The sequence below is a fragment of the Rhinolophus ferrumequinum genome, chromosome 11 (genome assembly GCF_004115265.2).
Source record: "Rhinolophus ferrumequinum isolate MPI-CBG mRhiFer1 chromosome 11, mRhiFer1_v1.p, whole genome shotgun sequence".
Lineage (NCBI taxonomy): Eukaryota > Metazoa > Chordata > Mammalia > Chiroptera > Rhinolophidae > Rhinolophus > Rhinolophus ferrumequinum.
The window spans coordinates 62,320,890-62,392,978 of record NC_046294.1 but is presented as its reverse complement, the minus strand read 5'-3'; positions in this window follow the sequence as shown (position 1 = coordinate 62,392,978).

Here is a 72,089-nt window from a genome sequence, read left to right as displayed (position 1 = left end):
GACCTACATCTGTCTATGGAATAGCTATAGAAATGAGACATAGAACCATGAAGTAGTGTGTGCTCCTCCAGGCTGGAGGCAGGCTTTAAGGAGAGGAAGGAGGTAATGAAAGAAAGGATAATGAAAAATAGGGTAAAAACGACAGACAAGAGAAAAGTACTCGTGGATTTTCTTCTGAGATGATTCAATAGAAACAGTAAAAAGGTGTTTTGTGCCGTCTCTTAGAGTCTATCTATGTCTATAATTGCAAAATAGCATAATTATCATTTTTTCAGGTAGAGGTCTAGTCACATTGTATATACTCTAAATATATAGACCTAAATAATTATGCATATTATGTCACTCCTTACCACATTTTGGCAATGAGGACTGTCACAGATAATTTTTAAGAAAAAGAAAATACAAACAGCAGTAATTCATTGCCAATATGGAGTAGACCAAGATTGAATCATACCAACAGTATCTCTGAATTATTATATGCAGGCACTCCAATTTATCTCTACCATTTTTTTTTCATATAACACAGGGATCTTTTTTTTTTTTTAAATAGTATCCTATCTACCACTTTCCACAGTCTCCTCAACTTAGAAATGATAGGTAAATATTATCATGTCTAGATGTGTGTGTTTGTGTGTTTGTGTGAGAGAGTGAGCAAGGAGAGAAGAGGAGAGGGGCAGGAATGTAGGGAAAGAGACGACACACATACCTATGTTAATGGAAACTCTTTGGAATTGTTGATAAAGTGAAAGTCACATCCAGGATTTGGGGCCAAAGTTAAGGGAAATTGTAGTCATAGAAAATCAGTTGTTTTGGACAGGCTGACTCTGTAGTAGGAACTGATAGTTGTTCAGAAGTTGTCAGAGCATTTGCAAAGGCTTTCAGCAGCACACTTTTATTTCCTAGCTGTCTATAGAATAGGAAAGGCCCAGAGTTGAAGTGCCATCAGACAAATGACCCACTTACATTTTCTTCAGACCAGAGTGAACTTCCCTATACACTTGCCAGAGGAAACAATAAAGCATTAGCCAAAAAAACCTCTGCCTACTCTATTTGTCACCATTCTACTTCTAAAAACTGGAGGGGACCAACTTTCTGTTCAAACCTATGTATTATTGCTGATTTTGTCTCTTTTCTAAAAAACCTGAAGTCAATAACCAATCCAAGTAAAATTAAAGTCATATTCTATATTTTCTATTTATTTTTAATAATCATATTGTCTTTCTGAGAGAGAATAGAGCAATTTTTATTTTCTTTTAACTTCCATATTTCAATTTCACCATTTAGGTTAATAATTCAAAAGTGTTTCTGTGCTGACTATAGTTTTACTAGGTGTGTAATAAGAAGGAAATATAAACATAAGAGCAACTTGGGTCGTTTAGTCTATTTCCAGGAATAGAAAGGCGTAACTGTCTTACTGTTGGGAGTATCAGTCATGGAGTTCAGGTTGGAATTTTACTGACTCCCCCTAGCAATGTATTTTTTGACTAAAATGTTAGACATGATTCCTAATATCTAATTTCAGTGTTTTAAAGTTACATAAGATACATTGTTTGCACTTTTAAAATGCCTCACCCCCTCTAATTAATCCTAGTCTCTTTGTTTTATCATATTAAAAAAAAAAAACTAGACAACTGGTACTAAATACCAAAATAAGAGCTATAGTCCATGTTCAAAAAAATGATTTTATCAGAATTATACCTCTTTCAGCTTCTTAACCAATCAATATATCATTATTTAATTTTACTTAATTATTTTGCATATTGTCTGACAATAAACTCAATATTAGGGAATTTTTGTATGAGTTGTTTTATCTTCTATCTCTAGAGCAAAGAATAGTACTATGAATATAATAAAGTACCCACTAAATTAATATTGTTTTCATAGAATTGATAATATAACTGAGTCCTAACATATTATGCTAAGTGATAAGGCATACGCAATGCCATAGCTAATTTCTCGTCATATTCATGACGAGAAAGCACATAATAAAGCTTATTTATAATCAATATATACTGAGCTCCCTGACATTTTACTATTAGTTTTATGCAAGTTTAATTCCTGAAATAGACACTACTTGCGCTTTTGCAAAAGAAATGAATCTTGAGTTCAGCCTTAATTGCAGGGAAGGACTCTGTAAAACACACAGTGGTGTGGCATGCTCAGCTTGTGTCAGAATTCCTACCAAAGGCCCAAAGATAACATTAGTCTCTTAAGTATTCCCATAATGACATTGAAAGGTTTATCCCATAGGACTCACAGAGATGTAGCCAACTGTTCCTTCAACGCTCTTTGCACTCCATCCTGCTTTCAAAACAGACTAGAAGCTTGAGGTAATGAGCTGTTTGCTCCAGGGAAAGTGCTTTGTACAATTTCCTTTCCTACCCATAAGAAGGAAAAAACACCCCCTCAAAGTAAGTGAACGGACTCTAGGAGAACTTATCAGGGGTCCTAATTATTAGAAAGGTGGAAAGTTGGGCAATGCATTCCCCCTCTGGGTGCTTATTTAACTACTACAGTTTGTATAGCACTCGTGCTGTCACCAGAGCAGAAATTTATAATTTCTTAAATGAGCTTAACACATGTCTGCTGGAATTTGAGGGGCATTTATGATCATACAAGCTGGTACCTGCTTCCTTTTTGAAAGATTTTGAATCAATACTTTGGTCTGACAAAGACACATGAGTTTTCACTGACTCATTGGGTACTATAAAAAGTGGCTAGGCTTATACCATCTTAATACAGCCTACACAAAAGAGTAGCTTATAGGGACACCAGGAATAAAACATGTGTGAGTCACCAGGAGCAGATGGTAAGTGGAGGTTGTAACAGGTCATCAGAGAGTGCATCACATGACTGTGACCAAGACCAGTCACTATTGGCTAAGAAAGAACTTCAACTGTACTAATGATGTAAGACGTCTTGCCTCTCTCCATCTAATATACCCTTCTCATACTGCAATCCTGAAGCAGTCAGAAAATGAAGAACAGGAAAATGTGGAAAACAAGTGAAATAATACACCCATTCCATTTTCACCAATGCAGGTTTGCACTGGGTTAGATATAATCTCAAGGGAAAGTAGAAGCTTTGAACTGGATATAAAATTGAAGTTTTGTTTTGAATTGAAGTGAAATTTTGTAACACATATAAACGAGTTTTAATAAGAAAAATGATACTCTTGCAATAACTGAAAATTATCAGAGAAAAAAAGGGAACTGCCTGGGATAGGTCCAAGGGTATGGAAGGGTTCTCCTTAGAGTGTATATCATTAATTATGGCGAAAAAATGAAGTGGTTCCCTTTTTCTACCTCACTGAATTCCACCTTTTCAAAAAATGGTTCCATGTATATGAATAAGTCAGTTTATTCATCATAAAAATAGATTTTTCCATATATGCCACATATTGCACTTCTTCCTATGTTATACAATATACAAAAATCAACTCAAAATAGATTAAATGCTTAAACATAAGATCTGAAACTATAAAACTCCTGCAGGTTACCTTTATTTTTACTTTATTGAAAAATTATGAATTTAGTTTATCAAAAGAAGTTCAACACAGACAAAAATAGCTAACAGTAGGCAGCAGCTATCATTTCTTTAACATAATTTTGCTCTGTACAACATGGAGAGGAAATTTGGTTTTGGTTTTCCTTTTTTGTAAAATGTAACTTTAAAATTATATTTACTACAAACCTAATTAGCTACAGGGATAGAGTCCCAAATATCCAAACATATCAGGTCAGGAATATAAAAGGAAAATGAGATACATAGAACATTAATTACAGTTTGGATAGCTTGAAGAATCTTTTTAACCCTCAATTTTTATTAAATTTCCATGCTTCTGTGCTCTTACATATTTTTTTGGGAAATAGTTATTTTTTATGCAAGTCAATGCAGTTCATTTTAATGCTCACTGTAGTCAAAACCAGGTGATAAAAGACCATTGAGGCATTTATAATTATTATATTAAGCCATTACCAGCAAGGTCAGTTGCTAAAGTTTCTAATTATAAAATATTTCTGACATAAAATAATTATTTTTCTCTTTTTCACCTTCTCATATCCATGTCTATAGATCTGATTGAAATACTCTAAATCAGGAAAAGTACGTAATTGCTTTGATGTGTTCTTTGAATTTCTCAATTAAGTACAAAGGTTAAACTCTTCAAAACCTTCTATATGACCTATATAATTTAAAACATTTTAGAATTTAGAGATATAAGAGAAAGAATTCTTAGAAACAGAAAATGGTTCTATCTCCTCTGGTGAGCCACCGAAACTGTTTGTCATCAGAGAAAAGTTGTATACCTAACAGATGGAATGTATTTATAGAATTTACTCTTCTGAGTATCTTTCAGAATGAGAGCAGGTCTTTTCTCCAGGATCAAAGAACTCATCTTTTCTAAGTTCCACAACATAATTATATCTGCTGAATTGCAATTGGACTGGAAACACTGGAATTGTGTTCTTCTGATTATTGTAATGCCATTCCGTATTTCCTCTAAGCATAACTCAGTATATAACTTCAAAATATATATCCAATGGATATTCACTAAGAAATTAAATATGGAGTTAAAAGAAGAGTTTACTGTCAAATAATGTTAAGGCAAACTAATGGTTCACCATTATGGTATTTCTCAGAGTCTTTAATATCATAATATGCTATGGTCCTAGAGGTGGAGAATAATGTACTGCTTTGCCATCTTAAGCTCCATTAACTTGGAATAAATACTGACATTTATTTAAAAATACTCCTATGGATTTAAGAGCCGAAAGCAAACTGCAATTACCATATATTACTCTCTTATCATGCCATTTCTATAACACCACCACTGAAACCCCTAGAAAATTATAGATATTTTTATAAGTATATACACAAACTTCTCAGTACATTGCTCAATTGGCAAAGATGTACGGCATCCACAGACACCTCAAATAATGAGAAAGCAGAAATCCTGAGTGTAAGCTACTCTCAAAGTTCAAGTTGAACTTGAGACATGGAGGACTTGCAAATCCCATGTACCTGGAGTTTCAACTTTAATTCCAATACAGGACATTGAAAGCAGAGTAAGCCTCAAATGAGGGGGTGGGGAGGCAGGTGGATATAAGATTCCCACATAGAAGCTGTTGAAGGGAGCAGTAGGATACTGGATAGTAAGTATCAAACCGGATGCTGGATACCACGGAAAGGAGTAAGCTCTCATAGGAGGTAACAATATCAGACTAGTCCTTACACCCTATACAAAAATAAACTCAAAAGCAGTTAAAGACTTAAATGTAAGGCCTGAAACCATAAAACTCATAGAAGAAAACATAGGAAGTAAAGTATTTGACATCAATCTAAGTAATATCTTTTTGAATATGTCCCCGCGATCGAAAGAAGCAAAAGCAAAAATAAACATATGGAACTACATCAAACTGAAAAGCTTTTGCACAGCAAAGGAAACCTTCTACAAAACAAAAAGGCAACCCACTGAATGGGGGAGTATATTTGCAAATGATATATCCAATGAGGCGTTGATATCCAAAATATATAACAAACTCATACAACTCAATAAAAATATAAACGATCCAATCAAAAAATGGGCAAAGGACAGGAAATGACATTTCTCCAAAAAAGACAAACAGGTGGCCAACAGACATATGAAAAGATGCTCAACATCACTAATCATCAAGGAAATGCAAATCAGAGCCACAATGAGATATCACCTCACCTCTGTCAAAAAGGCCTTTGTCAAAACGTCAATAAATAATGTGTTGGCAAAGATATGGAGAAAAGGGAAATCTACGTAGTACACTGTTGGTGGCATTGCAAACTGGAGCAGCCTCTATGGAAAACAGTATGGAGCTTCCTCAAAAAACTAAAAATGGATATATTGGCCAGCAATTCCACTGTAGGTATTTATCCAAAGAAAATGAAAACACTAATTCAAAAAGATATGTGCTTCTCTAGCTTTATTGTAATGTTATTTACAATAGTCAAGATATGATAACCACCTAGATGTCCAACGATAGATGCATGGGTAAAGATGTGGTATGTACACACACACACACACACACACACACACACACACACACCAGACTATTATGCAGCAATTAAAAAGAATGAAATCTTGCCATTTGTGACAACATAGATGGATATATAGGGTATTATGCTAAGTGAAATAAGTCAAGCAGAGGAAGACAAATACTATGTGGTTTCATTTATATGTGGAATCTAAAAACAAAAACAAACAAACAACAACAAAAAAATAAACTGACAGAAATAGAGACCAAAGGAATGGTTACCAGAAAGAAGGGGTTAGACAGATGGGTGGAAAGGGAAAGGGGAATATAGTCAATAATATTGTAAAAAGTTTGCATAGTGACAGATGATTCCTAGAATTAGTGGGGTAATCACACTGTAAGCTATAAAAATATTGAATCACTGTATTGTACACTTGAAACTAATATAACCAATATAAGATTGTATACCAACTATACTTAAATAAAATTAAATAGAAAACACTAAACCTAATTTAAATGAAGCTAGTATTTGGGTTTTTATCTGAAATTAGCAATACTTGTAAATGTGGAATAAAATAATAAGATAAATTATTTTAGGGTAGTATGCTCAATACCCTGACAAAAGCAAACAAAAGTAACTCAGGAAAAAGATAACATCAAAAATGACAAAACAGAATTACATCTAAGTAATATGAGCTCACAATCAAAAGCCACAAAACAAATTAAGAAAAAAGGCACCTAGAGTAAAAAAAAAGCCGAAAAAACAGGCACAAAATATGAGTTACAGATATTTCAGGTATTAAAATTATCAGGTATAGAATGAAAAATAGGTACATTTAATGTGTCTAGGTAAAAAAAGGGTATTGAAAATATGAACATAATATATAAAAAAAAACGCTAAAATGATTGAGTAGGTGTTGAAAATAATTTCCAAGACATTTTATCGAAATGAAAACAATAGAACTTAAAATTTTAATAGAAATTAAAATAAAAATAGAAATTAAAATTTAAAATGATATGGACAGCTTAAAAACAAATAGATTTCACTGAACAGTGAAATATTTATTTAAAAATGTAGTTTAAAAATTGCATAGACTATATCACAGAAAGATGAAGTACTTTAAACTCTGTGTTTTAATGTGAAGGAGCAAGTAAAAAGATATGGAGTAGAGAGGACAAAGGCCCAATATGTATCTACTTGGAGAGTCCAGAAATAAGGAAAAGAAAGATGATGAGATAATATTACCTCTTAAAAAGAGAAAGGAGGCAACCACTAAAAAAAAAAATATAAAGAAAATAATACAAGAAAAAGAAGTATAACCAAAATACTAAGAGAAAAGAGAGAAACTAGAGTCACAAAATGCTTAATTAAAACTACAAAAGGCAAAGTTATGACTATTTGTGGTGAAGGATAGTAACTACACTTGTGATGATCTTTTTGTAATGTATACAAATATTGAATTATTATGTTGTACACCTAAAACTAATATAATGTTATATGTCAACTATATCTCAATTAAAAAATACACAAAGACAGAAAAAGAGTGGAAGACTAAATTAGGAACAGTGAACAAGGGCAGCAAATAGAAAACTAACAAATATGGTTGATATTAATTCAACTATATCAATAATCACTTTAAACATCAGTGGCCTAAAGACATTGGTTAAAAGACAGACATCATCAATGTTTGTATCAGATAAACTTTAGGGATATAGAGTGTTCAAAATTTTAATTATCTGAAAGTGAATGAAAATCCATATGCACCAGTCTATGCCTACTGAGTAAAAAAATTCCAGTTTGTGTGATCCTCCTCAGAAAGTGCTTTTGAAGTGGCCCCAGAGGATCTTTTCCTAATTTATCTTTTCCGTAGTAAAAGGGCCAAGTAATTTAGAGCATTTGGAAAGTGACTTTTGACTTAATGACAGGGACCAGGGTTGGGATAGATTTGTACAAATACTTAGAGGAGAATAGGATTGTCTATTTTTCTGACATCTTGGAATTTTTTCTTTTTTATTTTAAGAGAATTTTCTTTTTTTTCTGGCAGTGTGTGGTTTCTTCAGAGATCAAGTAAAATGTATTTCCTACTAGATTATCTCCAGAGAGACTAAAGGCCCCTGAGATTCACATATTTATTTGAATACTCAATATCATTTTCAGAAATAAAAGCTATGCATATAACTTTAATTTAAATTTGTACAGCTATTAATTAGGTTCTCATCTTTTTCAAAGATATAAGTGGAAATCTTTGAAGTTTCCTATGAGAAAGAAAAAAAACACAATGAGCAGTAATTTGATTTCTGTCCTCTTTTCGTGAATTCATAGGGTAAGTGCTATTGTATTTTACTGGATTGTGTATTGTTCCATAGGGAGTCATTATCATGTATTCGAAACAGGACACTAAGCACTTCAATACCAATTTCTTGCCTTATGAAAGAAGAGTACAGAGTGAGTGAGAATCCAATTGAAATTTAGTTATTTCACTATTCTTTTCAGTGATTATGCTAAGAGAAAACAATGTTCATTGAGATAGAAAAAGCCAGGTAAAATGAGAAAGTTTCTCACCCTGGTGGCATTATCTACTTGAATCTATGACATGTGGATGTGTCTAATCACAAACAGGTTAAACCATTGGTTTTGAGTCTTTGGCCTTCTTGGTACTAGACATCTCAATATTTGCCGTGGATTCCACCTATATCACTATTAATATTTTGCCCAAGTTGCCAAGAGGTTTTGGTTATTTAGTCTTTAAAACCATCAGCTGCTGTGAATAAGAAAATAGGTCAGTATAACAAGATAGGATGATGGAGTAAATTATAGGTGTCTTTGAAGCAGGGGGAGAAGTGGCAATGACAATTGGAAATTGATTGGATTTTATATAATGAATTATTCAGAAAACTACTTAACTTTATAGTCTGCTGATAATACAGATGAATGAACTAAAATAACCCTGTATGTTGAGATAGAAACATGGACACCGGAGATGATGGATTAGGGGTGGGACATACAGGTACATAGGAAAAGTAAATTGGACGCAAGATGTATAGAGCTATGTAATCAGTAATTTGTGCTGTATTTTGGGCCGTACTGGCTTAGACATACCTTGTCTTCTTTTAATCTGTAAAGGATACAGAAAAGATCATAAGAAATGCGTTGTACACTAGTAAACTTATTTTTTAAATGGACATCCTTCTGCATTCTCAGGCTGGGCTGTAACTCAGGAATCACTACAAGTGAAAAGCTAAGTTAAAGTTATCAGAGTAAGTCACCCCTGCTCTAAAACTTTCAGGGTGACATTGACTCCTGGAGATTATTTATAATAAAATACCTACAATAAAATGAATAATAACATACCCAAAATATTTCATATCAGAACCTGCTATATAGTGACTGTCAACAAAAGAACATCCAAACCTATAGAAAGTTTTATAAGAATTTTTGAGCCAAATTTTGAGGACATGCCCAGAAGCAAAATCTCAATGGTTTCAAGAAATTCTCCAGACAACGGCAGTTCTGCAATGTCCTTTTATACATTTAGAATCCCTGGGAAAAAACATAAGGAAGGTGCATGAAATCCATTGGTGGTAGATAAGGGAGGAAGAAGAAAGCTCTAGGATTGAATAAAAAGCAGAATGGAGAAACACATAGTTCTTTCACATTGTTGAGTGCCTGCTAGCTAATAACTAAGAGTTACAGCACTTAGAGATCGTATGTGAGGAACAAGATAACAATGAGGAGTTCTGTGGTCAGTGCTCTGGTGCCCATGGTTGTGCCTTTGAAGGATCTAGAAAAGAAAATTACTCTGGCATTTCAAAGGTATGTTATCTTAGATGCATAAGAACAATGGACAGAGCTCACTTAAGACAACGGTTGACCTTTGCTAAGCAAGCTATAAGTCTGGGATGCAACTACCCAGCCTGCCCAGTTAGGAATTTATGATCAGACCATCCTGTGTGGTGACTTTTAGTCACTGAGCTTGTCAGGCCTGCTGTGTAGTCCCCTGATCTTGTTAGGTTTATTATATAGCCCCCTTTTTTTTGTTGTTCACATGACCATGAAAATCTGAGGGATTAGAAAGATTTGCTGCTCTCATGATTTTTGTGTATTTGCTTCCAGTGTACTTTGCAGACTTATTATTCATCTCCCTGGTGAATAATAAGAGCCATACAAATATAACATACTATTTTTCTTGGTCCTTGTTATATTCAAACAGAAAACTTATTATTATAAAGGATAACACTAATTCTGCAACTAGACTACAGATAAAGCTGAAATGTATCCCAACACAGTCACCTTCATTCTGTTATTCATCCAGCAAATGTTGAGTACTTACCATGTGTTGGGCACTACTAAATACACCAGATGTTATTCAGTGAGCAAAACAAAGACTGTATGTCCATACTCCCACGGACATACATTCTAATGGGGGAATGCATTAAGAAAGAAGTATACACTATGTTATAGATAGCATTACTATGAATCATAATTACACATATAATAATAAGAAAAATAGTAGAGTAATAGCAGTAAACGCTCATATAACAATGTATGCAAATGTTAAACAAACAAACAAAAATTTAACTTCTATAGCCAAAAGTCTTTTTTTTAAAAAAAAGTTTTATTAGGCCATTGCTAACAAAAAGAAAGAAGATTGGTCTTGGAGCACGGAGTCTAAACCACCTGCAGCATGGCTAGGTAGGTGTAACATGTCTGTCACCCAGAGTTTGGCAAGTATTTTTATACATCAAGTAGTGAGGAGAAAGATGTACGCCCTTCTGAAAGGATTTACATTAGGTATAGACAAATGGGATGGAAGGAGGTGAAACAGGGCTAGTTCTGGGACAGGCACAGCAGAGTCTACTGAAAGAAGTGTCCACTTCCGTGGATTTGCTGTGGACAATACATTAGAAAGTTCACATGTAAATAAGAGGTAGAGGTTTCTGGGGTTCTTTGGTGCCTGGCTATTCTCTCTTTTGGACGATTGCAGAAATAGCCACCTGGAAATGAACCCTAAATTCCAACAGATATACAGGAATGTGAGCAGTCTTTTGTCAGAGCTGATCCACAGCTATTAACAGGCTAACTGTTCTGTCTCTTTTTCTCACTCTCCAGCTGCTGTAATATTACTTTAGAACATCTCAGAATTGTTTTCTTGTTACCAGATGTTATTAATGTTCTGTAAAAACATTATTTTTCATCTATTTATCAGAAAATTTCTATTAGTGTTTTCACTTTATATATGAGAGAAATGAGGGACAGAGAGTAACTGGGCTAATTTGGAGCTAGAAATCCAAGGAGATTGGCTCTAGATTTTGTGATAAGAATAAGACAGATTAAGGGGCAGGGATAAGAGAGGTGAAGTATGTGCTATTTTATATAATGTGATCTGGGAAGATTTCCCTAGTGATAGGATATTTGGTGAGAAATGTGGTGGGACTAGCAGAGCGAGCCATGCAGAAGTAGCTGGGACACGAGAGTAAGGAGAAAAATGGCAGTAGTTGAAGTCAAAGAGGTAGTGTGTAAGGGTTGAGAGTCAGATAATGTGGGCCTACAGGCTACAGCAAAGCACCTTGAATGGTATGGGAGCCATCTGAGTTTTGAAGAGAAATGTGTCATTGTCCAATTTAAGCTTTAAAAAGACTGCCTCAAGTGATTATGTGTACAGTAGACAAATACAGAAGTAGTGAGACCAATAGGAAGACTGTAACAATAATTCAGGTAAGCGATGACGTGGTTTGGACATCGATAGCAGTGGATAGCAGTGAAGGTGGTAAATTGAGAAGTGGTCAGGTTCTGGATACATTTTAAAGCCCATACAATTAGGATGTGTTAAAAGAATGGATTTGGTAAGTGAGAGAAAGAGAGCAGTCCAGAAATTCTAAAACTTTTGGTTTAAAGTTTTGAGATGTAGAATAATAGGTGAGAAAGTTCAGGAGTCTGTTTTGGAGATATGAGATTGATGGCATTATTGGATATGTAAGTAAAGATGTTAATTGGGCGGTTGAATTTTTCATGGTTGGAGTTCAGAAGAGAGAATGAGGCTAGAGTTATAAATTTGGAAGCTATCAGCACAGAGATTCTATTTTAATCCGTATTGTTGTTATAGCTGATTTTATGTTTACATGGGTCTTCCACCCCACTGTAAAAGAGATAGCAGTGGTGGTGACTGCCACACAAAATAGATCTTTGCTGAAGATTCAGACCTTGAAAGAGCATGTTTGTATTTCTATTCCAGTAGGACTACACAGATTGACTCAAAGATAAAGGCAAAAAATCTATTGTTCTCAAAAAAGATTTGGTGAGATAAATTCCAAGAAAAGGCTCAGCTTTCTAAGAATTTAACAAATGAATGGTTAGAGCCACTGTTATGTAGAACGCAACGTTAATATAAATTCAGTAATGGTCACAGCCTATGTAACCTATACCATTGTCTGAGGTTAACTTATCAGAGCCTTTGATTTCTACAACTCAAATTTCTTATTTATGGTAATTCACCTTGTTTTTGCCTAACTTTTTTTGTATATAGTTTTTCTAACTTACTGTAGACAATATAGAAAGATATAAAGATACCATCTAATTTTTTCAAGATGTCTTAAATTGGTATGTGCAATGCATTGGTATTTTTGTCCTCTTTAAATATTCTCTTTGATCTTCCATTAATTTTTCAAATAAAATAGTGTCCCAGGACTGAAATAATTTTACATGTTTTCTGGGTTTGTTCTTTATTTGGATAATAGCCTATGACAGTGGAACCTTTTGTTCCTGACAGTCACTGGGCTAATGCAAGCAGGGAAAAGGGCCCTCTGGGATCTCCACTTCCCTCTGCCTGCATTTTGAAATGGGCTTTTGTAAAGAAGCTTTGACTTCACATTTTTGTTTTTAACACTTGAAAAGAAAATGAAAGAGCTGTAAGTCTCAGGGCATGTGGAGTTAAGTGTGATGGTTCTCTAGGAAATATTTACATATAGCCACCGAAGGAAATTTGTGTTGCATAAAATCCCTTCATTCTAACATATCTTCACATTGTAAAATGTCTTTCTGTAGTATTGTCTTTTTTTTCTAGCTTTAAGTGTTTTTATTTATTTATTTTATTTTTCAATTACAGTTGACATACAATATTATATTAGTTTCAGGTGTACAACATAGTGATTAGACATTTAAATAATACACAAAGTGATCACCCTGAGAAGTCTAGTGCCCTGTCCATCTGTCACCATGCATAGCTATTACAATATTATTGACTATATTTCTTATTCTATACTTTACATCCCTGTGACTGTTTTTATAATTGGCAATTTGTACATATTAACCCCTCACCCTTTTTCTCCCATCCTCCCATCACCCTTCTCATCTGGCAACCATCACAATGTTCTCTGTATCTATGAGTTTCTTTCTGTTTAGCTTGTTTGTTTGTTTTTTAGATTCCACATATAAGTGAAGTCATATGGTATTTATCTTTCTCTGTGTGAGTGATTTCACCTAACATAATACCTTCTAGGATCATCTATATTGTCACAAATGGCAAGATTTCATTCTTTTTATGGCTGAGTAATATATGAATCACTTCTTTATGCATCTATCGATGGACATTTAGGTTGCTACCATATCTTGCTATTGTAAATAATGCTACAATGAACATAGGGGTGCATATGTCTTTTCAGATTCGTGTTTTGGATTGCTTCAGATAAATACCCAACAGCAGAGTTACTCAGTCGTATGGTAGTCCCATTTTTAATTTTTTGAGGAACATCCACACTGTTTTCCATAGTGGCTGTACCAATTTACAATTCTACCTATACAGTGCATGATAGTTCCTTTTTCTCCATATCCTTGCCAATACTTGTTTGTTGATTTATTGATGATGGCCATTCTGAGGTGATATGTAAGTTGTAGTTTTAATGTGCAATACCCTGATGATTAGTGATGTTGAGAATCTTTTCATAAGTTTGTTGTCCCTCCGTATGTCCTCCTTAAAGAAATGTCTATTCAGGTCCTCTGTCCATTTTTTAATTGGATTTTTTTTAATGTTTTATGAGTCCTTATATATTTTGAATATTAACTCCTTATCAGATGTATCATTGATGAATATCTTCTCCCATTCACTGGGTTGTCTTTTTGTTTTTTTGCTGGTTTCCTTCACTGTGTAAAAAATCTTGAATTTTATGTAGTCCCATTTGTTTATTTTTCCTTTTGTTTCCCTTGCCTAAGGAGATATATCAGTGAAAAAATTACTATAGATAAAGTCTGAGAGTTTACTTCCTATATTTTCTTCTAGGAGTTATATGGTTTCGGGTGTTACATTTAAGTCTTTATTTTGAGTTTATTCTTGTATATGGTGTAAGAAGGTGGTCCAGTTTCATTTTTTTGTATGAATCTGTCCATTTTATTTTTCAGCACCATTTATTGAATAGACCTTCTTTATCCCAATGTATATTCTTGCTTTCTTTGTCATAGATTAAATGACCACATAGGCATGGATTTATTTCTGGGCTCTCTATTCTGCTCCATTGATCTGTGTGTCTGTTTTTGGGCTGGTACCTTGCTGTTTTGATTACTATGACCTTGTAGTTAGTTTGATATCAGGTAGCATGATACCTCCAACTTTGTTCTTCTTCTCAAGATTTCTTTGGCTATTTGGGGTATTTTGTGATTCCATATAAATTTTAGGACTGTTTATTCTAGTTCTGTGAAAAATGCCGTTGGTATTTTGATGGTGCCATATGGACATTTTAACAATGTTCATTCTTCCTACCCAGAGAACAATGTATGCTTCTATTTATTTCTGTCTTCTTCAGTGTCTTTCTTCAGTGCCTTATAATTTTCTGAGTGTGGATCTTTTACCTCCTTGGTTAAATTTATTCCTATGCATTTTTTGATGTAATTATAAATGGGATTGTTTCCTTAATTTCTCTTTCTGACATTTCATTATTGGTGTATAAAAATGGAACAGATTTCTAAATATTAATTTTGCATCCTGCTACTTTACTGAATTCATTTATCAATTCTAATACTTTTTTGGTGGAATCTTTAGGGTTCTCTCTATATAGTATCATATCATCTACAAATAATGACAGTTTTACTTCTTCATTTTCAATTTAGCTGCCTTTTATTTCTTCTCTGATACTTCCAATACTGTGTTGAATAAAAGTTGTAAAAGTGAATATCTTTGTCTTGTCGCTGATCTTAAGAAAAAAATTTTTAGCTTTTCATCATTGAGTATGATGTTAGCTGTGAATTTGTCAGATATGGCCTTTATTAAGTGGAGTTGTGTTCCCTCTAGTCCCACTTTGCTGACTGTTTTTTATCATAAATGGATGCTGGATTTTGTCAAATGTCTGTTTTTTTTTCCTTTTGCTTCTATTAATGTGATCATATCATTTTTATCCTTCATTTTGTTTATGTGGTGTATCACGTTAATTGATTTATGGATATAGAACCAACCTTGCATCTCAGGAATAAATCCCACTTGGTTATGATGTATGATCTATTTAACATATTGCTAACATTTTCTAATATTTTGTTGAGGAATTTTGTATCTATGCTTATCAGGGATATTGGCCTGCATTTTTTTTTTCTTTTTCTTTTTTTGGTAATGTATTTGTCTGGTTTTGGAATCAGGGTAATTGTGGTCTGGTGAAATGAACTTGGGAGCTTTTCCTCCTCTTGGATTTCTTGGAATAATTTAAGAAGGATAGGTGTTAATTTTTTTTGGAATGGTTGGTAAAATTCACCTGTGAAGCCATCCAGTCCAGGACTTTTGTTTGTTGGGCGTATTTTGATTGCTGATTTAATTTTGTTAGTAGTTATTGGTCTGTTCATATTTTCTATTTCTTCCTGATTCAATCTTGGAACAGTGTATGTTTCTAGGAATTTGTCTACTCCTTCTAGTTTGTCCAATCTGGGTGCATATAATTGTTCACAATATTTTCTTTTTATCCTTTGTATTTCTGTGGTGTCAGTTGTCATTTCCTTTTAATTTCTGACATTTATTTGGGTCCTCTCTTTTTGTTTTCTTGATGAGTCTAGTTAAAGTTTTATCAATTTTGCTTATCTTTTCAAAGAACCAGCTCTTGGTTTCATTGATCTTTTCTATTGTTTTAGATTGTTTTATTTATTTCCTACTCTGATCTTTATTATTTCCTTCCCTATACTCACTTTGGGCTTTGTTTATTCTTTTTCTATTTCCTTTAGGTGTAAAGTTAAATGGTTTGAGCTTTTTCTTGTTTCTTGAATTAGTTCTGTATTGCTATGAATTTCCCTCTCTGACTGATTTTGCTGTGTCCCATAGACTTGAGGTCATTGTGTTTTTATTTTTATTTGTCTTCTCACGGTATCTTTTGACTTCTTCCTTGATCTTATTGTTAACCCATTCATTGTTTAGTAGCATTAATTAACCTCCATGTGTTTTTCAGTTTTTTTCTTGTAATTGATTTCTAGGACCATACCATTGTGGTCAGAGACAATGCTTGATATGATTTCAGTCTTCTTAAATTTGTTGAGACTTGTTTTGTGGCCTAACATGTGATCCTGGAAAATATTCCATGTACACTTGAAAATAACACATATTCTGTTTCTTTGGGGTATTCTAAAAATTTTCTAAAAATATCAATTAAATTCATTTGATGTAATTTCTCATTAAGCCACTGATCCCTTGTTGATTTTCTGTCTGGATGATCTATCCATTGTTGTCAATGAGGTGTTGAAGTCTCCTACTATTACTGTAGTATTGTCAATTTCTCCCTTCATGTCTGTCAGTAGTTGCTTTATATATTTAGATGCTCTTCCCTTGGGTGTGTAATTATTTACAAAGTATATAGCCTCTTGTTGGATTGACTCCTTTATCATTATAAAATGTTTTTCTTTCTCTCCTGTTATAGCCTTTGTTTTAAAGTCTATTTTGTGTGATATAAATATTCCTACTCCAATTTTCCTTTCCTTTCCATTTGCATGAAATATTTTTCTATCCCTTTATTGTTAGTCTGTGTGTATCTTTCAATTTGAAGTGGTGGGTTTCTTGTGGGCAGCATATGTATTGGTCTTGTTTTCTTATCCATTCAACAACCCCATGTCTTTTGATGGAACATTTTATAAATTTACATCAAAAGTAATTTTTGATAAGTATGTAGTTATTGCCATTTTATTATTCATTTCTTTTTTTACTTTTTTTTTCTTATTAAAGAAATCCCTTTAACATTTCTTGTAAAACTGTTTTGGTGTTGATGAACTCCTTTAGCTTTTCCTTGTCTTGGAAGTTCTTTATCTGTTCTTCAGTTATAAATTATAGCTTTACTGGATAGAGTAATCTTGGTTGTAGATCCTTGCTTTTCATCATGTTGAATATTCTGTGCCAATCCCTTCTGGCCTGCAGTTTCTGTTGAGAAATCAGCTGACAGTCTTATAAGAGTTCCCTTTAGATAAATTACTGCTTATCTCTTGCTGCTTTTAAGATTCCTTCTTTGTCTTTAATCTTTGACATTTTAATTATGATGTGTCTTTGTCTGGGCCTCTCCAGGTTCATTTCGTTTGGGACTCTCTGTGCTTCCTGGCCTTGTATGACTATTTCCTTCACCATGTTAGGGAAGTTTTCTGTCATTATTTCTTCAAATTGGTTCTCAATCCCTTGCTCTCTATGTTCTCTTTCTGATACCCCTATAATGCAAATGTTGTTAGGCATGATGTTGTCCCAAAACTCCCATAAACTATCCTCATTTTTTTTTTCTTTTTTCTTTTTGGTCTTCTGTTTCTAATATCTTGTCTTCTGAATCACTGATTCTATCTTCTGCTTCATCTAATATACTGTGGATGTCCTCTAATGTATACTTCATTTTAGTTACTGTATTCATTTCTGACTGGTTCTTTATGTTTTCTATCTCCATTATTCTTTCCTATTGTTGTTGTTGTTGTTGGTAAAGTTCTCTCTGAGTTCATCCACTCCTCTCCTTACTTCATTGGCACTTTTATAATCTGCTTTGAACGCTGTATTTTTTAGGCTATTTCTCTCCATTTCATTTAGTTCTTTTTCTGGAGATTTGTCATGTTCTTTCATTCGTGTTCTCATTTTGACTGACTCCCTATGTTTGTCTCTATGTATTAGGTAGATGTACTGTATCTCCCAGTCTTACCAGAATAGCCTTAGGTAGTAGATATCCTGGGTGGCCCAGTGGCATAGTCTTCTTAGTGACCTGAGCCAGGTGTTCCAAATGTGGGTGTTCCTTGTTGGGTGTGTGTACCCTGTTGTAGTTGAGCCTTGATTTCTGTTGTGACATTAGTTGGTGGGATTGACCCTCAGGTTAACTGACTATGAAGAATAATCATCATCATAGCAAATGAGCTGTTGTGCTGAGGCTGTCCCCACAGGGTTGGGATTCACTTTAGCTGGACTCTCGTGCCTAGACAGTCCACCCTTTGGTGTTTTATTTGTAGATCTGGTTGGGTGGTGCTCTGGTGTAGTCTAAAGTCATCTACCAGGTCTTTTTGTTCTGGGTCCTCTTGGAGGGACCCTGGTGCAGGCCAAGATCAGCCACTGCCTGTGCCCATCCTGGGGACACCTGCTAGGAGCTACAAAGTGATCTTCAGGTAGTTGCTGTCTGTACTGGGCTTGGAGGTATGTGGGAGAGGCTCAGCTGCAAACTGAGGCCAGTTACCAGTAGTGTTGGGGTTGGGGCCACTTAGCAATAGACATGGGGCATATCGAAATCAGACCCTGCTTGTTTATGGTTTGCAAGCCTTTTGAGATATTTTACTATAATCTGTACTATGAGCCAAGACAGGCCATTTTGGTGGAAAAGGCTCTGGAAGAGGTTTAGGCTGGGTATGCAAGTTTGGTGGGGTGGGGTGTCAGGGAATCACCTGAGTGGGTAGAACATTGTTAGCCAGGCTAATGGAGTGTTCAAATTGGTGCTTGCCTGCTCCTGCAGGCTGAGTGGGTGGAGGGCTCAACAAAGGAACAGTGACATCTACAACTCTTCTGTCCGTGGCATGAGCTGTCCTGACCCCTGCCCCTCCAGACCTCAGTTTGAAGTTAGTCAATTCAGCCCTCCATGTATGTCCCTAGAGCTTTTTCAAGCTGCTACCCCTGCCTTGGAGCTTAGAGCAAATGAGATTGTGAGTGGTCCCTTTAAGACCTGTAGTGCCTAGGTCTCCAGAAGCCCTCTATCTCACTCAACTACAATCCCGTCTAGTTTTCACAGACAGATGCTATGAGGACTCCTCTTTCCAGCACTGGTGCCTTTAGCTGGACAGCTGGGTGTGTGGCTAGGGTTTCTTGCTCCTCAGATGAAACTTCCATAGCCAATATATTCCTCCCATTTGTTAATTGTTACACTGGGGATGCATCTTTTACTCTCCTACCAGTCTTGATGTGTCTTCTTCTTTATAATCTTATTTATGAGAATTCTGTTCAACTAGTCTTCAGGCTGTTCTCAATGATGGTTATTCCATAATTTAGTTGTAATTTTCATGTGGTCATAGAAGGAGCACAGCATTTCCCTACTCCATCATCTTGACCAGAAGTCTGTAGCATTGTCTTTTTGAGAGCCCAGGCAATGTTACCTATAAAGGTATTAGCTAGTAGTCATATATTGGTGTAATGAAAAGAAAATAAGAAGTAAAAACAAAGAAAAAGAGAGAACGAGAGAGAGAGAGAGCATTCAAAAGTAAGAAAAAGGAAGAAACTAATATAGAGACATTACTAGAACTGAAGAAAACTGATTTTCTAGTACCTGTTCTGCCTCTAATTGTGTAACTATGGGAAGGTCAGGAAACCCTATTAATTTAGCATAATAATCTGCCTAATGAGGTGTTATGAGATAATATATGAAATTGTTTAAGGGCAATGTAAAAATGCTGAATAAGTTTACTCAGGGCATAGCAACATAACAAAAGTAAATTACATTCTTAATAATAAAAGATCATTTTTAACCAGCATATTATGCACCTTTTAAAATTGTTAATCAACTTAAATGTTGAGAAATTGCCTTGCTCAGTTGATTAGTTTGTTAACCAATTAGTTAAGAAAAGTAATTTGTGTTTTAATTTAATGAATATTAATTTGTGTCTTGTTAAATGAAGGGTTCCCACAGAACTTTTGCTACAGAACTTTTGCTGTAGATCACACTCTCTCAGAGGCATAACCCAACCTCCTGGGTGATACATCCACCTGGACAGTGTTATTTCCTTTGTAGGTGACTAATTTGCATTTCTATAATGAATGACTGCACATTAGTAATCTATAAAGCTTTAACAATAGAAATTGGTTCTCTTTACTGACAGTATCTTAAAATCATTGCAGAACCACTTCAAACTGTGCAGAATTCCCACTATTAATATTCTGTTCTATAAATTTCTTCATTTTAACTGTATAATAAGCTAATCAAAAGCAAATTAATAGTAAAAAGAAGAGTCTAAATATTACTGACCAAAAATTACACTTACAACAATTAGATTATGCAAAGACAAAATATGAATGCTACAACAAAATAAAAACTCTCCTTTAGTTAAAAGTATATTTATTTAAAGTCCATTATTTTATTTTAATATAGTTTATCACTTAAGAAATAAAAGTTCTGTGTTTCATGGAGAAAATGCATTTTTTAAACTTGGTTTTAAATTACATCAGACTAATTGTGTTCAGAGTTAGCCAAATAAAGCTGATTGTGACCCCCCAGGAAAGATATTTCAGTTTTCCCACATTATTAATAAAAGCAGACCATGCATACGGAAACTATTTGAGACAGAGAGAGAGAGAGAGAGAAAGAGAGAGAGAGAGAGACTTAAGGGCACGTAGGCAAATTTTAAAAATTGGGACATGCAGAAAATATTCTATTTTTTAGGATCAGTTTAGAATTTTGTAAGTCCTCTGGTGAACAGAAGGAACATGACAAAATTCTTAATCCGCGTATCCACAGAAACTTCATTCTTTGTTTTTTTATATTCATTCCAACTGGTGCTTCATTTTTTTCTCAATTACAATGCCACATTCTGCCCAAGTCCCTTTTATCTTCTTTTAGATGAAAAATCCCTTACTTTCCCTCTTAACATTGTAACCACAAAGGTCAAGAAGTCATGAAAGTTTTGGGTGGCAATAGGAGGTTCTCTCCTGGAAACTAATACTTACGTTGGGAGGTGACCCATTCGCTCACTTCCGTAGAGTGAATTCTCATTTGAAATTGAGGATTTCTCTTGGCAACAACAGAACACAGTATAGTGATAGATAACGATTAATAAGGCTTATATAGGATCACTGGTCACCTGTCCAAAATTTATAAAATCAATTTCATGGGTAAAATATTCTGGGATTTAAGCCTAGTATTCTCAAATGAATTCTAGTAATATTATGCATTTTCCTGATGGGGTCTGCTGTATTGGCATTACACTTTCCCTTTTATGGTCAAGAGCATGTTAAGTTATAAGTATCTTACCAAGGGTAGAAAATTTGTATGTGGAAGCTAATGTTTTTCATAAACGTTAATTTGATTATCAGACTATTCATTGGTCACCTGATAGGGAGCAAATATCTAATGGAGTGGGAAAAAAATGACAACTGATATTAATGAATAAAGGAATTGTTAGACTCTAAGAGATTCTGGTATGGGATAGGTTTTAAGAGCATGGAGTGTGATATGTGACAAAGTTATAGCAGAAGTCATTGGACAAGTGGAGAAGAAAGGATAAAGGAGAAGAAATAAATGAAACCTAGTGGAAAATACTTTTACCTGCTTAAAAAGCATGTCTAAAGCTAGTTTTACTATTTTGTATCTAGTTTATGAAGCCTGATATTAAATATGAAGCCTTGTATTAAAACAGCCAATTTATTCTTTCTATGATTCTACTAGGCCAAAGAAATATCTCTTATCATTGCCAAAACATTTTTTGTCTTCAGCTGCTTTCCTTGATTTCTAAACTAAATATCCCAAATTAATCCCCACACTGAATATTTTTGTGTTGACTCTTGAGATTACCAAAGTGCTGTATATATTAAAAAACCACACATTTCTAAATTAAATGTTCAAAATTTGCTTTTACTTCTTTGCACTAGATGATGAATCTAATAAAATTATAGGAGCAATTAAGTCCTATTAGACTATTTAATAGTGTCTCAATGAAAGTGCTTCAGGCTTCACCAATTTAGTCATTTTAAACTAGATTGTACAAATCACCAGGGATTACACCATGAAGCGTTGCCTCCTGACTGTGAGCTAAATGACCAACTAAAGCAGGACTTTCCTCTCCATAATTTTGTTATAAGTGACAGCTGTGTTTCTACTGCAAAAATAAGAAATTGAAGCCACAGAGTTCTCCCCTAACCTATAACCTATTTCCAGGAGATCTGAATCTGAGCTACAAAGGCTTTTTTGTTTTGTTTTGTTTTGTTTTGTTTGGGGGGTTTTAAATGATCACTGAAATCAGTGTATTTTGAAATACCAATGTTTGGATACATCATAAAATATACGTATCTATAGACTGCAGAATGGAGGGAATCAAATCCTTCGGATTTCCAATAACGTGATAGTGGTTGTCACCTATCCCCGGGCAACTCTCAACTCAAGTGACCAAAGGAAGGTATAGTAGAATCTGCAAGAGAGTGTGTGTGGGGGGTAGGGGGGATCGGAGAGGCAGTGTGAGAGACTTTCCTCTGCCCCATCTGCGAGTCCCACTGCAGTTTAATAATCACTGCTGCATATTATATAAATATCAATCAGGACTTGCTGTGGTGACTTTACCTTAATACTATTTGTTTTCAATTCTTTCATCCAAATTTAATACATGATTGCTTTTGAAAGATGCTGTTATTAAAAATAGAAGCAGAATTAATCTAACCTGACATTAAATCTTGAAACACATAATAGTTTTAAAAAGCTAACTAACATAAAACATCTCAATGAAATTTACAAATGAATGTGTCAACACCAGTTCTTCCACTTTTTCTGAAAAACTGAGCAGCTGATATAAACAGTCAGTAATACTTCACATATAGCCTTGGGAAAGATCAATTTGTCTTCTTCTGATAAAAGGAAGTTTTGAGGTTGGTATAATCCACAGAGTACCAATTTATGGGTTGGCTAGTACCACATGAACCATCTCTTTAATTGCATGTCTTTTTAAGGTGGAGTTGCTGGCACACTCTGGTAATTATGACTAGCTTCAATACTTCATTGTTCTACTGTACATTTCCATATTTCATTTCCCTGATAATCTGGTTACAAATCTGTGTTCATGAGCTAGTTCCTTATACATCTTTCTTTCATTACTCCATCTCCCTTAGCCCTACTCCAGCCTATCTGATTTGTTTCCTGACTACCATGGCATGGACTAAAATACTTAATCTCTAAAATGGGGGTATTACTAGCATTTGCTTCATTGAGTTGTTATCAGATGAAAGATAACGATGTATGTTAGGTACTATTAAAATTAAATACAAAATAGAGACCGGACCTGAAAATTCCCTGAGCAGACAAAACTATTTAGACCACATAAGTGAAACTTAATTTAGCTTATTCTGCAAAACAAGCAAAACTTAATTTGGACCACTTCTTTCAAATTCCTCTGATAATTATAAAAGAAACATAAGTCATCTTCCTAAAAATGGTAATTAACCAATCTCTTGCCATCTGGAAATCCCCATTTGAATAACCAATCATTGTAAATGTTAAGCAACTTCTTAATTTTTACTTTATCAGCCATCCTGTAACATCATGCCCCCGAAATTCATATCAATCTCTGAATTTGAAAGCTCCCAGTTCGCAAACTATTTATGTGTGCCTGATAAACTTTTACTAATTACTATTTCAGTGATCCAGTGGTTTTACCTCTGCTAGTTCTGAAATGTTGACCTGCCACTGTAATTCCCGCAAACAAATGCTTACTATTATTAGTATTATTTTTGTCATAATAATAGTAATTTCTATGCATCTCAAACCTGACCTTTGCAGTAATCTCTTGAGCATTATCTCCAGCTAAGCTTTTCAAGGAGTCTTGGCTGAGTACAGATCTCATCAAAGTTCCCACCATAGTCCCCTTGAGTTTCTAATCGTTTAGCTGCCTCTTCTTGATTCTGTCTTGGAATTGACGAAATTCTATTCATAGTTGCACTGTTAATCTCACTTTCTTGAGAGGGAAATGATAGGCAATATCTAAATGTTATGAGACACAGGCAAACAATACAGATTTTAGATATTTAATGGACAATGGTTTCCATTAACTCTTCTCTGTTTTGAGTTTATGTCCTTGACAGTATGGTGTTTATTTAATCAAAAATATATTTTGAGTATCTTCTTGGAATTTCAAACCATATCAGTATATAATCTCAAATATAAACAATAAACTGCTTGTTAATTGAAATTCTGCTGAAGAGAGGTTTAATGAGTCTAGACCTGTGGTATTCAATATAGCAGCCACAAATGTATATATTTGAATTTAAGTTCAAATCAATTAAACTTAAAGGAAAATCAAAGTCAGTCCCTCAGTCACACAAGCCACATTCCAGCATGGAGTCCCCACATGTGGATAGTGGCTACTACATTAAACAGCACAGATATAAATCATTCCCATTATCACAGAAGTTCTGTTGAACACTGCTGGTCTAGAGAAAAATAGCCAATATTCTAATCTATCTAAGGTAGAGATCTCAAAACTCACAGTACAAAACAAGCATAGGCCCAAATACTGTATAAAAGAAACTGGCCTTAAAGGTACCTGTGACCTAGCAGCCAGAAAAGACAACAAGTACCTATTTCTCTGAGTGTTTGGGTATATATATTTTTTCTCCCCTGGGAGAGTCAATTCAGTTCAAACCACTGAAGAATTCTCTGTCAAACTAATGCTTCTTATTTAAGAAGACCCTTACTTATCTGTGTCAGCAAGTCTGTTCATGGCACAAATTAGAGACCTTAAAAGGCATCAGCTATATCAGGAAATTTGTACATCCTTGTTGGCATTGGGTTGCTTGAAATATTGGTTGAATTGTCAGCTATAAGAAGAGGTGACAGCTTAATCCAATAAATCCATCGATAAACTGGAAAAAATGTGGTCTCCTCGATCTAATTATTTAGCACAAATTTGGATGGAGTGAAGTATCTAGTGATCATGTCAGTCCACCCAGAGGACTTTGGTAATGCATTCCAGGCTCAGGGTGCTTATTTAACCCTTAAAGAATTATTTCATACATCTGCTCTGACTGGTTGGTGTTCTTGCCATACTGGTCATTAAAAATCATTTGAATATCTTGCTCAAGAGTCACTTTGTAGAACCCTATGTTAATTCCAACCTTTACTAGATACCTGTATGTTACAATATAAACTGGCCCATTTTGTTTAAAAAGTCTAGAAACCAAAATTGATACTTTGAAAAATTTAAGATATTCAATAAGGTTTAAAAACTCAAACGTTTCCAAAATAAGATAAGGAATGATTGTCTTTTTTTTAGTAATATATAGGAAAATAATACTATTAAAACAATGGTATTGGGAAACAGTGTCATACTTGGTTTAAAAAGTCTAAAGACCAAGCACTTGATTACTCCTCCTTTTGAGAAATTCCTTTTTGTTATATACTTTGCTTAAACACTTCTCGTTATAAAAACTCAAAAGGAAGTGCACTCTATAAAAAATATATTTGCCTAATTAAGAAAATAAGATATGTTTACTATGCAAATTTCAAAAAACACAGAAACATATGTGGTAGGATCATATATTAAAATGCTAGTGTGTATTTTGTTCTTAAAATATTTTTCCACTTCATATTCCAAGAGAGCAGTTAGAACTCTTTGTACTTCCTTGCTCAGGAAAGATTCCTGTTATCCAGTGAAAGCAGAAGATAATTTCCTTTCCTGGATTTAGTATTTGGAAAGTCTGAGCTCCTGGGGCAAGAAGTTACTCTTGGGAAACAAGACAGATGAGTGTTTTAAGGAAGAAAGAAGTGTCTGCAATGGGATTAAGACTATGAAAGGTGATAAAACAAATATGACATCTTGGGTTTGAAAAGGATTGGGGCACATGACTCAGTTATTTCCAGGACCTTATGAAAAGGTAGCAGGTCTAGGGGGTATGGATATAAATGAGATGCATCATGGTTTCAAAATATCCTGAAGCCACAGAAAAAAATTGAGCTTTTAAATTTCCAAAGACCGTGGAGACTTATGCAATGGACATCTTAATAAAACCTGAGACCAGAAGGGGTTTTCAAATGTTTTATGTCAAATCTTTTACTCCTATACCAAACTCCACGGGATCTTCACACAGCTTGTGGTAGGGGAATGGTGGTAACAATAATTGAAATAGAATTTCTCATCAGCCAGGAATGTAGTTTGCAATTAAGATCCCATTTAATCAAAATAAATAATATAACATTTCTTCAATATTTGCATTTGTGGAGTAAAATTATATACTCTATATACAGAACAAAATCTAAATCTTAAAATACATGGGTCTAGTTCAAAAACTAAAATAATAAAAAGATATAAAAAATAATAAAGACTAAAATAATGAAAATAATAAAGAGTTGTATTTTAAAGATGAATATAAACTGAAAAAGATTAAGTGTAGAATTCCTTTCCTAAAGAAGTTTCCCTTATACGTAGTTGTGTGGTGAGGGCAAAAAATATATGGCACGTTTAATACATTGTTTAATAATCTCTGTCAGTTGTATGCATCTATTATAGGCCATTAGTAAGTGAAAGCAAGTTTGGATTTCACAATGTGCTCATAGGGATTCTCATAGACCCCAGCTTACATTTCAACATTTTTATATGTATAACAAGGAGCTATTTAAATAAAATTTTACTTAAACAGTTAAATTCATTTTTGTGGAATTATTATATGGCTAATTTAAAATTTGGTTCAGCTTAAAAAATATATAATTCATGCTGTGTTATTCTTCTTCTTCTAGAAGAAATAATAGTTGTAAATTTCTGGCAAACTCTCAATCCTTCCAGTTGCTCTTCAATTCTGGAAAAATTAAAAAGTTCGATATTTTGTTCAGACATCATATAAAAAAGAAAATCCACATGGGATAAATGTGTATGTTAGGTGTGTGAGGATGGTTCAAACTGAGTAAACAGGAAAAATCTTTCTTATACATCCATCCATGTCAGTATTTTAAAGCTAAAAGTCTGTACTCCAACTCATTACACAATGATGAAAGAAAGTGAAGCCTCTCTTCATTCTCCCAACAGAAAAAAATAAATATTCCTATGTGTTAATAACCTGCAATAATGTATTTTGTGTCCTTTAAAGTAAGTTCACTTTTTTTTTTCTCTTTTAATACTCAAATACTTAATTTAATAATGAAAACAGGACTCTGAGCAAAATTAGAACTCCCTCTAGTGTTCACAGTTTCTGTACTCCACTATGGGGTTAAAAAAAAAAAAAAAAAAAGGAAACAGCTTAGAAATTTCCCTTTCCTTCTGACCAGACAACTACGTAGCTTTGTTTCCCTGTCTGGATCTGTATCACAAGCATATGAGGAGACCCGGGCAACTACTGACTGACGAGGACAATCCTAGGCAGGCACTTCTGTGACCTTGCGCCAGGAGCAAGGTCACCAAAACGCCAACGTTGGCTCTTGGAAACAACTGCCCTTCTCTTTGTGCAAATGCAAAAGGGCATATTGGTTCCATGCCAAAGAGCAGGCGTTAATGCTATGCAGCTGGCAGGAATTTCTTCCTCCTTGAAATGTTGAGTTCCCTGGTAGCATATGTTATTCATCTAAACACAGCTGATCTCACATATTGCAATTATATGATGAGCATATAAGCTTATAATGCCCCCCCCCCGATAACTCCCAAGTTAGATGAATAAAATCCCTAACCTGGTTTTGTCTCTTTTCTGCTTTGTTCTGAGTCAATTTTTTTTTTCTTTAAAAGAAAGTCCAATTTAGATTCCTGTGCTTGTCAAAGCCACAGTGGTGGTGTGACTTGTCAGGGCACACTATTGGGGGGTGAAGGAAGGAAGCAGAGAAATTAATAAAATCACCCACAAGGAAATCTATGCAGATGTATTCACCTTTAGGCCAAAGGCTGCTGCTGGGTTCCCAAACAATTCAGTGTAAATTGCTTGAGGGGTGGGCAAAGTGGGAGCTTTTGGAAGGCAAAATGCTGTAGATGGACTCGCTCTCCTCTGGTTTTTGGCTATGGTGTTCCTTGGCTCATGATCAGGAGCATCTCTGTTTTTCTCCCACAGTTGTTTCTTTGTTTTCCTGCAGAGATATGTTTATTTTTATATCTCTAGGTTCTTAACATAAGCATGACATGATGGTACTAGATACTGACACTTCAATAGAATTTGCAATGATGCTTTCTTTCTGAACCACATGTTTTAAGAGTTTGGGTATTTACATGTTGGTGGAAATATGATACCTGATTTTTATCTAAAAGCATTTAGAAAATCTTTAGTCACACAATTCTCAAGTTTCTCCAGTGTACAAGAATGCAGATTTGTGTTATTAATTATTTAGGAACAATGTTGTACTGGGCACTAGGCAGAATATCAAGTCAAATAAAAACCATTTAGCTCACAGAAAGCAGGGCAAGAGAGGTTTTTGCAATGCGTGTTACTTCAGAGAGGATAATTTTGAATAATTAAAACTTGCAAATGATTTCATTTCCAGTGACCACAAATCTCTTCCCAGGAAAGTGAGCAGGATGACAGGATGAATTAGTATTCTTGGTAACCATCTAAGTATTTCTAGGAAGTCTGAGGTGTCCTGAGTAACCTGCCTTCCTAACCCTTTCAGTGTCTGAGACGTAGAATTCAAATTGGTGTGGTAAGTTTCTCCAAGTGAAGTAGGGTCATGTTCATATGTATTCTTGATAAGAGAAAAGGAGCTAAAGAAACATAAATTGAAGGTTGAAGGGAATTGTTCAAGAAGAAAGAAGAAATTCTCCTCACTTTGTCTCCAGTCTAAGTGTAGGGTTGTTGCGAGTATTAAATGAGACAAAAAGCTTATTACAATGACTAGAACATAATAAATGTGCAAAAATACAACCTTGAATATTAGAATGTTAATACATATGCATATTTACTTTTGCACTTTCTTAAATTGTACCCAGTGTACACAAAATTAGTCGGGAGAACTGTCAGCTTTATTTCTGATAAGCTAAAAGGTGAATACAGCTTTGACCTGCAAACAAGTGGGCTTGCTAGCATTATCCCCAGGCCCTCTACACGTGTATGCTGCGGAAGCACATTCAAGGAAAGTTTGTGTGCACAGAGCAGATCGTACCCTGGAATGCTGTCTCATACTGGTTTGGGACAAATAGGAAAGAAGTAAAGAGACTGAATCCCCAGTGATTGCCATAATTTAATGAAATAATTTAGGAATATGGACCAATGAATTTCACTCACCAATTTGTTGGAGTGTGACTCTAGTCAAAATTCTTCCATATAGAAATATGAGACTAAGGGGAAATAAAGTCCACCCCCACCATTAACTATTGTTTATTATTATTATTACTACCACAAATGTAGGGTAAGCATTATTTGCTTGTTCACCTAAAAATTTAGAAGTAGAGAAAGACACATGAACTCAAGGCATTTAGTAAGAACTGTCCTTGGAAGCAAGGAGGATCTAACACTCCCATTGTGTGTTGTTTCTTGTCATTTTCCACACCATTTGCAAACAAACCTTTCCCCACTTGCCATCTTCTTAATTTACTCTTCAGCTGTCTGCCATCCAGATTCATGGTCCAGCGGGGATTGGTCCCCATCATTTTAATTGAGTGTCCAGAGCAAAAGAAAGCAAAACAGCTAGAGCGGGCCTTGCTTAACACTGAGAACACCTAAAAGTTGATGCGTAGAAAACTGACCAGGTGCTTTTATTTCAGGGATAAATTCTTTGCCATTGACCACTTTTTATGTGTGGATATTAAATTCTACTACAGCAGAAGGGTAGGGGAGAGTTGCTGGTAGGAGCAGGAAAAACTACACAGCTCTTCTCAGGTAACTCAAGGAGAGTTAGGTTCTAATGAAACTTGATTGTAGGAACTTAAACAATGAATTTAGAGTAATTTGGAGCTAAATGAGGAAAAGAAACATGTGGAGTAGAGGATACTCCAAGAAAGTAAGAGAACTACAGCAAGGGGGCAATAAACTGACTCCAGGGTTTATGGAAGGAGGAAGTAATAGGACAGGGAATATAAAACTGCATAGAGCACTAAAAATGGAAGTGGATATGTTTAAAGGGTGACTAAGGAATACAAGCAACACTTTACCTGGCTTTTGTTTGTTTATTGTAAAATACACATAAAACTTACCATTTTACAGTGTACAATTCAATGGCATTTAGTCCATTCACAACATTGTGCAATCATTGCAACTGTCTAGCTCCAAAAGAGTGTCATCAGCCCAGAAGAAAATTCCTTATTTATTAAATAGTCACTGTCCATTTCCTCCTCTCCCGATCCCCCTGATGACCAAAAATCTCTTTACTGCCTCTGTGAATTTGTCTATCCTGGATATTTTGTGTAAATGGCTGTTACGGGTTAAATTGTGTCCCCCCAAAAAATATGTGCTGAAGTCCTAATCACCAATATCTCAGAATGTAAACTTCTTTGGAAATAGGGCTGTTGCAGGTGTAATTAAGATGAGGTCATACTGGAGCAGAGTGGACGCGTAACCCTATATGACTGTTGTCCTTATGAGAAGAGGAGAAGAGATGCAGGAATACAAGCAGAGAATGCCATGTGATACTACATGGCAGCAGTGCTGCATCTGCGAGCCAAACATACATAGAATTACAAGCAAATCACCAGAAGCTGGGAAGAGCACAGAAGGATTCTCCCCTCCAGATTTCAGAGGGAGCATGGCTGTGCCAATACTTTGATCTCAGATTTCTAGACTCCAGAACTGTGAAACAATACATTTCTGTTGTTTTAAGCCACCCACTTTGTAATACTTTATTACAGGAGCCCTAGGAAACTCCTACAATATGACCATACAATATGTGGTCCTTTTGTCTGGCTTTGTTCACGTTGCACAATGTTTCCAAGCTTCTTCCATGATGCTGCATTGTATTAGTATTTCATTATCTTATATCACTCATTAGTATTCTATTACGTGGATATGCCACATTTTGTGTATCCATTCACCAGTCCATGGACTAACCTGACTTTTTAAAGTACTCTTTAAATTACAGACATGTAATAACTTTAATTAATATAACAGACATAATGAGGTAGAAAAGGTCTGAGATTTAAAAATCAGTGCACATAAAACTAAATCCTAGCTCCACTAGAATTGATCTGAGGTAAGACATTTCATTATTTTAATACTTTATAATTTATGATCACAATGAAAAAATATACCTGCCATGCTTCCAGAATTGTTTTTAAATGAGTCATCGTCATAATTCTCCTTAAGTCTAGTGCTTCTTAAACACAGAGCTAACCTACCTGTCTGAGTTAGAACACTCCTAGTTGTTCACTCTGTATGGAGCTCTATCTTAGCACATATCACAGTGTATTGTAATTGCTTGTTATCCCCTGTCTGATAACAAAAAAAGTAAGGCTTTTGTCTGTAATAAAGAATAGAAAATGTTTATTGGAACATCGGAGGAAACATTGCATTGCAGAGCACAGATTCAGGTGCCAATCTAAATTGTCCTCCAAGGGGAACAAAGAAAGGCAGAGTTTCTAAAGGGCAAAATCATAAGAGCTATTCTCATTGCAGTCTTCCATATAAATGAAAGATGTTGGCTAGGTCAGCTTGGATTGGTTAGACCTATTATGTAAATGGAGGATGCTTGTTGTCAAAATGAATAGGTCCCTTTCAAGGTGAAGAATGCAGATTATCTGATCTATGTTGAGGAGGTAAAGTCCATATATATCCATGTAGCAATCATGGATCGAAGAGGTTTGTTATTCGGCCTTGAGTTTAGCAACAGGTCAGCAATTTAACAATAAATAGTTCAAAGAACTGAGACATGAGATGTACATTTGGCAATGGCCTCCTGACTTAATTTTAAGTGACTTGCTTAGCAATGCCTATTCCATTTTATTTTCTCTATTATTGTGTCTCTTCGGTTTAGATTTTGAGAGTAAGGACTATGTCTCAATCATTCTGTATCCCTCCGTATGGTTGACACATAATTCTCAATAATTATTTCCTGGTTGAGTGAATAAATAAATGGATTAGCCTGATCTGCTTTCCCCATTGGGAAGAATATCATTCTACCATTTCTCTACCACAGCATTACTTGGCAGCACTACTAAACCTCAGACCCACACTAGCCAATGAAGGATTAATGGTCAACTTCAAGATATAAGGGGCTAATCCATGCTCACTTATTAGTATTTATGGGTTTAAGAGAGAATGTTTAATTAGTTTCGACTCTGAGTTTTCCCTTTGTACATTTGCATCTCTGCTTCCGTTTGTTTATTTTGATATGAAGGTCAAATATGTTTAGCCTCAAATACATACTCACTATTAGAGATTCGTATTTTCGCCAAATCACCACATTTTAAAGAAATGGTTATTTAATCATCAAAAAAACACATAATTTCTTTTGGAAAGCCCATGATTACCTAGCAATTCAATATCAAATTTGAAAAAAAAAATGGTAATACAGTGTGTTAAATCCGTGGGGTTATGATACATTCAGTACAATATACTCAACAATCACTGAATACCTACTCTTTGCAAGGTGCAGGGAGGTATTTTGTGTGAGGTGAAAGGACAGATATGACATGACCTCAGTGCCCAGATTGCTGGACGAAATAGACATCTACAGAATCAATTACAAGCCAAGATAGAATAGACAGAATATGAGATATGTTTGGCAAGCACAGAAGTGTAAAAAATGTATCCAGAAGGCCCAGAGGAAAGAAGTTTTAACTCTCAATTAAGGAAAAACTTCAGAAAATAAAGCTTCAAGGAATAATAGTTATTTGAGCTGAACCACTTTGAAACATTAATGACAAGAAATGACTTTTATTAAATGCTTGCAATGTTCCTGGTTCTTAGCTAAGAAGCTTACATAATTTAAGTCACTTATTAATCCTCATAGCTATGCTTGGAGATAAAACTGATAGGTGGGCCGGTAAAGGAACGCGCGTGGTCAGGCAAGTTAAGAAAGTTTTTATCGTAAGAGAGAAAAGTATATTGGACTGAGCAAAGACCGCTACAGTCCAGGCTGCACACCTAAAGGAAACTTGCAGCCCCGAAGGAGGGGGTAAGGAGGGTTTTATAGGGGCTGCGTTGACAGGGTAGTATTGTTTGAACAGAAAATGTTGACTGCCTGAAAGCCAGAAGCTGTTTTATGGCGTTTCCTGTTATCGCAAGTGTGGCTTTGTCTGCAGGTGCAGGCCAACACCTGCAAACATTTTGTTGTTTTCTTGCAAACATGGCTCTGTCTGGAAGTCAAGGTCTCTGAGACCTAACATTCAGAGACCTACCATTAAGTCAAGATCTCTAACATTCAGAGACCTAACAAAAACTGTCATCACCATTTTACAAATCAAAAAGCAAAGGATCAAATAAAGTAGGTAAATTTGTCTGAAGTCACATAGTTTTATGAGGCAGAACCAGAATTTAAATTTGAGTGAGATTTATAATAAACTTCAAATTCTAGATTTGCTTCTGTTATCTCATAATTCCTTGCATTGACCCAATAACGGTTACCGCACCTCCCATTTCTCTAGAGTGCTTGCTTAATAATTGTCTCGTTCAGAGATGAAGTATATGATCCCTATGCTTAATGAGTGAGAACAAATCGTACTCTGAAATCACCCAAACAAGTAGCATACTGCTTAAGCATGTGATCTTTTTACATAATAAACTTTGACCTTCCTTTACTTCTCATCCTCAACTTGAGATTCTATTTTGAAAAAAGCCAAACTACTGTGTGTGCATTATTTGATTAAACATGCAATAATTTAATATTAACTCCTGTTTCTGAAGAACAGTTATGATCTTAACTGAGGCTCCAAGACCAATATTGTATTCAGAATCTGACCTGGTGTCAAAAGGGGAAAATGTAGCCTTCAATTCCTGTTTTCCTCCAGCCAAAACTCTGTGGGAGATATTTAAGTGGGGAAAGGAAGAAGTAACTCAGAATACATTTGTTAATATTGACTTCCAAGCTGAGGGAGTTTCACTACTGTCTTCCAACTCCTTTGAAGAGAATGAGAGAATGAGATCCTTGTTTCCATTGATAAGCATTCTAAAGTAGTAAGAAGATATGTTTAAATAGAAGAAAATTAGAAGTTGTAACAAGTATACAGGAGCTCCTACAACTTTTAGTAACATCATGAATTGTTGAAGCCTCTCTTCTAGGAAACAGAAGAAAATCTGTCTCCTTTGATGCCGTCTTTTAACACTCACTGGTAACTATAGTCATTTCTCTGAATGGTGTGGTCTGTAGAAATATTGCCAAAGCTCTCTTCCGTGACCAATCCAGAAGTTACTAATCAGCCTCAGCACTTTCTGGGGATGCCCATCACCTAGAATCATCTTCATTAAACCAGGTGTATGTGTGTGTGTGTGAGAGAGTGTGTGTGTGTGAGTGTGTGTGTGTGTGTGTGTGTGTGTGTGTAACACTGAAGCATTTTATCATGATCTCTTTATGTATACCCTTTCTCCTAAAGGTAAGAGACATTGAACTTAATGTTTTTAATGTAGGCTTTTACTTAAGGATTCTGTGCTTTCCAAAGTGATTTACCAAGGTAACATTAAGTATGGATTCTACTGCATTAAAAATATATTCTGCTCATACCTAATATTTAAGGACATTATGACATATAAAAGAAAGATTATATGTGAGCTAATGTGAGAGATCAAAAAGATTTTAGAAAACACGTACCAGTAAAACACATTTTTCAATAATAGTAAAACATGTATTTAATGGGACAAGATCTGTCCCATTATAAATTCAGAAAGTACATATCAAGTCTGTTGTATATTTAATATTCTTGAGGATACTTTTAAATTTTTAGGAGAATATTCAGTAGTCGACTAAACTTCCAAAGTTTCCCCGCTTTTCAGAAATACTATGACATAGAATAGAATGATATTTGGTGTTTCATCGCATGCTTTTTTCCCTTGATAAAATTAACCTCAATGAAATATTTTTAGAGCAGCACTTTTGGGTTATAGAGCAGTTTTATTGCTTGTGGTGATCACTGTGTATTATAAGTGGTTGGGAAAAAAAGGTGGAGAATTAATTAACAGAACAAACAAATGTAGGTGAAGAAACATTAACATGTGTTAGTATATCCTCCAAATAGCTATACTAGCTATGAAATTCACAGTGTTTAATATATTTCACTCTCTTCCAAAAAGATATCTCCTTTACAATGGCTTTGGGAATAGAAGTTTATGTAATCATTGAATATTTTAAGATTTTGTAGGGATGGGATGGTCATTTTCTAAATGTATGCTAGCAGTGAAAACTCCAGTGAAAGACAGAATCTGTCATGGTCTAGTCTTAAATAAATCATCCAAACTTCTCCCACATCACTGGAAAATGGTAGGGGGGAAAAAGAATAACATTTGTTTGCCAAATAAATTAGTTTCTATAAAATATGGAATATGAAATAAAAAAGTGCAATTGAGCTATTCTACATATAGAAACAAAAACGTACAGAAAAAGCCCAATAGTTTTATTAATAATATTTTAGATTAGATTTGTGTAAGACATCTCCATAATAAAGATTCTTGTATCTCTGGCCCCATAGTGTTTATTTTTTTGTCATAATATATACTATGAACTATTTACAGAAAAATTCTTGAAATTAGGCATTGAATTATTTATTTTTATAGCTTTATTAATATATATTTTATATACATTAAACTGCACATATATGAAGAGTACACTTTGATGCACGCACAAAACAAATACCACCCTCAAGATCATGAACATATCAATCAGCCTTAAATTTTCTGTATGTCTCTTTTCACTTCCTCCTTCTCTTCCCTGCCCTTGCCTATCTAGAAGCAAACATTGATCTAATTTCTGTCTTTAGTTTAATTTGTAAGTTCTAGGATTGCATCTGAATAAAATCATATAACATGCATTTTTCTTTGGCTTATTTCATTCAGCACTTATTTTGAGATTCATCCATGTGGTTGCATTTGTCAATAGCCTAGTTCTTTTTTATGGCTGAATAATAGTTCTTGTTTATGTGTTCATCTGTGGGTGAATATTTGGATTGTTTCCAAATAAAGCTGCTTTCATAAATATTCATGAATAAGGTTTATATGAGTATACTTTTTCATTTCTTTTGGATAAATACCTTGATGTGGAATGGCTAGGTTACATAGCGGGCTTATATTTAAATTTAAAAGAACTTTCCGTTTTTTTCCCCAAAGTAATTCTACAATTTTACATTTTCTACCAGCAGTCTACGACAATTCTAGTTCTTCTATGTAGTTACCAACACTTAATGTAGTCAGGTGTTTTGTTTGTTTGGCCATGCCAGTGGGTGTGTGCTCATATCTCTTTGTGGTTTTAGTTTTCATTTCTCTAATGACTACTATGGTTGAATAAATTTTCATGCATTCATTTTTCATTCTTATTAGGTAGAATGTACATTTTTAATTGGCATCTTTGTCTTTTTAGAATTAACTTATGAGGGTTCTTTATAGATTTCAGATACAAGTCCTTGGTTGGATATGTTTTGCAAATCCTTTTTTTTTTTTTTTTCTTTTTTGCAATCTATGTTTGCCTTCATGTCCTTAACAGGTTGTTTTGGAAGAATAAAATGTTTAATTTTGATAAAGTCCAATTCATAGTTTTTCTTTGATAGTTTTTTGTATTATAGTTAATAAATCTTTGCCAAATCCCAAATAATTATTACTTCCCCCTATGATTTATTGTAGAAGTTTTTATCATTTTCACTCTTACATTTAGGTCTGTAATCCATCTCGTTTAGCTGTGTGTATGGTTTGAGGTAAGGACTAAGTTTTATTTTGCTTGGGGAGGGGATTATGCTTTTTCCATTAGATTGTTTTGAGAATCAATTTACTATATCTGTGTAGGGCTTCATAATTAGTTTTAAAATCAAAGAGTTTGGGCCTTTCCATGTTGTTCATCATTATCAAATTTGTTTGGGCTACTCTAGGTCTCTGCATTTTTATATAAAGTTTAGAATCAACTTGTCAGATTTCTTCAAAAAATAGCTGATATTTTGATTAATATTGCATTGAATCTATAGACCAGTTTGGGAAGAATCAGCATCTTAACAACACTGAGTGTTCCAATCCATGAGTATCATGTAGCTTTGTATTTTTTATTTCGTCTTTAATTTCTCACCAATGTTTTATAGTTGTCAGTGTACTAATCTTCCATGTTTTTGTCAGATTTATCTCCAAATATGTTATGTTTTTAATGCTATCATAGAGGAATATTTAAATGTCAATTTCTGTTGCTAAATACAGAAATATAATTAATTTTTAATATTTATATTGCAACATGCTGTACGCACTTATAGTTCTAGAAGCCTTTTTTGTAGATCCCATAAAATTTTCTGCACAGTCATGTTGTCTACAAATAAAGAAAGCTGTATTTCTTTCTACTTTTCTTCCCCTTTTTCTGAGAAATTTTTGGATAATATTTTTATGATTATATTTCAACTTTGTTATTACAGCTTTTTGTTTTGTATATCAGTCATTGATTTGATGTTTAGTGTGATAAAATTTAACTCATAGTCCACCTTCAAGTCATACTACATAACTTCACACATATAATATAAAAACGGAAAATAGTATACTCCCATCTATACCTCCAGCTCGTCTTATTTTTTTAATAAATTTTATTTTTACATGTGTTTTAAACTCCAAAATTAATGTTTTAAAAATTAATTTTGCATGACTCTATAAAGTATTTTGTTATTTTTCATTCCTCAATGTAATTCCAGGTTTCACTCTGGTATAATTTTCATTTTGCCTACCTGAAATTTTGTCTTTTTTTGCTTCTTGTAATTACCACGCACAGGAAAAGCATGAAAATCAGTCCCAAAATGAGTAAAAAGTTACTAGAAACTGTTTCAAAAATGATAGGCCTGATGTAATCGGAAGACATATATTAGAACAATTATTTTAACAATATTCCATATATTCAGGAAAGTAGAAGGAAACTTAAGAATGTGAGGGAAAGGTACAAAAAATATAACAAAGACCCAGAAAGACTATTGTGTTATGGTTTCAGAAATATGGTAGACTATTGTATTATGAGCTAAAAATTCAGATATCAAAGTACTTTTAAGAAACTATATCTAAATTATAGAAAAATATTTTTAAAGTAATGAAGGTAATGCTTTAGATGTATACAATTACCCCATATGAGTAGACTGAAAAGATATGAATAACTGTCCAGATTTGGGTACATGTGATGAAATAGAGAAGATGTGCCTGATAAATCACATGTATGAGGTGAGGTGAGGTGGGGAGACAATGATACTAAGGGATATTTAGACGTTATGAAGACTGAAGGCAGAGTATAGAAAAAGTGAGCAATTCCAGAGGAAGATGGCAACTAGAATATTAAATAAGACCATACTAATTGTTACCTATGAGTAAAAAAAAAAAGGCTGTGATTTGTTTGATAAAAAAATAGACTTTGCACGATAAAGGAATAAAATATCCAGCTCAACTAACATCTCTTCTGTTAAGCCACTGAAAATTCCTCATGTTTTTTCAATTAGTTGCTATCTACTCTTTATTCTCAAAGAACACACGGCATATCCTGTGCATTATTAAATATCCCAAAATTCCACCCCTCACCTCCTCCACTGCTACTACTCTAGCCCAAGCCACCATCATCCCTCATACAGTTTATTGCGTTAAACTCCTAATCATTGTTTCTGCTTCCATCATTTCCTACTCACTATCTGTTCTCTTCCCAGCAGCCAATTCCTCAACCTCTACCCAAAATCCTACCAAAAACGATTTTTGTTTGTTTATTATTATTATTATTTTGTCATCTAATTTAGGATAAAATCCAGTATCTTTACCATGATCTATAAGGCCCTATAACTTCTGACCTCATCACTGACCACTCTTTTCCTTATTGCTTTTCTTCTAACATACCAAATATATTCCTATATCAAGGTCTTTGTACATTTTATTTTCTGTTTCTTCCTGCAAATACACATATGGCCTGCTCTTTCATTTCTTTCATATGTCTCCTGAAATATCACCTTATTTGTATGGCATTTGCTGAACCTCCTGTAAAATACCCAGAAGAATGAATACCCGAAGAATGAAAATATTTGAAGAGAGAGTCAATAAAACTGCCAAGAAAAATAGAAATATCCATTATTATAGTTGAAGAATTCAACACTCTTCTTTCAGTAATTGATAAACAGGCTAAAAATGAGTAAGGGTATTGTTGATTTGACCAGCATAATCAATCTACTTAATCTAACAGACATTTATGGAATATTCCATCCAACAAGAGCAGCATACATGTTCTTCTCAAGCTCACATGGAACATTCACCAAGATAGACCACACTCTGGGCCATAAAACATCCCTTAACAAATTAAAAACTCAAAATCATGCAAAGTATGTCCTTAGAGCACAAAAGAATTAAATTAGAAACCAATAATAGACAGATATTGAGAAAATATACAAGTACTTGGAGATTAAACAATACACTTCTATATAACACATAGTCAAAGAAGGAGTCTCAAGAGAAATTTTAAATAATTTAACCAAATAAAAATGAAAATGGAACTTATCAAAATGTGTGTAATGTGGCAAAAGCAGTAATTACAAGGAAAGAGTGTTAAATGTAAACATTAGAAGAGAAGAAAGATGTAAAATTATTAAGGCTCTAGGGAAAAGAGAACATTTAAACTGAAGCATGCAGAAGTAAATAAATAATAAATTTAGAGTAGAAATCAAGGAAATCGAAAACAGCAAAGTAATTTTTAAAAAGCAATGAAACCAAAAGCTTGTTCTTTAAAAGAATCAATAAAATTGATAAATTTCTAGTTAGGCAAATCAAAATAAAAAGGCAGAAAACACAAATTACCAATATCAGAAATGAAAGAGGGTTATTATTACCGATCCCATGGATGTTAAAATGATAATAAAAAATTACAATGAGCAACTCTATGCCTCAAAATTTGCAAACAGACGGAATTGACCAATTTCCTGAAAGACTGAAATTACCCACTATGCAGTTCCAAACTCCAGTTCTGCCTCCTCTATTCCTCAACTTCCTTGTACAGATGACAAGAAAATGCCTTGAGTCAGTAAGCTAGGTTGATGGTGGGACACATGGTTAACTTTGGTAGACTTTTAATTTTCTCTCTAACACAATCCTGAATTTATATTACTTATTTTCCAAATTCAAGGTTTTCTGTTCATCTACATACAAATCATTCTCCTAATGAAATTTCAGAATATATAGATATTTTTCATTTTTGTTGTTTTCAATTATATCATAGTCTGAATGCTATATCATACAATATTATCCATAATTCCAGTCTTCCTTTCTCTTGATGAAATAAATTCAGTTTTTCACATTCATGTAAACAACTAGAAAATAAAAGCGTTGGGATGTAAACCAAAGTCTCTAATCTTCTATTTCTCTTCCTAATGCATGGTCTATTAAAAAAAATAGAGTAGAAATGAACAAAGAGAAACAGCATTCCTTTGAAAAGAAACATAAATAAACTTGTAAATCAGAAGCAATAGAAAAATCTTAGTTAAAAAGCATTATCGTGATGGTCCATTCTTCTACCATCTTCTGGATCATTTACTTCTGAATGACTACCATGTATGAGGCATCTCAAATAAATTAGGATACTTTTTCAGTTGGAGTGACAAGTTTGCATATTAACAGAGAAAAGGGGAGGAGATGTTGAACGTGGGAAGGCTAGGAGAGATATTTTGTAATTTCTCAAATCATGAGATCCAACACCCAATGTTACGGAAATGTAGTAGCTAAATTATAATCCTCTATTATTTAGTGTCTCTCTTTAATCAGCATCTGAGAATCATAAATTATAAAGAACAGTGTCTGCTTCTGCTGAATGGTCATTATTTCCTGGCTGCTGGTATGTCTACCAGCCTTCTGACTCGCCAATATCCCAGAAATGAGATCAAGAGAGAGAGGTAAGAGAAAGGTTGGGAAGGAGAGAGGACAGGGGGAGAGAGAGAGAGAGACAGAGAAGAGAGAGAGAGAGAGAGAGAGAGAGAGAGAGAGAGAGAGAGAGAGAGAAAGAGAGAGAGAGAGAGAGAGATACAGAAGCTTACATAGGCATTTAGTTACTTGTTGCAGTCATAATTGTGGGTCTCATCCACACTCCAGTTTTCCCCTAGTTGGGTGGCTAATCTTTTAATTATCCTCTTTCCATAAGTTTCCCTTCTTTTATATAGGTTTATTTTTTGCTTAGCATCTTTTACAATCTAATATCCTATTATTTTTTTACTTCAACAGTGTATACCCAGTGCCTAGAATAAATCCTGGCATAATGGGCACTCAACAAATATTTGTTGAGTAAATGAAGAAAGGTATTACTGCTGTAAGATATCCCTCTGTTCTTCTAAAAACTCCCCCATAAGTAAATTCAAATGAGTTTTATTTCATTGGCATGCAAGTGTTTTCATATATCAATATATATCTTTATGTATACCTACATACAACAAACTTTAAAGATGTATGTCCATTTCTTCCTCTCTCAAAAACTAAGATACTTCATTTACTGAGGAAAAGTCAGGGATTCTCAACCTGTGGGTTAATGGAACTGGAGATATCATTCAGGATAGGTGAGAATATTCTGCAAAAAGAAAGCAATGAAATAATCCTAGTAGTTTAAGAAAATAAAATTTTATTTCTCATATATACTATGTGTCCAAAGCAGGGCATCTGGAAGATTGTACTCATCATAACACTTAGACAAAGAATCTCAGTATCTAAAGTCACTGAGGCAGTGGACTAGGGCATGGCAAATTATGCAATGGCTTCTAATGTTCTACCCAGAAGAAGCACTTGGCACTTTTATTCACATTATCTTTATAAAAGCAAGACACATTAGCCATGCCCAGTTTCAAAAGGAGATGGGAGATATACCCTACCATGGGCCTACAAGAAATAGAACGATTTGTGAACAGCAAACTGAGCATGACATTGAGATTCTATGGAGATATTTCCAGCAATTTTAACTCCATATGTACATGCAGCATGATTGTCTATATCAGGGGTCAGCGCACTATGATCCATGGGCAAAAACTACCTTACCGCCTGAATTTATAAATAATGTTTGATTGAAACATAGTTACAGCCATTACTTTATGTATTGTCTATTCCTGCTTTCACACTACAATGATAGTTGAATCATTTAATCAGAGATCATATGGCCTTCAAACCTTAAAATATTTATTATAAGTAAATTGGCTGCCTCACATTGTGTATTTTCTGCTATTTTATAATTACATTTTCACTAACAAGTGGTAAATACACTTATTTAATTCTTAGTAGTTTTTGTCATTTAAACATTTCCATTCAATTAATGTAGTACTTTGTTTTATCATAAAATGTCCTTTATTTCTTAAAAATAAGTAGAAATCAGTAATCACTAGGTATTGTGGAATAATTTCCGTTCTGTTCTGATGTAGATTCTGCTTCTTCTAGAGTCCTATGATTATCTCTTAAGTGACCCCAAAAATGATAAAAAAAAAAAAATTCTTGCTTCAAATGTCACTCCTAATACCAACAACTCTACATAGAGGGTCTCATCCAAAATATAACTACTAATACTGAGAATTAAAATCCCTAACATATCACTTGTGAAACTGTGTTTTTAGCATGTTACTTTGAAATCTCTTTTAATTCTCTTCAAGAGGCTCTGCCTCTACCACCAAAGAAATGGGTAGGCACATGACCAAAGGAAGACCAATGGGAGTCCCTTTGTAAGGATTAACATGAGTGCTGGGACAGGCTCTCTTTCCTTCTGAGATATACAATTTAGGGACCAGTTAACCTGGATCTGTGGTGGGGTATTGTCTTAGTCAGTTTGAGCTACTATGATAGAATATTATGGACTGGGTACCTTAAACAACAAACACTTATTTCTCCTTGTTCTAGAATATGGGAAAACCAAGATCAAGTGCCAGTTGATTCAGTTCCTCAAGAGAGATCTCTTGTAGATGTCTGCTTTCTTCTCATGGTGGGGAGAGAGAAAGCCAGCTCTCTGGTCTCTTCGTATAAGGACACTGACCTTATCATGAGGCTCCCACCTCCATGCCCTTATCTAAATCTAATTACCTCCCGAAGTCCTCACTTCCTAATATTATAACACTGAGTGTTAAGATTTCAATATATGAATTTTGGGGAAACACAAACATTCAGTCTATAGCAGGGATTTTTCCATCAGAGGCTGAGAGAGAAAGAAGCCAACACAAAGGGAAACAGACCACAAGTGGAAGAGACAGAGACAGTCCTGAATACCTTGTTTCAGCACCTGATCCAGCATGTCTGAATGAGGATATCTTCTATTATACAATGAGAAACTGATTCCTTTTGCTCCAAGTTTTTTTTTCATATCTTTTGAAAGTAAAATATTTCTGGAAAAAGTAAAATGTTCAGCCTTGAGGATAAAGGAATTTTTATAACTTTTTTTTGTGATTGAATGTTTGAACATTGAGAAGGCAAAGACTGTTAAAAGGCACCAGACAAAAATAATGTATAGACAGTGAACTTGGAAGACTGATTTCATAGTTTTTTTTTTTTTTTTTTTCAGGCCTAGCATCAGCTGTACGCATACGGAACAGATATTCATCTACATGGTGAACTTAAAAAGTGATAGAAAGGACCCTTGTCTCAAATGTCTCTCCTACCTCCAGCAACTCTGCAGTGCACTGCAATTTGAGACCAAACCTCTTGGTTTTCCACCCACATTTTAATATGGGCCCAAACCCTGTTTGATCTTTTTATCTCCTGTTATTTCCTTCTTTACAGTCAATTCCTAGTCATTGAGTTCTTAGGGAAAAGACCCTGCTCCCTGTTTTGTATCCTTTTATCCTCAGTACCTAGCTTATTGCATTCCATCCATGAAATGCTTAAATGTGTTTTTTTTTTTAATTTATCATTAAATACATTAGTAGTTTGACATATCTTAACAAGATTAAATTTTGGAAGAGATTTTTAACTGTTCAACTTGAAAAAATAGTTACAATCATTCAAACTTGGTGGGATGCACAGCAGAAACGTTTAGAGATGTGGTATCAGTCTTATAAGGTTTACTGAGAAAATTATAGGGGATTTGCAAAACATAGCCAACCAAGGACTTGTATCTGAAATCTATGAAGAACCCTCATAAGTTAATTCTAGAAAGACAAAGATGCCAATTAAAAATGTACATTCTACCTAATAAGAATGAAAAATGAATGCATGAAAATTTATTCAACCATAATAGTCATTAGAGAAATGAAAACTAAAACCACAAAGAGATATGAACACACACCCACTGGCATGGCCAAACAAACAAAACACCTGATTACATCAAGTGTTGGTGACTACATAGAAGAACTAGAATTGTTGTAGACTGCTGGTAGAAAATGTGAAATGGTAAAATCACTTTGGGAAAAAAACGGAAAATTCTTTTTTTTCCTCCTGCTGAGGAAGTAATGTGGTATAACTTCCTGTCTAAAATGCAACGTACGTCTCTTCCTGTTGGGGTCACTAGTGAGCATTGAGTGACAACTGTGTGCCAGGTCTCTCTTCGAACCACCTGGCTGCATTTTAAATTAGGTTTCCGTTTATTTTCACAATGTTAAGCTTCAGGGTTTTATTTGTTTACTGTAGGTGATATAATGTAAATATCAAGTTATTTTGCAGTTTAAGTAAAATCGTATGTGAGATACCAACACAGTGGCTTGACTATGGTAGGTACTCAATGAATTTTTATTTTCTTTATCTTCTTTCCTCTCAAAGGACATCACAAAATTGCTGTGTACCTCATTTCATTTAAATGTCCTCAAATTTGAAAATCACCTAGCCTTAATCAGAATGTGTTTTTGTTGCACTGTCACCTCTCTCAGAGATTCCTCATGGGAACTCACCCTTGGTGGTGTTTAGCAGTTTATAAAGTGTATATATTAACTTAGGTAGTAGATAATATTATTATATACATTTTACAGATAAAAGAAATGAGTTCAGAGAACTCACTGCTCTCTAATGTGAATATGATCTGATGCTCATGTGGACTTGAGGGGAAGTCATAGCAATTCTCTTCCTTGTCAATTGTGTACTTTTTAAGTTCCTTGGTAAATACTTTCTTCAGATCCGATATTGCTAATGTTTTTTAAAATGGTAACTTGCCTAATTAATTTGTAAATTAAATTTCCCTCTCTTTTTGTATGTTTCACATTTAGCAATGTTCCTCGTATAATCCCTCTCCCCGAGGCCTGGAAATTTCATCTGGTTTACTTGGTTTGCATTTTTAAAACAATGCATGTGTTTGCAATATACTGAGACCTCTGGCTCAGATAACAAGACTTTTCCCTTATGCATATGGAATCAATTAAATAAAAAACACATCAAAAAACTCTCTTTACGTGAGAAACCTGAGATTCACACATTTTCATAAATTCTAAACCATGCTTTTGGTCATTTGTTTTTCACTATTTCTCCATAAGCTATTTCATCCAGTCCATTAATCATGATTTAAAAAGGAACAAAAAACCCCACAAAAACCTACTCTGAATTTCCAATGAGTTTGACTTTATCTTTTGATAATGAAATGTCCAGAACCCAATTTATGTTCCAAGAAGAGTGTCAGTTATCCAATAAAAATGAAACAACTTGTTAGTTATCCCATTGTTTTAATCCATGCCATGCTATAAACATAAAATAATTTTAAGTACACACTTTAAAAGAGTTCAGTTTTTTATTATTTTACTCCTGAAAAAATTGAATCATAGAAGTCAGCCATAAGGTCTATGACAGAGGTTTCGGGGTCTCCTTATATTCTAAAATAAAACTTGAAAAGAATTTGGGTTTACCTTATGGTCTATGACCCCAAAATCCTTGATAATGACTTTCCTTTTGTATTAACACGTCCAAAATTTGTTCACAGCAACACCTTATCCTGAAATATCTAAGGTTTCCTCTCTTGTTGGTCCATTAATCTTCTTTAAAGCCCCAAGAAATCCTAAGATTCCAGGATCATTAAATCCACAAAGGCCACCACTCTTCACTTTTTAACTCTAATTTCAATCCAGTGTTCTCATTACTATACCTTCAGAGCCTCAAGCCTTTTCTCCCTCTACTTCAACTTTTTTTTGAACAATGACATTTATTGAATGCTTAATATGTGCCAGAGATTATGTTAAATTTTTTGCTTGCATTATCTTTTTTTTTTTTTTAATTTAACATCAATCCTATGAGTTAGATGGTATTATTCTCCCATTATAAACTGAAGACAGTGAGATTCAGAAAGATTGAGTTGTGTCAGGCTCTTATCAGGAAACAAATCACACCAGTTATTTTAAAAGAGAGAATCCAGTATAAGGAACTGTTACCTAGGTATAAATAATTGTTAAGTAACTGAGCATTAAAAAGGAACATTGAGGTGTCATAGATGTAGTAACAACAGGAACAATAAGAGGCACTGAAATTCATTTTTCTGTAAGTGACTGCTGCTGAGCAGGTGCTTCTGTCTGTGAGCTAACAGAAGGGGTCTGTGGAGGTGGGAACCAAGCCTTGAGGAGAGGTTCCAGTTAGTAGGTGCTGATGGCTCTGAGTGTTGGAAAAACTTGAAACTAAATTCAACTGCTTCTAACAAACTCCTACTGCTGCAATGAAGAAGAAGCTATACTGGTGAGGAAATCCAACCACAAGTAACAGGAAGCAAACTGAGTAGAGAAGATCCCTGATATCTTCTCCAGCCTTCCATTCTCCAACCACTATTTTATTGGTAGAGCTGTCTAGGATGCCAGATGACAAAAGACAACATCACAGAGCAGAGTATAGAGGGTGGATTTGAAGATGAGAAACAAGAGCGTAATAACTGTTTAGTCCTCCTGTTTGCCTCTTCAGAAACTATAATACCCTTCAACACACATTTAAATTTCTATAAATCAACAAGAGCAGCTTTAGGTTGATTACAAACAACAAAATGGAACAATCTTTTGTTCACAACCTCTCTTAAATTGAGGAGACATAATGTCCAAGCAGTCATTGTATTGATCTCTGGAAAACAGTCACGCTTTCCATCTTAGGGCTCTGTTATTTTACTTCTCAATTCAGGCATGGTCCCACTGCTACATTTCTTCTGCTATAAAATGAGTCCCTTGATTAGAAATAACGGTGTAGAGTATTGCGACAGTGAATATGGCATTCCATAAATCCATGGATGACAGTGCTGGCAGAAGCTTCATGGGCAAGTCTATATCCAAAATGCATGTCTACTCCAGTGAGGACATTAGAAAACAAGTGACATCCATTCCAGTCTTTGTGGTCATCATAACCACTCCCACTTCTTTTTCTGTTCTCTCCTCTGACAGCTCTCCCACACCAAGTTTTTGTTTGATGCTCCGAACCAAATCCAGGGCAATACTCCCTGCCCCCACCCATATTGGAAGTTATTATTAATTTTTAATTATTCTGTGCTTTTATTTTCTTTTTAATTTTAATAATAAAATATCTTCATAATAGTAAAAATATAATTGTTTTTAAAATATTGTAAGTTACTGTTATCAGCCCTAATATTGTTTATCACATGAAATGACTATCATCACCAACAACAGCAATACTTTGCTTATATGTTGAATGAAAAATGGTCCCAAAAGTATCAAAGTACAGACCAAATTCATTATTTGATATTGTGCAATCATCAATTGAAATCTAAATGTGTGTATTATCTGCAGTGTGCTATTTATGCAGTAAGTCTTTAGGGTTCAAAGATACCCATGTTTGCTAGGGTTTCAGTCCATGGTGGAAGTCAGGCAAACTGATTAAAATACATTATGAGTACATTTTTATGAATATATTATGAGATACATTATCAGTGTTCTTAGAGAGATATTAACAAAGAGATTTATCAGCCAAAGCATGGATTCTGACCTTGAATCTGTCATGGATGTAAAACAACTTCCTGACTACTAAACAAAACAAGTTGGAGAGTTTGAAAAGCCAGTATAACATTATAACGGTGAACTTATTGAAAATTCATTCTTACTTCTCTCATGTAATATTTTTCTTGCTTTTTGTACCATCAATCGCCTACCCAAACCAGTCTTTTTCATAGTATTTCATCTAGGATATGTCCCAGTGAACCTCTATTTTGAGCCTAAGACCTTAGTATTGACTGTGAAGAACACATAAATGTATAAGAAAAAACTTACATTGTCAGAATTTGTAGCTGAGGATAAGAAGAAAATATGTCTGCCTGACTGGGGAAAAAAAAACCTGCAGAATTTAAGCTAATGTAATATTATGGGGAGCAAACTGTAATTTTACCACAACATTATACAATTTTATTTAATCCTATTGCTGAGCAGAAATTCAAATTTTTATTTCCCTATGGAAATATAGTAATTTAAATTTTTGATGTTCATTTTGAGTACTGAGTGGAAAATACACGTACAATGTCAGTCCTCAAAAACAATTTGATTGATGCTTCAATTACTATGTATTTTATCACATGTAAACTCTTTTAGAGGTCTCCATTCAAGGCCTTTCAAAATTATTTAATGGTTTACTAAATAATACTCTTTTTATTACTGGCTTCTATAGCATGTTAAAGCTTCTATAGAAATCCCTTAATACTTTGAGATGCTACTGCCTGGCTTAATTAAAAAAAAAAAAGGCAACACTGTGTTTATCAGTGGTCTGTCACAGTATTAAAAAAATTCATTTGTGTCAGGATTTTGTGTCATGATTTTTTATTATTGAGATTCAAACACTTGAGTAAATAAATATGTTCTGCATTTTTTATTCTCCTCATGAGAACGTCTCTTAATTGTTTTGGAGAGAAAGAAAATACAACGTTGAAACATCCTTTATTCCCTAACACAATGGTAGAAAGCTAATATCTAATGTATAGTATACTAGTATGTGGGTTTTGGCAGTGTAGTTAATTTTTCTAGCCCTCAGTTTCTTCTTCCATAAAATGGAAAGAGTAATGAATATTTTATAGGTCACTGTATTACATAAGTAATACATACAAAGTGCTTTTTATACTGTCTGGCAAATAGTAATAAACACCCAGTAAATGTCAGCTTTTAAATATATTCTGCTTATTACTGTGATTATTATTTTTGGTGATTTCTCTATTGTGAATATTTTGTTGGTAGTTTAGAGTAAAACATATTATGTAATTTTCAGCTACCTAGGTTTAAAATAAAGCAGAAGGAATAAACAATTTATAATGTGTAGTAATAAAGAAGTAGCATGGACATGGAATTGCACATCGCCCTATCTTTGTTTCTGCTGGATAAGTAGCAATCGCATGCTCTCTGATAGGGTAGAATTACTGCCAACTAAATTATAGTTGGCAGGGAGCTGCAGCTGCATCCATCCATATCAGAGAGAAGATGCCAAGTGTCAATGTCAATGGCTAGCAATCCCAAGGCTTTTCTTTTTACTTTTCTTTAAATTCCATTACTGCCTATATCTCACTTCCTTTTACTTGGCAATTTTCTTTATTTTATATCTACATATGTATATGTACATTTACACACACACGTGCACACACACACACACACATATCAATCTTCTAAATTGAAGTTTTCCTATTTTAGAAATGTATTCCTATTTTAGAAAAGTATTCACTTAGCAATTGTTGAAATAGGATAATAGTTGGTTAATATAGCAGTCTTCCTCTAATCATTTTAATTCTTAAGTCACTGCGATGAACATTCATTTTATAAAGCTATTTTAAGGGAGATGTCACCAACTGGACTAGAAAAATATGCACTGCGTTATCTTGCACAAAATGATCATTTATCTTGAAGAGTCTTTAAGGGTTTTAAATTCTAAGAAAGTGCTTTTTTTTCTTTTTTCTTTTGTTTTCTGAAATGTGTCTCCTAAGGGCACCTTGCAGAGTGCCTGGCACATAAAAGAGTCTCAATAAAAAAACATGCTAATTAAGTGACTTCATTGATTTCTAAGGAGAAAATTTCTTCTCTTTGTCTACGGAATTTATTCCAAATAAATATTTCATCTTTTTATAGGTCTTAGATTCATCATTGTAAGAAAAAGATGTGTTTCTTAATAAAAGTAAAACACAGAATATCTGAATTAATACTGCAGATATGGTAAGCAAATAGCTCAAACTCTGCCCCTGTATTTCTTTATCTCTTTTGGGTTTTCTTGATGTTTGTGTTACTATCATCACCAGTCTGACTTCAAAGGCACTGCTGCTCCCCTTTTCTACACTGAATTTAGAGTCTTTTAGTTTATCTCATTAGCACGATTCAGACTGGTTGTGTTTTTCTTTTGTTTTCTTTTTTTTTTAATTCAGCAAAATACGAAGTAATAACCAAAGAAATATAAATCCAAAATATGTTAGTAATGATCACAATTGTGATTCGAACTGTAAATTTGTTTAAAATTTTAAATTATTGCTTGTGTTTGAAATATCATTCCACGTTCCAGAATATTTCTTTCCTGAACAAGGGCATTTTAATTATTCCTAAAGCATCCATCTGGAAACCACCTCTTTTTACCTCTTTTTATAACACAAACCAAGAAATTCATACACTCGTATCTAAGTATTGACCACCCAACCATTTCTAGAATCCAATCCTAGAAGCATTCTTTTTTTCCCATTGTCTCCTGCAGTAGCATTTTGCTTTAGGTATTTCCATATGCTGTTCCTTTAGAGAGGAATCATATATTCACAGTAAGTATAGAATTTATGTACAGAAATAATTATTTCTTCTCTAATAATCTGATAAGTACCATTTTGAAATGAGTGACAGCTCCTTTGTGATGCACTTCCCTTCCTTGTTTCAGTCATCTCCAGGTCCTTGCCATTCATTCTTTGAAGATTCTAGTACCAGTCTCTCTCTCCCTCCGTTACTAACCCTGTTATTGTTATTTGCAAAATTTATGATTTTTCCATTTTATGTACATCTTATCTTGGTGGCAGCTTCCATGATCATACTCTAGACCATTGTTTCAAACTGCATGTTGTGACCTTTGGTGAGTCATAAAATCAATTTAGCATATCATAGTCAACCTTTTTTTAAAAAAAGGAATAGAATAGAAAAGATCTAAGTTTCTAATGTCATAAAGGTTAATATTGTTTTGTGCAAGTTTTTAAATTCATATGTATGTATGTTTAAGTAGTACGTCTCAATGTAGATATTGAGTGTTCTAAAGTCTAGATGCAGTTTCAATCTGAGAGTTTTGGCACACCCTATATTTCTTATTTTGGATCACAGTATAAACAAATTTTGAAAACTACTGTCCTAAACTTTGTTCTTACCAGTAATTACACCACCTTTAAAATCATAATATAAAGAATTATACTTTCTGACCACAAAATCCTATCGATACAAGTGACCCAGTTTATACTAACAGAATCTTCATTCCTGCAAATTCAACCATCCGTTACTCCATATATCCTCACATTCTTTTTTACCTAGCTTAGGTTCAATTATCTATTGCTATAATCACTTATTTGTACACATCTTCCTATTATATCGATATACTCTCTTTCTTGCTTCTACTTACCTCACAAAATTCCAATTTTGGATGCATCTGATTGTTCATTTAGTCTTTGCTATCAGCTTAAAGTGTTTAGGGAAAACGCATAACCACAAAGAATGACCGGTATCACTTCAAATGTACAAGACCTTAGCTATAAGCACCAAGTGGAACTTCAATATGTTCTTCTGTTCAACTCACTCTTCCACTCACTTGGATGTGGAAACACATAAAACAAGGTTAAGTATTGATCAGTTGACAAAAATGTAACCAGAGGCTCACAGGAACCTAGCCCTGTATTTCCCTTAGGAGAGGTAATTCAGTATTCTCTAATTCAGACTTTATAGTATATAGATACTGCAAATAACAAGAACCTTTACAGTGTTATCTAAATTAAATTTTTAAAAACCAATAAGTAAAAATCAAAAGACTAATTAAATTAACCTGTATCATTTTGTAGCATGCTATACATAGAGAAACATTCCAAGTAACTTTTACATTGATTTTTGACTGTATAGTCCTTTAGAACAAAGAGAAAGGCAAAAATATCGTAACCAGTTTCTGGGAATTATATCTTTCAGGGTAGTATTTGTATGCAATCTAAGACTATTGTGTGTGTGCATATGCTGAGAGAATTAATAAATAATTATATTGATATTAAAAATTAAGTTTTTAGAGTGATTAAAAGGAAAAGTGTGACAAATCAATGATATTAAGTAAAATCTCTGTAGTCTTTACTTTGCAATTAAAATATCAGTAAGACCACATGTATTTTTTATCTTTTAAAAAAATCATGTGTTTTTTGGCTCTGCCCAATGAAAAGGTTTACAACAGTCCAGGCAATTGACATCTCCAGATTCTAGATTGTGCTCTTCAAGTATTATTTCCTATTAAAAGGAATTAGAATTATGTGGAGAGATGTTTAATTCTAAATCTTCAATAGGAAGTATATCTGATAAATCTAGAATCATTTTGTCAGGCAAAAAAAAAAAGGGAAGCAATTTGAGTTTTGTGTGAAATGACTCAAAAGCCAAACTGAAGAAACTCATTGGTGAAAGACAGGACAATTTTGATATCAAATGTGTTTAAATGTATAAGTTAGTCATGATTCAAATAAACAAATGAAGAAACATAAACCTGATTACTCACCTTTGTGGACACTTACGATTCAATTAAAACAAAAGGTTTAAATATTTATCTGTACCTCTGTGTAATCAGAAGTTGCTGAGTGAAAGGGTATTTTTATAGAAGTATTCTAGCCAAAAATGAAGAAAAAGTTTAAATTTTCAGATTAATGAATCTGGTGGATACAATTAATGACTAATGTGATTACAAAAGAGACAGAACAAGACATTGGTCATCACCTGATGGTGATAAATCACACCATCTATGAAATAGTCTAGCCAAAAAAAAAAAAAAAAAAAAGCTAAAACTCAATCTATATCAATTTACAGGAAATGTAGAAAATTAACTGCAATCAGAAAAAAAAAAAGGGAAAGAGAGAGAGAGAAAACTATAGCTAAAGTCAAAATAGACTTAACAGGTATATCAATAAGTTGTATATATTTTACTGGATTCTTAGTCAAATAAGCATACCATAAAAACAAATTGTTAAGTTATTCAGACAAGTGTAAACGCTAACTTGATTTGGGTAATTTTATTGTTAATTTAGTGGTATTGTGTTAATTTTGTGGTATTAATTTTATGGTATTGTTGGTAAAAATTTTAAGGAAGCCTTATATTTTAGAAATAACACATTGAAGCATTTACAGATAGATAATGGAATATCTGGAGTTTGTATAAAGTAATTTATAGGGCGCGTGTGTCAAACAATCTTGGCTGTGTGTTCAAGTTGTGGAAGGTGAATGATGAGTTAATCAGACTCATTGTAGAGTTTTTCAACATTAGCATGTATTTAAAAGTTCAAAAATAAACACAAAATTTCAGTTACATTTTTGATATATCTTTTCTCTCCAAACACACATACACTCTATCAGATAATTCTTGTCCACCTTACTTTCTAAATTACCAAGACTCTCTCCATTTCTATCAAACTTTATCAGTGCTACCAGACCAAACTTCCAACATCACTTGTCTGAGCTACTTCCACGGCCTTCTCTGAGCCTCCCTGCATTCACTCTTGCTCCTTGATAGTCTGTTCTAAAACCAGGACTTTTAAAATGTAAGGCAGGTTGGGCAACTTTCTGCTCTAAACTCCCCATGGGAATTTTATTATATTTGGAATGAAATTTTAAATATAGCCTTAAATAATCCTGCCCTGGACTATCTCTCTCACCTCATTTTTTACCACTCTTTCAACTCTCTTCACTTCAACCACATTCTGATTCTCAAACATCTGCAGCACCCTACAAGTTCTAGGCTTTGTACATGCTCTTTTCTCTACTCTGGAACACTCTTCTTCTCACAATTTCTATGATATGCCTCCTTGTGTCATTGGGTTCTCAGTTTTAATGTCATATCCTAAAAGATGGCTGCCTAACTACTTGCTCTAAAATAATAATACCTTGTAATCACTAACCACTTAATATGCTTAATTATTTATATCATGTATTATTGTTATATATTTATTTATGAACAAGATCTTTGTTTTGTTTACCAATGCATTCTGGCATCTGGATTGTCATCTGACACATAGATATGCTCAATAATTATTTTTTGAATAAGTGAATGAATGGATATTTTTTCAGTTGATTAAATCCCTATTATACATCTGGCAAAGTATCTTATATTTTAAATGTATCACGCAATTTAATGTACATATAAACTCTATGATATTGGTTCTACAGTCATCTACTTTTATAAATAAAAATAATGAGGCCCATGGAATGTAAAACTACCCACAATCACATAGGAATAATACATAGTGTAGCACACATTCAAACCTAGGTCTGTGTAATTCCAAAGCATTTGCTATTTTTGCTGTAACATTCTACCACATAAGAAGCACATCAGCCAGATGCAGCCTTTCTGAAATAAATAATCAAGCCTCTATTATTACATATACTAACACCGAGTTTTCTGATCAAATGGAATACGTGGATCTGGCTTGTATGCCATTAGATATCTGTCTGTTTATTCAGCAACATTGAAGTATTCTCTTTAAATCTGGTCTCTTTGGGGACTGTAAATCTGTTTGGTATGTCCTTTCTGTAAACCCACAAAAGAAACCAGCATTTACCTGATCCAAAATAATGAAAGTGCAGAAAAATCAATAACGGGAAAAGAATAGCTACCCTCAGATTATGTTTTCCAGCAAAAAGAGCAACAAAGAGGAAAAAGACATGGCTCAGTAAGGTGCCACTATCTTGTACTAACCTGATAGTATTATAATTCACTTTCTGTGGAAAATTGGCCTGTCTGTTCCAGCATTAACTTGCTGTAAGATAAAGCCAATGTTCACACATGCCTGTCTTAGATTTTATAAGATCCATGGGAACAAGACACAGAAATTTGGATTCTTGGCTATGATTCTAGATCAATCTTTTTGTATTTTCAAAGGAAGAGTATTCCAGAGTCTTCCTAGCTATAGAGTATTACAATTAAATAAAGGGCCAAGGTAAAGTTCAATGGACTAAAAAAACCTGAGAATGAGGTAGGATATCAGAGAGGAAGGGAAGCCTAATATTTAATTAGTAATTTGTAATTATTATATGCTTTGACACATTTCATATCATTTATTATTCAAATAGTCATGTTTAGCTCCGCTCTATATGCAAAAACAATGGAAAGTGGATAATTTCATCACACAAGTAGGATTTTCATTCAGTTTCCAAAATTCTTACTATCATTTTTTTTTTTTTCATTATAGAGAATCCATCTCCGGTGTTGGATAAACCTTACACAGTTGTAAGGATTTTAAAAATTACTATTGTTTTTCATTCTAAAGATTACATTTTGGTTCATATTGAGTTTCCATATAAGCAGATGTTAAGAACAGTTGCCCTGCAAGTGATTGATGGGAAGAAATGCCTGTGAAGGATGAATGCAAGATGGAGCAGGATTAGGTAGGATAAGTCTACATAAAACAATCCAGACCTGGCACTTGTGCAAGGAGAGGGAAAAGGGTAAGAAGAGCCTCTGTCTGCAGTGCCTTCTGGGAAAGTCTTAGCCAGGCTCTGAACACAGAGTGCATGTCCGAGGTGTCCTGCTTCAGGCATGAATGGACCTACACTAGTATCCACATCATGACATCATGTTCAGTTGTTCCAGAGCAGTGGGGAGTGTAGCAGGGGGTGGGAGGTGGAGCGTTCACACTGGAGCTCTCAGTGTGCACACTGGCAGATCCAAAGGTGCAGTAGCTGGAGATTGTCAGCCAATTATGCTCCTTATAGCAAGTTCTCTTTAAGGGCATCTGGGCAGCATACTTGTAGGGCCACCATAAGTCTCAATAAACATATTAATAGCCAAGTTCTACAAATAATAATAGTATTTAATGTACAGTTTTGTCTTCAGTTTATTGTTCTCCAAACTCTACATGATTTTGTTCACAGTCATGATTTTAAAGTGATAAAGAACTAGGCCAGACCACAGTGGCAGGTCTGCGTTACAAGTTTGGCAAGAATAACCAGTCAGACTACGTTTAAACTTGCTTCCACATATGTTTTACTATTTGATCCGCATACAGAGTGCAAGGAACGTATACAAGACCAAGGAATCAAGAAAATACCAGATTCCTCATTTTCACCATTTTTTAGATCTAAAGAGGGTGTTTAATGGCTTTAGCCGCTTAACTTGGTCAGAGGAGACTAGAACTGTGGGCTTGCTGCTCAGAGGTTGTTAGGCTAGGGTAGGAGTATGTTAACAGATATATAAGGAAACTCTTAACTTTTCTACTCTCCTGGACTGCCTTCAGTTACAGCTTGATTAGGCTTGCAGAATGCTTAGCCTTGACCTATCAATATTTGTGACACCCACATTTGTTTTCCTAGGCCTCTCTTATTAATGCAAACTTCTAAACTATTTATCTATGGGACGTATTCCTATAGCCAGTCTTTTCACATAAAACTGAACTCATCATTTCCCCCAAGATTTTCCCCCCCAATATTATCAATTTCAGTGGCACTATCATCCATGCAGTCAGGTAAGATGTATACATTAATTTGAGGATTTTCTAAAATGAGATAACACTACCAGTATATAAGAAGAATGCTGAGATTACATAATGAATGAAGAAAACATTTGATATTTTTCTTCTTTATATTCTTGTGTTCTGCATGGAGAACTACATGTTGCCTCATAATAGTTAAATGGGTGAATGAATATCCAATGTTAAAAAAAAAAATCCCCTAATGCTATACGTCAAATTAACCAATAATATCTTAGCGAATTTTATGAATTTACCAATAAAGTTTAGATCTCAGACATGCCTTGTTTTATGCTATTACTTTTAAGGGAAGTACTAGTTAACACATATGTAGGCATATGACAGAATCAAGATACAGAATAAAGACCCAGAAATATCCCAACAAGACTGAATAATAAACTGTTGCGCAACAGCTTAACCTTTTGTTTCCTTCTACCTGCCCCCAAAGAAAGGAGAGTCTGCAAGACAGATCCTTTCAGGGACTTTCCTAAACCTTTGTGTTTGCACCTTATATGTCTCTGTTTGGTCCCAGAAAGATGACTGGACAGTCAATGACGAGTAAGATTCTTCACGGAAGGAACAACTCAAGCCAGACGCAGTCCTGGGGACCAACAGGAGAACCCACAGGGTCCACAGAGGTGGGCACAGCCCCCTACTTTCCTCAGGCTAAGGAAAGCCTCAGCCTCTGTGGTTGCATTCTTTCCGGAAACATGCAAGGGAAGTAATTCAATGAGGTGCTCTCCATCTATTCATATGCATGTAGGCTTTGTCCCTTGGGAAAGTTGAGACTTATGGTCCAGCTGCCTGCAGGCAAGGGTGATTGACTCGAATGGGTTTCCTATTATGATGTATAGGATTCATAGATCTTGAGATTGACAAGCTTTATCTCCTTTGCTTCCCCACCTAACTAATAAAAGTTATTGCACAGGCCAGACCAGGTGCCACAGCCCAAACCTCCCGGCTGCTGGTCCCATGGCCTCCACATTTAAATTCTATTCATGGCTACTGTCTTTTTTTTAACCCTGCGCCGCCCTCCTCGCTCCCCACAACCCAGGTAGCGAGGGACGCGACAATAAACTAAAAAAAACAAAATGGGATCTGTGGAATAAATGTAACATTGTTCACTTAGGTTCACAGGCGATATCTTATATGGGGAGATAGCATGACATTCATGTACGTCATCCCCCCCTTTTTTAAATTGTATTTCTTGAATAATTTCTATGTGTCTGACACTGTGTTATGTCACTTATATCAGTTATCTTACGTATCTTCCCACAGCCTTACGTAGTAGGTCTATCATTACATCTATTTTTCAGATGAAGAAATGGAGGCAGACATGAACAGTAACTTGCCAAAGCTCATGCTACTAATAAGTGAGAGCCCATGATTTTGCTCAAGGCTTGTGATGTGGGCTATGATTGATAACTGAGTTTTAGTTATGTTACAACTGCCCCCAAAGCAAATGAGACAATAGACTGTGATTATTGTATAGCCAGATATTTAATGAGTGTCTATTTAAATATTTTGACCATTTTATTGCTTTTTTTCCTAGTATTTTTCTAGTATTGATTTGTGTGTGTGTGTGTGTTATTTATATAGCCTGAATACAAGTCCTTTGTCAAATTTATGACTTGTAAATATTTTCTCTTACTCTTTGCTCTTTGTCTCATTTTCTTTAGGATGCCCTTCAGAAAGAAAAAGGTTTTAATTTTGATAGTGTCCAGTTTATCCTTTTTTATTTTTATTGTTTTGCTTTTATGAATCATTCTTTTGATTTTGTATTTAAGAACTGTTTGTTTGGCCCAACATCATCAAAATTATTTCCTACATTTTCCTCATTTTTACATTTTAAATTTATGTCTATGTATCTTCCAGCACAAAAGAAGGTAGGAATACTAAGATTGGACATCCTTCTCTAAGAAAAGCATTTAGTCACTCACTGCATGATAGCATTTGAAGGATTTTTAGATATCCTTGATAAGATTGAGAAAATTCCTTTCTATTCCTAGAATTCTGAGATTTTTAAGTAGTAAATGGATGTTGAATTTTGTCAAATGATTTTTCTGCATCTATTGATAAGATTATGTTTCTTTTTTCTTGTTCAGCCTATTAACATAGTGGAATATAGTGACTTTCCAATGTTGTACTAGCATTGAATTCCAGGTATAAACCAACCTGGTCATGATACATAGTTCTCTTTATAGTCTGTGATATTCAAATTCATAACGTGTGGCTGAAATTTTTCACATTGATGTTCATTAGGAATAGTGACCTAATTGTTTTTTCTTGCATTGTCTTTGGTATCAGTCTAAAAGTAATGCTGACCTCATAAAATGAATAGAGAAGTGTTTTCTCCTTTTTTATCTGCAAAATATGGTAGAGAACTGATACTAACTATTCCTTAAATGTTTGATAAAATTCTCCCCTAAAACCATTTGGTCCTGGAGGTTGATTTTTTGGAAAAATTTTACTATAAACTTTAAAAGATATTGGGCTATTCAGGTTATCTATTTCTTTTTGATTGAGTTTTAGTAATTTGCATCTTGCAAATTCATATAAGTTGTCAAATTAATGAGCATAGGGTTGTTCAATCTGTTCACTCATTATCCCTTTAATATCCATAGCATCAGTAGTGTTCCTCATGTAAATAATGTATGTCTCCTTTCTTTTTTTATTGGGAAATCTATCAAGAGGTATTAGTTTTAGTCAACTTTTAGTAAACCAACATTTGGCTTAATGAATTATTCTTTCTTTTTCTGTCCTTAATTGTAGCAATTTTGCTCTTGATTTCCTTCTTTCTGCTTGTTTTGGTATTAGCTTTGTCATCTCCTGGTGTCTTAGATGATATCTCAAAGTATTGATTTAAGATCCTTTTTCCTTTCTACTGTAATCTTTAATATTATAAATTTTCATTTAGGTAACATTATAGCTACATGCCATAATTTTTTATGTTCTAATTTTAGAATATTTTTTAGTATTCTTTGAGATACCCTCTTTGAATCACAGCCTATAGATCATTTACTTCTGGCTTGTTTAATTTCCCAATAGATGGATTTTTTCCAGATAGTATTATTATTGATTTCTAACTTATGTTCAAAGAATACACTTTGAATAATTCAAATTCTTTTATATTTATTAATGTGTGTTTTATGACTCACAATGTGATCTACCTTGGTGAAAGTTTCGTGTGCAATGGAAAATAATATGCATCCTGTTTTGTTGGGTGGAATATTCCACAAAATTCAATTAACTCATCCTTGTTCATTTTTCTTCTGCTTATTTTACAGATTACTGGCAAAGTAGTGAGGTCTCCAGGTATAGTTAATTTATCTCTTAATCTTTTCAATTAGCTTTCGCTTCATATATTTTAAAGCACTATATTTAGGTGCATACACATTTAGAATTATTATATATGCATGATGAATTGAACTTTTTATTATGTTTTAATGCTCTTTTTTTGTCCCTGATAATTTTCTTTATTCTGAAGTTTGCTTTGCTTGATTCTAATGAGGACATTTGAGCTTTTTTAATGGTACTTTCATTACCATCCTTTTATTTATGTCATTATGCTTCAAGTATATTTCTTATAGACAGTATATAGAAGGATATTTCTAAAAATCAAATTCAGAAGTCTTTGTTTTTATTTGATGTATTTAGACCATTTACCTTTAATGTCATTATTGATAAGTTGGAATTAGGTGTACGATTTCATTAGTTTCATGTCCTTTCTCTTTTGTTTTTGTTCATCTCTGTCTTCTCTTCCCTGTTTTTCTTTTCTAAATTATTTAAACTGTTTTTAGAATTGCATTTTAATCTGTCTATTGTCTTTTAAGAAAGAAAAAAAAGTTGCTGCTCTAGGGATTACAATTTACATACAAAATTTTACCCAAACTACTTAGAATTACTGTTTACCACTTAAGTGAGATAAACCTCATGACTAAATACAGGCCTTTACCCTGTTGCCTTTTTGATGTTGTCATATATATTATACGTGTTTGCAATAAAAGTCACATTAAAAAGTGTTAGAATTTTATCTTTTCAAAGCCATACATAATTTAATCAATTTAAAGGGCAAAATAAAACCTATTTTATTTAACCAGATATTTATATTTTCTTTTGCTCTTCATTTGTGAGAGGTTAGGTTTCCTTATTTTATTATTTCATTTGACAATAATTCTATTTCTGGTTCCATTCCTGAAAGGTAATTTTACTAGATGTAGGATTGAGATAATATTTTCTTTCTATCAGTGTTTTAAATTTGTTGTTCAACTGTCCTCTGGCCTCCATGGTTTCTGGTTGAGAATCTGAAGTAATTTGAATTTTTGTTTCCTGTTATAATATATGCTGCTATTTTTTCCTGGATGATTGGCATATATACATATATATGTATATATACATGTATATGTACACATACATATACATATATATGTATATATACATGTATATGTACACATACATATACATATATATATATATAATTTTATCTTTGGTTTTCAGCAGTCTGATTTTTAATGTGTCTGGGTGTGGATTTCTCTGAATTTATCCTTTCAAATTCACTGAGCTTGTTGGATTATCAAATTTATGTTTTCCACCAAATTTGGGGAGTTTTATGTCACTACTGCCACAATCATTTTTTTGTGCACCAGTATCTTTTTCACTCTTTCTGGGACTGGAATGAGATTAAAGTTAGACCTTTGATATCCTCTGATAAGTGCCTGAGACAGTGTTCATTTCTTTCAGTTTTTCAATCTGTAATTGAGGTTGATAATTTCTGTTGATCTACCTTCAAGTTCACTGACTCCTCTGTCATCTTCATTCTGCTTTCGGATCCCTTCAGTGGATTTTTAAATTTTTATTATTATATTTTCTGTTACATATTTTTTCCTCATTTCTTTTTATAGCTGGTTATTTTTCAGAAAAATTCTCTCTTTTCTTTCCAGAATGCTTTCTCTCACTTCTCAGAACACTGTTGTAACAGCTATTTCAAAATCTTTGTCCAAAAATTCTAACATTTCAGTCATGTCATTCTTGAAATGAGTTCATATTTCCCCCCTTGAAAGTTGCTTTGGTTTTCCTGGTTCCTTGTATATTGAGTAATTCTGTATTCCATCCTGTGCATTTTAAATACTATGTTTTGAATCTTTTTACTTGAAAAAAAAGTTAAGATTTCATGGGATGCATGAATTGTTTTGTTTCAGCAAGTAGTCGACCCTGTTGAATTCCAATCACAATTCTTGACCTGGACTATGTGGGCAATTAATCAAATATCATTTTAGTTTATAAAGCCATTGCAGTGCTATTCTGATTTTCACTGCTTATGTACCTCTTAAGTGCCATTCTGAGATATGGACATCGCTCTTCACTGTAGCTCAAATCTCATAGTCTTTGCTGGCCTTCTTCTGATTCACATTGCAAATGTGCAGCTTTGTAGAGATCCTGGGATTTTATACAGTGATCTAAAAGATACCTTTCTCAAGATGCCTCTTCTCTATGATCCTCCGCCAACTATCTAGTTTCCAGGGTTTCTCCTTCTTAGTATTTATCTCTAGAAAGACAGAGATTTATCCTGTCCATATTGCCTCATAATGTTTAACTGTTTCCATATTGCAGTGAAGTACCAAGGGGAAAGAGACTTGAGCACCATTTCTGATGGCCCACCACTGCCACAATCACTGCCCGTATAGCGTAGGGAGAGTCAAAAAAGACTGCCCCTCTGGGGCAGCTTCCACTGTGCCAATGAGGGAGGGATGTTGCCCCATTTTTCTTTTCTTTTTTTTTAAATTAAATGTGGTGTTTTCACAAGGTAGGTTGAAAGCAGGACATATAATTCCTGTGTGCATAACAATTTTGCGATTGGGAGCTAAGCTATAGATTTATGGTAAAATCCTAAAGTAAACTTCCTAGATAGAGGCATGGAAGGGGGCTACTTCTTACTGGAGAAAATAATTTTCTTGCCTGTAATGTGAGAATGGGGGCTTTGGTTCAGGAAGAAGAGCATCACATGAACAATAAATTTTCGAAGACTATTTAGTATAGAATTTATCAACATAAAAAGGAGAGTATTGGGTGGAATGGATGCTATTTTCAAATATGTGAGAGTAATAAATATATTATTTGTAGATTCAGCAAATATCCCAAAGGCTTTATTTTTTAGTAAAATGAGACCAACATGTGTGAGGCACAGAAAAACAGATCTCCATTGTCTTTTAAGAAAGAGTTTTATAAAAAAATTGAAATTTTGTGGGAAATCAGACTGCACTGTGAGATGATAATTTCATCACCTTGAATGTTTCAAGAAGATAGTCCAGTAGAGACTAGACAACCACCTGACAAGAATTATGTGAAGGTTACTTCCACCCTGAGTGTAAGACATGAGCAGAGGGTCAAACATCCCTTTCAACTCTAAGAGGCCAGAGTGATGTAAACTATCCAAACAAAATCATTTACAAAAGATAAAATACAGAACAAAAGCAATAACTCAGAAAAGTGTATAATGTTGTTTAAGGAAATCTTTAAAAGACAATTTTTCTTGGTTTTCAGACTTCAGATCTATAGTAGCGATTGAAAACTTTCCCCACCTAATTCCGTAAATAAAATACAGATAGTATTATCTCTTATAAGTAAAACTAAATTCCATTTTGTTTATGAATAATAAATAATAGGGCACCTAACAGGCTAAATTTATTTTAAGAATGCAGCCTCCATAATATGCAGATAAATGTATCGATGGTTAATTAACTTAAAGATGTCTTTAACATTATTATTAACTATTAACATGAGTTAGCAGAGAAGTCTGCCACAATTTTAAATTTATAACTATTTTAAAAAGCATACTCTTTAACCACTTCATTTTTTTACTTGACTTGCAAATAAAAAATAATGAGTAATTTGATTTCATTACCTATGCAAACTGTCCTAATCTCTGACAATTCAAGACTCTTAAATAAATGCTGATAGATGTATTTATTATTCCCATGGCACTAATCTCTAAGGTACCCCGACAGAATGCACTTATTTGTGCTCTTGCATTCTTCCCTCTTCTAAGACTTATCGCCCACCATTTTTTTTTTTTGACATTCTTAATGGGTGGATTACACTGTACTCAAGTATTTTCTTGTACTTATTTTATTTGAGATTATATCAGTACTGCGAGGTAAGTCTTGCTTATCTAAACTGATTAAAAATTACAGACTCTCTATAGTAGTATTATAATCCATATCATCTGTCGTGAGTTCTATAAAAAAATTATTAGTGAGCATAATAAAGGGGCATGTGGCAGATTTTGTGTTCACCACTTTTTGGGCACGCTGCTCCTTATGGAAAAGACGGTGAGGCTGGAAAATTTAAAAATTTGGATTTTCCACCCTACCATGCAATCAGCATTCTGTACATACGTTAGGTTCCACCAATCATATGCACTTATACAAGCCTGAAAAAGTACTGAATTATTTGGGAAGAGTGGCAAGGGGAGACAATTTCTATTTTGCTGATGTACATCAGCAGGAGCTATGTAGTCCTAGTGCTGACAGCTCCTCCATAAAGCACTTGGCTTCCTAATTTGACAGCCATGCTGTTATGGCAGAGGTGGCTTGTACTGGTGGCTTGCCCAATGGCCACAGGGGCAGTTTCTTCGATCTGCAAATCATGGTGGAGACACATCTCCCTTGATCTTGTCCTGTGCCTGGGGTTTGGAAGTTTTCCTGAAAGCTTACTTGAGTGTTCTTTTCTTCATCATTTCTGAAAATAGCATGAGCTCTGCTTAAAAATACTGTGAGCCATTTATAACACTTAATAAATTCTTTTCTGCTTCAACTGTCTAGAATGATTCTAGTGTCTGTATCTGAAGATTCTGATTAATATTGAACACTCATTCCCTTCATGACAAGGGAATGGGTATGAGGAAGAGACCCTGAAAAAGGTAACTTCTGTGGTGATCCTTGAAGGGTGAATCCAAGAAAAGTCATTTATGTGGCACCTTTCTGTGAAAAGTTCAGATGCATCAAAGATGTTACATCTAGGGGTTACAAACATGGAATATTCACTCTTAACACAGGATTACCTTGATGTTTTATTTTTTGGCACGGAATTCCTCCAGAAAAGATATGCAAAATATCTATGCCATTTAATTAAAAGCTTTCTCAGTTGTTCTGGCATCAAAAGACTAAACAATAGTATCCCATCAATGTAATTATAGCTTGTTACCTATATGATTAAGGACAAGTCTATTTGACAAAAGCATATCTAAAAGAAATGCAATTTCAAGTTAAAAAAATTTTTTTCTGCCATGAATTTCCATTATACATTGTGTGGATTACCAGTAAAATCAGTGGTTTGCCTAAATACATGGCCATTTCCTTTATGAACACATTTAAACCCTCATTCACATTTATTCAATTCTATTGTCTCTCTCTTTGAACCATGAATGAAACACTTTCAAATTTTACTCTGAGTTTACCAGCTTGCTTCTTCAACCAATTACTTTCCCCAACTTTTGTGTCTTTTAGTAAAAGACCCTAATAGTCCCACTCTTTTCCACATTTTTGAAAACGTAGCTCAGAGGGTTAATTTGCCCAGTTCATGTAGCATCAGAACCAGAGTGGTCTGCGAGACTACAGAGCCCTTACCCTAACTACTAAGTTCCATTGTCACATTAACACCCAGGGGGAAATCATCTGAAAAAGTTGGAGATCCCTAGAAAGAAGAAACAGAAGATATATTTTGAATATACATATATGTGTGTGTGTGTATATATATATATCATATATACATATATGTATATCATATATGTGTGTGTATGTGTATATATATATGTGTATATATATACACACACATATATATACACACACATATATAAAAAAAAAATATATATATATATATATATATATATATATATATATATATAATCGGAATCAAACCAGTTCTTCCTCCATGAAAATGTGTTCATCCAAGGATGTATTATTCCTGAACCAAGACGTGTCTGACCATCAGACCCAACAATATTAATAAATATAACTACATGAATCTTCACATGAATTTTCTTATTAAAATAGTTTTATAATTTAAATGTGAAAAAGGATTGGAAGAAGTGCCGACGGGAAGAAAAGCAATTGTTAGAAGAAAACTGAAAGAAACAGAATTTTATGTCTGATAATTCTTTAAAATGTTTGAAAATGGTTGCTTTTATACTCACCATTTAAATTTTATTTCCAAAAGCATTTTTTTTAATTTTAAGTAATTTATTATCATCATAAATTCAATGAACACTGATTCATTTTAAGGACCTTAAAAGTAGAGGTAATAATGCATTTTAATGCAGCTCCTGGAATAATTTTTAGTACTTACTTTTTCATTCTTTATTGCAGTATGTATAGCCAAGGCAAAACTCTTGTTTTCAGAAGAAAATAATATATAAACACAGCAACTATTTTTAACATATTGCTAAGAAAATTTAAGAAGTTTTTTGGAGTATATTGAGGAAAACAGCCTGTTCTTCCCTAAAATATCTTTGGGAATTATATCAAAGTAGAAATCGTGAAAGGGTTAGACCAGTAGTCGGATTCCCTACATCATATCTCGTGATCTTATGCTTTTATGTTGTCATGAAGGTAGGACTTGACTACCTTCTCACAACTGAAAAGTGGAAATGCTGCCCTGTCAGATTTCAGGTTTAGAGTTAGGTGGAGTTCTGTGAGGATCTGCATTGACACAGGCCCTCCTGTTGTGGTTTCCTTTCTCTCTGTAGCAGATTTCACAGAGGTTTGAAAATTAGGCCTCTCTCTCTGGCCAGCTCCTTTATTCTACATAGCAGTTTTAAAAAGCTGAGACAGAGTCACTAATTTCTGTATCTTCAAAACAAGTGCCATAAACACATCCTATTAGGCCTTAGCAAAGAAGGAAATCCTTTCTTGTGTAATATTTTAAATGTATGACTATTAAAACAGAGTTAGATATCAATATAAATTTGCATGTTTTTATCTGTGTGTTTGTGTTGCTAAAAATAAGAATGGCTTAGAAAACATGTTTTGAAGTTTTACATCTAAAATAAGAATTAAAATGCAAAAGTAATTCTACTTGTAACATTCATTTACTCTCAACGAACAAACTCATAAAAATAAAGTCACATCTGCCAGTTCACAATTGCTTAATTTAGAAAAAAGGTATAACCCTCCCTACTCATGGGTTGTATCCTGTGAAGCTATTTACACTCTGAAATTTTAGCAACACATCAAATCATGTTATGTTGAACTGTCATTTGGTATTATTCCTATACCAAATTACCTCATCCAGTTGTGAAAATACTACTTCTCTATTATTTTGCATAAATGAAATATGTAATAATGTGTTTTGTGTGGCAGGTCAACAAAATCCTGACAGGTTCTACACTATAGATTAAAAGGATTGAGGGCTCTTGATCCCATACAGAAAATTCTGAGTTATCTTTCCCATTTTGTCTTCAATTACAATATTTTCTTGAATCATAGCTGCAGTGTTCCTATTTGTTCACACAGGAAGCCTCCCATGAATGTTCATAACTGTTTTTTTCTAAAACAAAACAAAACACTCTATTTTGGCTTAATTATGTGCTACATTGTTTATAAGACAATGTTATGAAATCAAAATGATTCTTCTTTTACCCTGTAAGTAGTAAGCTGTTCAACAGGACAATTAAACCAAATGATTTTAGGTTAAAGACATGGGCACTGTTCAAACTTGTGCAACTTCTATTCTGTAGGGCTAGTTTCTTCGCCTAAATATTGAAAACTGTACGAATGTTTTAGTTTCTGTCTCCTAAGGTGCTAGTCACATTATACTTTGTTGAGAAGTAGAAATATTATAGGTGGTTTCCAACTGGAGGGAGCTGGAGGAGCCTCTAGTAACTTATGTTGAAACACTATATTTAAAAACCTATGAACGTTCCCCAGGGAAGAGTTGTATAGCGTGGGGAAAAAATATATTTAATTATATACACATAAAAACAAATCAAATGAGTAAAAGGAACACATACATACTGAGGTATTTTTAAAACCAAACAAGTAGGTTTAGAGGTAAAAGACAACACTTGTTCTTAATACTTACAGAGATTCTTCCCTAGCAGTGTGTCGTAAATCCCGTCAAAACTGTAGATTTCCCACCAGCTACTACCTCCACTATCTTCTGCCATGTTGATTGATAATCAACACCATGAAAAGTGTCATTAGGAGATCTGCAGTGAAATTAAATCTCTACGATGCACTCTGTATATGTATTAAATTATTTTTCACCTCATAGAGGTGGTATTTAAAGTTTTTCCTTTTGGTGAATCGTGTGCTGACCAAGGATGACCAACGAAATACCTCCTTTCTCACCGGCCTAGAGTTGAACAACATTGAAACAATAGTGACATCTAGCAGCAAACATAGTCAATATGATATCTCTCACATAGGACTTTTCTAACTGCATCAAAATATAATTAATCCAAAGTTCATCCTTTATTCAAAGGAGTATAACAATTCTTTATTAAATAGCCCCTTAAATAATGCCTTTTATAAAGTAACTCAAAATAAATCACATTTGGTTACTGCCTCTCAAACTACCACTCATTTTCGGCATTCAAATAAGAGTGCCACGAATGACCGATTTTAAGATGCATTTTTACAACATATTATTGAATCTATATGCGTTGCAGATCAGCTTTAACATGATGCATCTTAAAAAATAAAAGCTGCCTCTAGAAGCTGCTTCTAGAATGTAATTTATTTCACTCACATGGCTTGGAAATAAACAAGTTTGATATCTGCTTTAGAGAAATATGAAACGGGAAGCACAAATAATTTAAGATAATTTTAAGGAGAAAAATCATTTCCCGATTATTAATTAACAGATATTTAAAGCTAATCTAAGAATTTTAATTCATAATGTAAATGTAGCATTATTTTTTCTACAAATAAAGCTATAAGCCATATGAATTGCCAACAGACTGGGCAGTTTATTTGGTTGGGATTTTGCTCAACTACAGATGTTCCTTCTGATTAGTGTAAGAACCTAATTCCAAGTAGCTTTATTGGAGGAAAAAGAGGTTTGGAGAGGATCCCTACACTTATGCCACTAGCTTCTGTTCTGATCTCAACATTAAGAATTATGTTATAGAAAATCAAACCTTGCTGACACTGGGGTTTGTGTTACATTAAAATGTTTTCTAATTATTTCTTTTATTCTCCTAGAGTGAGAAACAAAAGAAAAAGGAAACAGTTTTGCATGTGTGGCAGTTCAATGTTTTGAACGTTCTGTCTATCAATACCCCACAGAGATAGTAAAATATATTTTATTCTGCAAAAATTCACTGGAGTATAATAGATGAAACTGCCAATATAGAGGAATGAAATGGAAGGTATAAGCATGTCAAACAATAAAAATACGTCTTGCCCTCTTTTAATGCTATTGGAGAAATCAAGGGGAAATTCACAGAAACTCTCTCTCCCTGTGTCCATTTTTTCTTTTTAATTGAACAGTACCAAATCCATATGAAGCTTTACATAGTGGTGAGGTTTTCTTTTTTGTGAATTTGTCAAATGCTGAAAATCTTTTTTTTTTCTTTTTTTTGAGAGGAAAAGCTTATTTCAAATCAACTGAGAAGTAAGAAATGAGACTGATTCCAGACTGAGTAAGCAGCTCTGAAGGGTTTATGCTGTCTGTAGAACAAGGCTGTCTTTCCAGCAAGGTCGATTCTTTACCTTGATCTGTTAGAGCAGATCTTCAAAACCAGTCTGCACTGATAAAAAACGTAACAGAATACCTGGGAAAAACAAACAAACCAGCATTTGAAAGGAAATGGGGGAGGGAGGGAAGATGGAGACAAAGACAAACAAAAGAAAACAAACAAATACATACTATGTTTCCCCAAAAATAAGACCCAGCCAGACAATCAGCTCTAATGCGTCTTTTGGAGCAAAAATTAATATAAGACCCGGTCTTCTTTTACTATAAGACTGGGTATAATATAATATAATATAATATAATATAATATAATATAATACCAGTTCTTATGTTAATTTTTGCTCCAAAAGATGCATTAGAGCTGATGGTCTGGCTAGATCTTATTTTTGAGGAAACAGGGTAGTATATGAGCCCAATTACAAAAAAACGAAGGAGGAAAGAAGGGGAGAAAGGGGAGGGATGGTGGTGGTGCTTGACACTGAGAAAGAGCAGGATGGACACATCTAAATTTAATAACAGTCATCATTTATTAATAGCCAAAATTGTGAGCCCTTAAAAGTGGCTAAGAACCCTTCCATGAACTTGTACCAACTCATTTTCTCTTCATCACAGCCCTGTCACATAGGTGCTACTATTAAATCTATTTTACAGCCAAGAAAGCTAAGATACGGAGAGGTCAAAAACTACATAAATAGGTGGTGAAGTTAGGATTCACATCCAAGAAGTGCTATACTGTTAACCACTAGACTAGGACACATCTCAAATTTATGGGGTATATTTTTGTGTGCCAGGCACTCGTTTAAACAAGTACATATATCTATCTTGTAACAACCCTGAGAGATAGGTATTTATCTCTGTCTTACAGACGAGAAACTGAGGCTTAGAGAAAAAATCCCCAAATTCTGGTGGCATAACACAATTCAGTGGTTTATTTTCTTCCTGTTGTATTTTTTTAAAGAGAAAGAATGTTGTTTCATGACGCTTTGTTTCTGATAAAGAACTATAATTTAAAAACTGGTCACCACCTATGTGTTTCCTGGTGCCACCAAATAACAATTGATTATTAATATTTAAAAGAGATCCGGTGACTAAGAGAGCAAATACAGACTTTAGAGCCAAATTTAAGCTTCCCCATGCCCTGCTTTGTACTCCTAAGCATTTTTACTAACCTTGTTGAGAATCAATCAGTTTCCTTAACAAGAAATTTGAAAGGATTGTTTTTTTTTTCATATCATTGCAATAAAAATTCAAGATCAGTTATAAAATGTGCTTATCTTATAAGAAATGCTCAGTAAATAGAAGCTAGTTTGAATGTTTAATCTTTTTAATCATTTTATGTATCTGTGCTTTTGTTCTAAGGATGACTAATTTATTGGAGATCTTCAAGAAATTTTTAAAAAGCTTTCAGGAAAAGTATGAAAGCCTGAGACAGACTGTCTGGCTGGTTTTACAGACAGATTAGTTTGGTAGAAATGGTACCCATTAATAGCTATTAAAAAGGGAAAGGACTATATATAGAAAAAATACAGAATGTCAATCAGCAGCATTACATAACAATGTAACTGGGCCTACTGTCATAGATGAAGAAACGGTTTTAAAAAATTGTTTCAAAATATTGCTCAGTGTATCCAGGTTTCACTTCTATGGAATTGCCTGCTCTAAAAACGTCATGAGAACTACTCTTGAATGTGCTGTTTAGCCGTTTTTTTGTTTGTTTTGTTTTTGTTTTTTTGTCGTTTGTTTTTGTTTGTTTGTTTGTTGTTGTTTTTTTGTCCTCTAACCACAACTGAATTATCTCTTCTGAAAATCACACCTCTATTAGGCATCAATAAGTGAGATCCAGATTTAAAATGTAGTGGGAGACCTCTTGCCAGCAGGAATCCCATTAAAGAAAACCTTTTAATGGCAATAATCTATTTAAGCTGTGTCTTCTAAGGGAGGGACTACAAGGGCCATTGCCTAACAAAATTAAAATAAGATTGAGCGAAGGGCTGAAACTTATTCCTCAAGAGATCATTCTATAAAAGCAGTGGTAACTATAATTATTGGCTTTTGTGGGTCAGTCTTGCTTTCCTGGTATTCTGTTCTTTTTAATTAAACCACTCTGTCAAATGAATAGCTAAAGTAATTTAATCTCTACAGTTTTTAAGACTTTTTAGACAAATTAGTTCATAAATAAAAAATATTATCTGAGATCACATATCCTGATTTAAAAATGATAATATTGTCAATGCATAGAGAAAACTAACACCATGATATGACATTTCCATTGAGAATTATTTGATGTTCATTCTGCTCAGAAAACAGAAAGAAAATAATGTTTATAATTAATCCTTTCAGATAAGTCTAGTAAGAAAAGAGTTCAAAATATTTGTTCTTTATGCTACTTGGAAACTAACATGTTCTTGCCTTTATAACTTTATATTTGTGCTTGATAAAGTTGCTTAGAATTTCTTCTTGTTTAATTATCACACACTGTTAAACTGACTCAGAGAATTAACTTCATGTCTCAAATGTAGTAACTGAAATTAAGCTACTGTACAAAGAAATTTTTCTGTTTCCATTTCAGTATGGAAATTTTCTCAAAAGCATGAAATCACAACCGTTGAATGCTATGTACTGCCTGAGCCAGCTTGAACCCAGAGCTTTCTTTAAGGTACAGGTTGAGAAACTTTTAATAATTCTCTCCATTCT